Source organism: Dermacentor albipictus, chromosome 1 (genome assembly GCF_038994185.2).
Source record: "Dermacentor albipictus isolate Rhodes 1998 colony chromosome 1, USDA_Dalb.pri_finalv2, whole genome shotgun sequence".
Classification (NCBI taxonomy): domain Eukaryota; kingdom Metazoa; phylum Arthropoda; class Arachnida; order Ixodida; family Ixodidae; genus Dermacentor; species Dermacentor albipictus.
Window position 1 is genome coordinate 15,008,793 of NC_091821.1, and position 57,340 is coordinate 15,066,132.

At 44.7% G+C, this 57,340-nt stretch overlaps 3 protein-coding genes across 4 annotated transcripts in view; 2 read left to right on the forward strand and 1 right to left on the reverse strand.

The window, feature by feature from the left end:
- Positions 1–3,138, reverse strand: part of LOC139060223 (uncharacterized) — a 38,572-nt gene extending 35,434 nt beyond the window's left edge. The window contains exon 1 of the mRNA XM_070539283.1: positions 2,807–3,138. Within this exon, the coding sequence (XP_070395384.1) occupies positions 2,807–2,852 (46 nt within the window). The 5' untranslated portion in view covers positions 2,853–3,138. The remainder of the gene's footprint in view (positions 1–2,806) is intronic.
- Positions 3,139–26,237: 23,099 nt separating this feature from the next.
- Positions 26,238–29,590, forward strand: LOC139054672 (glycine-rich protein-like). Of its 2 annotated transcripts, none has more exons than XM_070532086.1 (2): positions 26,238–26,368; positions 29,289–29,590. In XM_070532086.1, the coding sequence occupies exons 1-2, from the start codon at positions 26,357–26,359 to the stop codon at positions 29,556–29,558; spliced, it is 282 nt and encodes a 93-aa protein (XP_070388187.1). In that variant the 5' UTR covers positions 26,238–26,356; the 3' UTR covers positions 29,559–29,590. The 2 variants fall into 2 exon arrangements, with proteins under 2 accessions (XP_070388187.1, XP_070388178.1); XM_070532077.1 differs by lacking the exon at positions 26,238–26,368 and adding an exon at positions 28,397–28,511.
- Positions 29,591–49,782: 20,192 nt separating this feature from the next.
- Positions 49,783–56,770, forward strand: LOC139054679 (glycine-rich protein-like). Its single transcript, XM_070532093.1, has 2 exons — positions 49,783–49,882; positions 56,469–56,770. Exons 1-2 carry the CDS (start codon positions 49,871–49,873, stop codon positions 56,736–56,738), a joined length of 282 nt encoding a protein of 93 aa, XP_070388194.1. The 5' UTR covers positions 49,783–49,870; the 3' UTR covers positions 56,739–56,770.
- The last annotated feature ends 570 nt before the right edge of the window (positions 56,771–57,340 follow it).

Sequence of the window (57,340 nt, forward strand, 5' to 3'; positions counted from 1 at the left end):
ATTAAATGATTTCCGCATATATAGTCCTGGACACACTGGAATGCACATAGGCAAAAGGCTAGAACAACGCGCACCACACAGTATGCTGAGTTCGCAATACGTGAACAAAGAAATCCCGTCATTCAGTGTATGACACAGTATACGGGAACTGATAAGCTAGGCCGTTCATGTATACTGTGTAATACACTGGATGATGCGATATGTTTGTTCACGTATTGTGAACTGAACACACACAAACGCACACACGCACGCACACGCGCGCGCACGCACACACAGGGTGTCCCAGCTTACTTGGACCAAGATATTAAAGCTACCCAAGAGCTCTAGAGAAATCGTACCGACTGCATAGTAGCCATAGTCGTATGTACTTACGGCCAGCATTTTTTTCATCACGAAGCATTACTTAATTAATTACTTTAATCGCAAACTTATCAATTACAAAGTTGTTGGGCACCTCAAATAACCTTCGAATCAAGCATTTATTTCGTGCTGAAGTGGTCCTGGTTGCTTTTTTTTCCAAGAAAAAACTAAATTCCGCGGAATACGAAATAGATGGGCACTCGCACGCAGCTACTCAAGCGCCTACAAGCAACCATTGAAAGATATACGGCTGCATTGTCTTATCGCCGCATCGTACAAGGCTCCGCAACGCTTATCAATGCGTCAGCGGCGTGTTCTCTCGATGCCGCGACCATCATATAGCGTGAAGCCCTGTATCGAGCTGCCGCCGCTAGTGAAGCCGTGTATCCGTGCCTATTCGCTTGGGAGCGCTTCAGTAGCGGCGCGCGAGCGCCTATGTATTTCGTATTTTGGATGCTTCGCGCGCTTTTCTTTTTTTCTCGGAAAAACCAACGAGTATATACGGAAACATCAATATATATATATATATATATATATATATATATATATATATATATATATATATATATATATATATATATATATATATATATGTTGCGTCTTATCAGCATGTTTCGTCGCGTACTTAGTTTCTGTTTACGTTGACTATATATATGACTAGTTATTGGCTGTGGGCAGCGGATAACGGCAGAGTTAAGCGAAGCCGGTGAAGAAAAGCTGCACCGTGAGCGACTCGGCGCTTCTGCACAGTTTGTGTTTTGTATGCCGAGTGTAACGCCCTTTCATTCATTCATTCATTGTGTTTAATTGGTCAAAGCAACACTGTGGCTATGATGGACGACATAGTGGAGGGCTTCGGATTAACTTTGAGCACTTCGAGTTCGTTAACGTGCACTCAAAGCAAGGCACACGGGTGTTTTTGTTTTTGTTTTACATTCTGCTTTCGTATGAATGTGGCCACTGCGACCAGGAACCGAACCGGTGACCCCGTGCTCAAAAGCGCATTGTCATGGCTGACTGAGCCGCCGCAGCCTGCAAAGCGAACGCTGGCGCGTGTAAGTGTGCATGCGAGGCACAGAGGCGCTTGTTTATGCAGATGCGTTTTATCGGTCGCTTGCTTATGACGCTTGCTTTATGACGCGACTGCAGTTCACAGAGACCGCAGAGCATTACACGCGTGCTTATCGCTGTACTATATAGGAACAATGTGTTTGTGCGCATAACTTGCAGGAACATTCCGCGACTTTAGTGCGTCGACTCTGAACTCGTGGAGCACAACTGACACAAACGCTATATTATGGACTCGTAAAAAAAGAAAAAGGAAACGAGCTATGCGTCATGTGATAAGCCTCTATAAGAAAATAGAAAGAGAACACTATGGGAACTTAAGGTGAGTCAGTTGAATGCAGGCAAACGCAAAGAGATGAGAAGCTTAGAATAGTTTGCACGGATTCAGTGGATAGATGAAAATGCCTAAAAAAAAGGCCGCAATTTTCCGTCTTGAATACTGGCTCACAGTGTCCAGAAATTTTTGCCACTCCTAAAGCACTAGATCACACTAAAGCGTCGGTATTGAAACCAGCTTCTGAATAGCTAATTTGATGAGGCAGAAATTGTAGTGCTCCCAAGAAGATCTGCCGAATGTTTAGAACCCCCCCCCCCCCCCCCCCGTCTCGTAATGAGTGTGTCCGATTCTAAGAGTGAGCCCAGAAAACAACAGCTCGAATGCAATTCCGGTTCGTTGAGAATACGTGCCAGCCAAAATTATCATAGTAAATCATATGATTATGAGGGCGGCAGTCAGCGACAAATAATTATTGCGAATAAAAAAAAAAGTCGTGAATTTCGCCGAAGCTTTGAGCTTGTTCTTGTCGCGTTCTACGAAAGGCGTAACAAACCTCAGAGGCTGCTAATAGCAACACGCGAGTTCGTTATGATTATTAACACTTGGTAGATCCATACGCTGCTTTCTGAACTCTACTATATGCATCGGTGCCCAATGCTTTCTCTATAGAATTTAACTAAAGGTCCCTCAACAGAATGACGCTGCGTATAGTCCTCAAAACAACTAACAATATCGCAGAAGCGTGTTGCTGTAACAATTGCGAGGTCTGTGCTGCCAGATCAGCAGATGTAATCCTAAGCCGACTTTGCGGTTGTGTGGGTGAAACTTCGCAGCACAAGTTGTATCATCCGTGAACGCAGTGCGACACCTCTGAAATCGCTGATTGTTGGTATAAAAGGCAGCGCAATTGTGGGCGCATGGACGAACACAAAAAGCAGACGTATACGAGCGCGGCCCTTGTGTTCGTCCATGCGCCCACAAGCGTTATGGACTGTTTTAAAAACAACAGGGGTAAAATCAACTACAGTCCACCAATATCTCACGAGCTGGTTACCGACGTTTGGAGAAATCGTGACAACTGTTCGGACCAGACGTTCCCACCTGCAAACGCCAGAAGCAGCAAGACGATGATGACCGCTGGAACCATCTTTGCGTTCTGATGCGTGGGCCTTGCCTCGCCGCTCCCTGACCCGCGCAACGTGTGCGCCGCCACTCCCAGCTCGTCGGCTTTTGTTCCCTGTGTAGTCCGACGAGCCGGCGGTGGGAGTGCACCCGGGGCACGCCGATAACGCGCCGGCACAGCGTCACACGCAAGCGCGGCGGTCGATGAGGGCCGCCCGTTGCAACTGCGCCTCTGATATGGAGTTTGGATTGAAATTGCGTGCGCACGTCATAGGTCACCGCTAAATGAGTGCGCGCAATGCACGAGCTCTCCGAATGCGATACTGTAGTGTCGCGCGCGGTATGTGAAGTTCCAGGTATACGCGTCAGTAGGTCGTAGCTGGAGTCGTTTTCTCACCTCTGTACTGGGTCACGCGAGAGCCGTTTTCGAGGCTGCTGCTGCTGCTGCTGCTGTCGTTCTGTTTGTTTATCTACGGCCACACTGTGTAACTGGACCTGAAACGGAGTCCGATATTGCAAAACCACAGCTGAGAAAGAAACAAAACAAAACGAACTCCAAGGTATGTAGGTAGAGGTAGAGAAATGACAAGATGAAGCGGCTCACTGGCATTTAAACGTCTCATTTTTTTTATCGCATACGCTGGGGTGTTAGTGCACATTTTTGAGGCCAGAGTTTGCGTCTTACATTTCAAATTCTGAATTTAAAATTTATTGAGCTTCACAAATATTCGCAGACGGTCACATCCCTGTTTGGGTTAGTAATGGTTCAAGTTTGAAGTTAACTACATGCAGGCAAGGCACAGTTTATAAAATATATAGTGATTGCGAATACACATTAATATCTACATAAACTCTATTGCGCGAAAATGTCAATAAGCTGATATTATTAGGGGTGTGCGAATATTGAAATTTTCGAATACGAATCGAATACGAATAAGGCGAAAAACTGTCTTCGAATATCGAATCGAATATCGAATATATGTGTAGTATTAAAAAATTGCAAAACGAGGTAACAATAGCTTTATTACCCTTTTAAAACTAATATTGCATTTTACGAGGCTGCTTCAGGTTAAAGAGGCATTCATTATAGGTAATGCACTCAGGTTATGTCAGGTAATGCTCTGTCAGGTAAACGCTTGGTAGAGGTTACTGCGAAGGAAAAGTGACTGCTCAACATGTTAACAAAGTTAGGGCTCTCTATGCACTGTGACAACATTTGTCCAGGTAACATTTTCTAGGTGCATATTTTATTGCGCATACTTACAAAGCCCGAAAGTACATCATATGTTGTTATGAAAGAGCCCTGGAATAAAGCTTGGTAAAAAAAAATCGAAACTGATCATGTCTCACGGGCCTGATGCAGGTAGACTGGAACAGAGCGTACACATTCATAGTAAGGTTCGTTACAGCACTTAGGATCACAGTGCTGTAACGCTGTGTCGTCGCTCGGTACCTTCCTTTGGCCTTGTTTTGTGTTGCGCTGTAACGAACCTTACTATGAATCCCAACCAACTGGCACAATTTGCCATCTTGATGCAGAGCATACAGATAATGAGCGAATCATGTGAAGCTCTCAGTGAATAAACATGTTCTTAGGAGAATGTGGGGCAAGCATATAATTCGTTAATTGCTAAATTATTCACAGTCTGTCCGAATATTCGCCGTTTCGACCATTATTCGGCCGTCCTCGAATATTCGGGAATTTACGAATATGCATTTCTCGAATCGAATACGCTTCGAATAAGGAAAATATTCGATTCGTATTCGAAATTTCGAATATTCGCACACCCCTATATATTATGCATAATGTGCACAAATACCAACAGTAGTCGCAGACAATGGAAGTAACACTAAGGCTGCGTTCACACTTGGTCTCGGAGCAGGCGCAAGCGGAAGAAAATGCACAAAATCCATCCGCCTAGGCGGATAAACAGGCGGAAAACCATTTTTTCGCCACGGCGAAGCGGAAAGCGGTTTTGCTTGATCGGAAGCTGCACCAGCATGTAAACATCTAGTCGTAAAATTTAACATTTTTCGTTCTTCATTGTCTATGTTTAGGAAAAGCAACTAGCTAAAAACATCGAAACTATGCCTTCTTTATCTTCCATGGTAGACGAAAGGTAAAGATGACACGCGCAGTTGCGCGAAATGATGGCTTTTAATAACTGATGGGTGAATGAATGAACGTGTCTTGAAATAGTGTGCTGAACCGCGCCGCCATGCGTACAAAAGTGCGCAAACTATATGGATATGGGTGAAAGCGGCAGTGGTTTCCGCTGCAGTGGCGAAACAAATTGAACATCTTGTACATGCGCGGAAAAGATTTTCCGCCTGCTTTGGCTTTTCCGCCCGCTTTCCGTTTCCCAAGTGCGAACGTAGCCTAAGCGTACAAAAAGAAAAAAAAAGTCGAAAGTACAAGAACGTAAGAAAAGTAACGAGTAATAACACGGTAATTATAGTGAGGGAGAATAGTCCAGCTGATAGGAAAACACAACAGAACCGACAGTCCGTGGTATTTGCTTGTGAAAAGTATTATTGTTTACTGCAGGAACGAAGTTTTCTGTCGTTGGTAAGCTCAGATAGTAGTGCATACAAAACTTTAGAGCCGGCAAATTCCGTGCCTCCACGCGCTCTAGCAGATTGCGCTCGGCTGGCCGCACTAATTGCGGTTCTTCGCGGTGCGAGGCGCCTGCGGGACGCGCTTGGCGCACCTGCGTTGCAGAGCAGGGCTGTCACCGTGCAGTGGAAGCAAGTTTCACCGTCCGCTGCTTGCAACGTCCCGCGTTTGCTGGGGCCGTCTACTCTAACCGTATTTGAAAACCCGGAATCAATCTTGCTTCTTTAAGTTAATTTGCCAGTCTGTAATCAGTGTTTCCACTTTAGTCACTTTGTCGCTAGATTTGGCGACAAACGTTTCTATTTAGTGACCGGCGGCCTTTTTGTTGCGGTAGAGATTAAGTGAAGTTTCAGCGTCGGCGCCGCCGTGTGGTTCCATATGTTCAGGCATATGTATGCTATATGCCACGCGGTATATGCGGTTTATATTGCCACACCATTATATCGCTAAAGTTGCTCATACCAGGTCTTACATTCTTGACCAAATTATCTTGCAGTCAATATCTTCATTTTATCTTAACATACCGGCACAGACGCTGTTTTTAAGATGCGAAACTAGAACAAATGCGCTTGTGTCTGCTGCTATCCATTTTCTATATATACATGTACCGCTTCGAAAAAAAAACCACGCGTTGGATGTTAGCGCCGTGTCCACGTCTTTCAGTCCTGGGTTCTTTCCTGAGCGGTAAAATAAGGTTGTTGCTACAGGTTACCAAAATTCCCAAGCATACGCTCTTTCATGTCATATACTGAAAAATCCATATGCACCTTAAATCCTATATCCAATAGCCCGATATGAAACACATAGGATCCCATATAGAAAACCGTTTTTCCCATATGTCATATGATGTTATTGGACAGAGGAGTTAAGGGGAATACGTTTTTTTTTTCAGCAGGGATATATTCCTCAGAATTTTGAGAATGGCAGGCCACAAACAAATGTCATGAAACAAAACGCCGCCAGCGCGTGCTTTTATTTTAAATCTTCTCAGACTTGATTATTAAAAGTGCGAAGGAATAAAATTGGTCAAACCTAAAATTTATATAATTTTATTTGCGCGGCTCTGCACTAATTCCGTGGTGGGCCCATGAAAGAGGTTTGAAACATGCCCAATACAGAAAAGTGATGGTAAAGTCGCTAAGAAAGAATTTCGCTTTCATTAATAAACATAAAAGAAATTGCCCGATGGCAGGATTCAAACAGAGGACCCTATAGCACAACAGCCCGTTTTTACTTACCTTACGTTTACTTCTATTCATGCTGCCACTACAGCTACAAGTCTTACAATTCGTGTAATATTAAATGTTGTTATCGCATTCATTGCTTCGTCCTTATGGGGAAACTGTGGTATTTTTAGCGGCCTTAGTGAATAATTGGAGAGATTTTAGCGCCTTTGTGGTTGGATCATTCCACGTGAAACGTCCCAGACCCGAAAACCGGTCATCGCCGATTCTCTTGGAAAAAATGTATCTAGTTGGTGATTGTGTGACTGCGGTTTCAGCAACGTATTTTTCTCGAAAAGAGAAATCGGTATAGCAATCCCACACAGCCAAGCTGTTCGTTTCAAGCGTACATGGACTAAAAAAAAAGACGACTTTACATCGAACTGTGCACAACTTACTGTAACGACTTACTACAACAGCGTTATTTTCCCTCTCTTGTCAACGACGCGGTTCGAGAAGCAGACAACCTTGATCGTCACGCGCTCGTCAACAGCAAACCAGCTCCACCAGATTCATGGACTAACCTCATTCTCATGTATCCAGCATCAACTTCTAACACAAATCGTATCCTCCAGAAACATCGTACCAGACTCCTTCAGAGCGAGAAAGTGGACCAAATTGTTCCTGAACCTCCGCGAGTGGTATACAGACGGGCCACCAATCTCAGAGATGTTGCCACGTCTTCATCGGGTAATTTCAAAGCCTGCGCACGATACGAAAAACTTTGATGCAAGCTCTACCACATGATGAGAACCGCTAATGTTTCCAAGAACACCACATCTTCGTTTTCATTCAGAATCCAAGGTGCTTACAAATGCGACACTTGTGACATCGTATATCTCCTCGAATGCACCATTTGTCGCGAAGAATACATCGGACAAACGGAAAGCCCTTTTGGGCTACGCTTTAATAATCACAAATTACATGTAAAATCTCATCGGAGCTTCCCCTCTCCAAACATATGAACACACTAGGCCACTCTTTGGAAAAACTTAAGGCCAGTATTTTGAGATCAGGATTCTTCACTCACTACGACAGAGAAGCTTGCGAGTCAGTTCTATTACAGAAGTTCAGCACACTTTCTAGAGGAATTAATGAAAGTATGCGCAGGTTGACGTGTATGCCCATCTGGCAAGAGACATGTTTCCAAGCACCAACGAATATTTCTCCTGTCTAACTCATATACTAACGGTTATATAGATGGTACATAAAATATAGCATGTTTATGAAACCATACGTATATTTCCACATCATTTATTAGATATTCTTCTGGCCCTCTTATGTTGATGTTTAGTACTTATCTTTGTCGTATAATGTTCAATCATTTTCTATTTGATTTTTTATGCACGCATACGTTTTGTATCAAAGGCTCGTTTGCCCCCATAGGCATATTACCGTGGGAGGGGCAGGGGGGAGGACACCTTTCCCTCCCACTGTCAGAAGTGGAGGCGCAAACTATGCCATTTGACCCCCCCCCCCCCCCCCTTCACGCACACACACATACACTTCGGAAATCGGGTGCTTTTGGTTGGATGCTGGAAAATCCAACAAAACAAGAGCTAATACCAGATTTTTTTTTGTGGAATGCATAAGCCACGTAAGTAAGGCTTTTATTTATTACGTCTTCCCTGTTTGTACAGTGAGCGTTGTCTTTCGTGCCTCGCCGCGAATAGCAGTAGCACACGACGAACGGGGTGCACCATACATGCTGGCATTGCGGAGAAGGCTGGCACTGGGCAGTTCTCGCCACAACAAATTTCACGTTGCGCTTCTTGCATCATGCCCAGTTTTACGGAACCACATAATCATATCTCAAAACACAAAATTAGCTTGGTATAATAAGCCTTAGCCGAGGGATCATAAAGTATTTTAGTCATCCGCGTTACGGCATGAAATTGTCGGATTATCAAATACCGGAACTACTGAATCTATATATGGGCATCCCAGCTGGTCTATTTATAAATGGGTAATTCAGCTGACATTAGGAAAGCTGTTCCACAAAAATAAATGATATACTCCGACACGGTGCAGAATACGTTCTTAAGACATACCGAGTTCGGGCTTCACAACTCTGATGACCGATCACTGTAGGTTTTATAACTGCGTCTTGCACCGTCTATTTTATGTGTTTTTTCATTGAAAAATTTGGCTTACGTTAGCTGGGACGCACGGTATATGTCCAGAGGCTGTCGAATTTCACTGTGTATTCACCACTTATCCTAGATATGTTGGGGAAAACGACCTTGAGGAATGTCGACAGTTGGCCGGGTTGGGGACCAATAAGTGTGGCAGCGGTTGCCACACTTTTTTGTGTCGTGTTTTTGTTTTCTCCTTCATGCCTTAAGAAGAAAACAACACTGAATGAGCAGGTCCATTAAAATACCATTACAACAATATTTAGACTTTTTTCTATTGGCATGTGTCACTTCTGACGTTTTCTGTCCATATTATTTTTAGGCTGTTTCAACGTAAGAGTTACACCAGCACACGTTTCCTGGCACATGCAAGAAAAGAAGAAAAGCAGCGATTTCATACTTTGAGGAAATGGGGGCCACATTTTTGGTCATATACATACATACATATATATATATATATATATATATATATATATATATATATATATATATATATATATATATATATATATATATATATATATATATATGTATCGAGAATTTGAACGGTGTAGGCTACCCATGAGCTTTGAAAATATTTACAAAAAAAAATATATCTACTAACTCCGAACTTCTACGCGTTATAAAAGTAATTTAGTTGGTTTTCCTGGTTTCTTCGGTAAACTATGTGAAGCACGGTGTTTATTTCGTTGAAGTAGGAACCGTGTTTGTAGTGATGGGCGAGATATGTTTAATCTGTGTGGGTTCCCTGAAGCCTTTGTAGAAAGCTACTTATTGAAGCTTTCCAAGATGTCATACTGCCGTTATTCCAAATGTTTCCCAATCTAATAAAACAACTGCATGAGGTACCAACTTCTAATCCCGTGAAAATGGGGACATTTTTTAGCGTTAAGTGCTGAGATGTTTTCACGTGGTTGCTTTAAATGTAACGTTGCAAATTTTTGTTAGTCAAACGAGGCTCGCGGTTTGTTCCTCCGGTGCCTCCATTGGACCAAACAAGGCACCTGGTTCACATTTGAGGAGAATTAGGAGCACGATATGCTTAATGCTGCTGGGATACTGGGATGCTGGATACCGCTTGCTGGGATACTTATGCCGTAACTTCTCGCGTGCTCCATCTCCTTTAATATTACTACTTCATAGAACACTGTTGCGGCCAAAATTAGAATATGCTGCAGCTATATGGGACTCCTTTCACGAAAAATAATTACAGTCCCTTGAACTAATACAAAACAACGCAACTGGTTTTATTTTTTGGAACTACAACCGTGCTTGCTGCGAGAGTGTCGTCAATGAAATCAGCGTGCAATGTGTTTTTATTCTAATGAAATCAAACCTGGGTCTTCAGCCAGCTAGCAACACGTCGAAGAATTTCCCACCTTTCATTTGTGTGTAAGCTCTGTCACCACCTCACTCTCATTCGAAATTCATGTCGCGACCATATATGTTACTTATCTCACCGTACTGATCATCAGCATAAAGTTAGAGTTGGTGCATATAACAGGACATATTTTTTACACTCATTTTTGCCATGTACGTCGAAAGATATTGGAATGAACTAGCTTATGATATTATTTCCATTAATAACAACGATAATTTTCGAAAAGCACTAGCTAACACTGTGTAATAGCAAGCATTTGTACGAACTACTGTTGGTTGTTTTCTTTTTTATTGTTAGTTATATATGCCATGTTCTATTATTCTATTTATGATAATTTTAGCTAACATTGCATAATTAGCAAATATTGTGCATGAGCTCGTAATATATTTCCTCCCTTATTTCTTGTATAAGCCCTTCCCTCTCCAATGCCGAAAGGCCCTGAGGGTAAATAAGCAAATAAATAAATAAGTAAATAAATAAATAAATCTGCAGGCAACGTTAGAAGCAGGGGGGGGGGTGCAATGCGCGTTTTTACAATAGATTACGTGTGCAAGTGGACCGGAGCGTTATTATAGTGTGTTTTACGGGTGGCGTAAAACTCGTACCGCTGCCCTGGCATAATTACAATAACAACCGAGGTAAAATTTTGCAAACATAGGGGAAACGCGACGCGAAGTTTGTTTTCGATGTTAAATGCTTGTTGATTAAATACAGCTTTTGTAAAAAAAATATTATTAACGAAAAAAAATTCAAGCAAGCATTCGAAAGTGTAAGCTGCCGTTATCAGTTACATTTCCCAAGATTTCGAGAGAAGTCTGCATTTCGCAAGCTTTATATTTAGAAGGAATGTGAGCAGCTTAAGTAAAATGTGTTGTGAAGTTATAACGTTTGTGGCTTACTTAGCAGCATTACGAATAATTATTGAACCTTCATTTTTTAGGTTTTTGAATGCGTGATACGTATATTGGACTCGTCTGCTGTTCTCAGTCAACTAAACGAGGCAGCTTCTTTATGTTTCGTGGCAGTAGGGCCGCGGTAATGGGTGATGTGTAGGTCAAGTTCAAAGCGTGTGGGTAATTGTGGCCGTGGTAACAAATTACGTATGCGTGTGCTCCAGACCATTACGAGTGTGTCTAACTAACGGGACAGAATTTAACCCGTTGTCCTGACAGAACTACAAATGCCACCGAGATCAAATTTAGCGAAAATGGGTGAACCTTACGAAAATATCTGTTCGAAGTCAAATGAGTTGGATCAAACGCAGGTTTTCTCAAAAAATGTCTTAGTCAAGTTTTAGAACATGCAATATGGCCGCTATCAGCTATGCTCCCCACGGTTCCGACATAGCTGTAGATTACTACAACGATTACAACGTGTTTATATTTTGTGAAAATAGGAGGGTTGGTTATATTAGGTTCCGTGTCTGACATGTTCCTGGTCGAGTTAGAAGTGTTGCAAATAATTACTCAACCCTCGTTTCTTTTTCCCATTTTCATGCGTCATAAGACGTTCGTAGTTGGTTTCTGCTAGGTCCTCGGTGAACTAATGAAGGCACCTTGATTATACACTTAGTGGCATATAAAAACGGTATATGCAGATGCAACTCCACCGGTAGCTCTACGTCGGTGCGGTGCCAAAAGCGTGCTTAGCGTAAGACTGCAACTCCATGTTTAAAACGGAAAACGACCAGGGCTTCGTCCGTACTGCACCGTGAAACACGTAGTAGCCGTCTTTCAATGACAGCCAGCGAAATTATTGAAAAGCCCCGGCGTTGCATTGGGGTGGCAGTTCGAAAACATCACGTTGCTGACCAAGTCTTCTTACAGCGTCGTCCCTCTCTTGTTGGTGGTGAAAGCGCGTGCCTGACTTTACGTACTCGTTTAAGGCGCGGTAACTCTGGGTCGATACGAGACCGACAGTACGCTGACGCCAACGTTTGGCCGAATATTCAGCGCAGTGTGTCGCTGAGTCCATTTTATCATACTAGGCCGACAACGACGCAGCCGACGAGCGCGGGTTGTCGTACACGGACTTTCGTGTCGACGGCACCGACAAAATCGGCGAGCCGGCCATCGTTCAACCGATGCCCGCGCAATCGGCCGCCGAACCGACAACGCGATAGCCGCAGTGCCTTCGCTTGTTTATGTAATTAATCGCGCTCAAAACGAGTCGGGACGTGCTTTCGTAGTTGAAATGCACAAACTTCAGCACTTTCAAGCCGTGCACGTGAAGTTTTAGTCGATTTTAATCCTCTTCAGCGAAGGTCGTCGAGAGGGTCACCCGCTACCGGCGGACATGATCTGGAAAAAAATAAGCAGTTAGGACTAAGGAAACTGCTTTTATGGCTCAGTTACTTAGTGATTTCAAATCAGCCATTCTTCACTTTGTTCGGTGCGCACGAAATAAGCGGTAAGCGGCGACACAGCGCTGTGTCAACATCTGCATAAAAAAAAGGAAGTTTATTTACTGGAAAAGGCAGAGAGGTCGGCCGGAAAGTGGAGTATCTGGCCTGCTACTCTGCGCAAGGGAAGAGGCAGAGGAGAAGAAAAAGGGTCACAGGGTTGGGGGGGGGGGCGATGACGGACAAACGAGATGACAGAACACATCGCATAAATGCTACTATCACAAGCCCGAGTACAGGCCCGCGTGTCGCCTAAGAAACGTGAAAAAGCACGCATTGCTTCTATCGTCTGTCAACTTTCCGGACATGCGCCTAGCAGGAGGTCCTCCGATAGTGGTCTGCTGTCTAAATGCCTCAAGGTAGCTGCCAGTGTCAGTCTTTCGCACGCATACACAGGGTGCACCACGATCACATGGTCCATAGTCTCAACAACGCCACACGCTGAACAGTTTGGGGAATCCGTCCGTCCAATGATTTCCAAGTACCTGCGCGTAAAAGCGACGCCTAAACGTAGTCTGTGTATCACGCAGGCATGAGAGCGTGGAATTCCACGCGGAACAGAAAAATACATAGCGGGATTCAGCCTTGTAAAGCGGACGTGGCAAGCGTCTGGCTGGGCCCAGTATCTTCTCGTCGCACTCCTCATTAATTTCGACAGGACTCACATGATGTCCGGTCTACAGAACGGCACAACAGTTCGCAGGCCATTGCTGAGGGCGCACCTTGCTTCAGCATCGGCCGTCTCATTACCATTGAGCTCACAGTGTCCCGGGATCCATTGTAACTCTATTCGATGGTCTTAAGCGCATGAAAGGCCCTCGGTGATCTGCAGCGCCAGAGCCTGATAGGCGGTGCGGCGCAGGAAGCACCCCAAAGTTTGCAGCGCGGGTTTCGAGTCCTTGAGGATGCGCCACTCCTGAGGTCGTTCCCCGCAGATGTGGCGAATCGCTTCCCGAATGGCCACAAGCTCTGCAGCAGTTGATGTAGCATTATGGTCTAAAACGAAACTTCGAGTCGCCCGCTGGGTGGGTATCACTACAGCTGCTGTCGATGCCTTTCGTGACGCGGATACGTCAGTGTACACATGAACATAGGCCTGATATTCCGACCAGATGTATGTACATCAAAGTTCCCGAAGGCTGCCAGTCGCATTCGTTGCGTAGATATGTGGGCCTGTACGTGTTGTTTTGCTGACACATTTCTTAATTCTCGATATAAGCTGTTTACCGCTAAACTAGACGGGAAATAAGAGATCGTGCATTCGGTACAGCGGCATATACGTCCTTCAGTTGCCAACGTTGTCAGTGATGGCATCTTAATTTTTGTGAGACTATTATGCTAATAATACTTAACGGAACGCGCAAACTGTAAATGCAATGAACTTAAAGAAAAGCGAGAATCAATATAATAGCAGCCCGTAATATATTTCCCAGTCGCCGTTGTTTAAGGAGCTCGGCCGCTCATATTAACTCATCTCAGGGCAGAACATATGGGCAGATATGTATGTTTTGCTACGTTTTAAACTTGGAGGTTACCTTATACTAATTAAGCTCGGTATTAATCTCATCAGGCTCTTTGATGGCAAAGTTAACGACTCCGCTCCACTCCGCGCGCGGCTTCATCAAATTGCAGGGGTATATTCTCACCTCCTTCCTGCGACCGGGCACTTTCAGAGCATAGTTAGTATCTGAAAATTTGTGCAAAACTTTAACGGGTTAGTCCCAGCGAACTTCAAGCTTGTACTTTCTTGAAGGTTTGAGGATCATTACTTGGACCCCAGCGTGAAACGTTCGAAGCCTCGCATTCCTGTCGTAATGGAGCGTGGCGTTTGTTTGTGCCATGCCCATGTGTTCTTTTCGACTAGTTCCAGCAGATTTAGCCCGTACTCTATCACCGTTTGACTCTCTCTTCTTTCCTCCCACAAGTCTCTCAACATTCTGAGTGGGGAACGGAGTGTCCTCCCATACACTAGTTCTGCTGGCGAGAACCATGTAGCTTCATGAGGAACCGTTCGCAAAGCAAAGTAGCCGGAACACAATTCTCCCACTTCTCTTTGAGCTCTTAACAGAGTGCCCGCAAAACTCACCTAAGCACTGAATGCCACCTGTCTACTGTCTTGTAGCTCCCGGCATGGTTTTCCATTAATATGCAGGTCATGAAGATGCGGGCTTAAAAGCTCCTGTTCTCGTCTCTTTCGTCCACGTAGGAAAAAATTACGCTACGCTTCGCGCAGTTCGCAGCGATATGTACTAATTTGTGGCACTTATAGCAGCGGATTGGTCTAAAAGATTCGAATTCCTTTTTCTGCTCTTTTTGTACGGTTTCATCATTTGCCTTTTCCTCGCTCTTTTCTGACGTCCTTTTCTCTGCGTCTACATGCTCCGGTCGTTTCCTCTGCGATCCTTTTTTGAATGGAAATTGCTTCTACGGTCCATTTGACCATCCGAAATTACGTTCTCGGCGCTCAGCTTTCTACGCGTTGCATACTTTTCGGCTAATTCGGCCGCCCTTTCTACATTGTCTACGTTTCCTCTGTTTTGCACCCACAGCTTCACAGATTGTGGGATGCTTTTTTAAAACTGCTCTAGACACATGCATTCAATAATCATGTCTCTGCTCTCGTACGCTTCCGCACTTTTCAACCACTCGGCTACGTTTGCCTTTAAGCCATATGCAAACTCCGGATATCCCTCGCTATCCTTCTTTACCGTGTTTCGAAACCTTTGCCGAAAAGCTTCGGCTCAAATGCCGTACTTCTTCAAAAGGCTAGCCTTAACCTTCGCACAATCATATGCATCTTGCGCACGGAGTCTGGCGATTACTTCAGCAGCTTCACACGGCAACATAGATAGCAACCGCTGTGGCCATGTACTCGGAACAAAGTTCCCTTTCTCCCATCTCCCACCCAAAAAATATTTAAAAAACTTTCGCGAATATGTCGGCTCTGAATTCATTTACTGCCACATTAGCGGGCTCTCACAACCAGACTTGTACACGTTAGCTACAGAAAAAAAGCAACCGATTACAATCACAATTACTTCATTCAAAAATCTAACTGATTACATTGACCAGTTACTGCCCCTCCAAAGTAAATGAGCAATTACTAAAATGTAATGATTACTTTTACGTTACTTTCCTGTGAACTTTCTTTAACATTTCAGAAATGCAGTAAATCTAACTATCTGGCCTGGCTTTTTCTGTGCTTCCTCAACAGCCATCTACACGTTATCTTCGATAACAATTGGTCTTTAAAATTTTCATCGGTCATCGGTCATTTTGTTTAAGGTATCAGCAGTGACGCCGAAAACTGGCTCGATGTGCGCGCTCAAAGGAAGGGCGGTATTGTAACGTTGAACACGTTGCACAGAATATTGTGGTTACCCAACGTCGCGATGCTCGCGTCTGGGTACTCTATGAAGCTCGATGCTTCGTTACTACTGGGGCTTGGAGAAGGTGGTCCTGCTAGGGCCAATGAAAAGCAGAAAAAAATCGTCCGTAGCTTTTTCTCTGGCATCAACATCCGATGTGACCATTGCTATTGACCCATTGCAGCTCCGGTTCAATTCGTCGGTCAACATCGGGTGGAACGTTAAAGGAACACTAAAGGTTACGAGAAAGTCAAGTTAAAGTGATAAAGCAATGCTCTAGAATGTCTAAGGCGTCAATATAATCGCGAACAGAGCTTTAGTTACCGAGAAATTGAGGTAAATGCATGACACGATTTGAGACCCCCCCGCGACATTCCGGTACTAGCCCGATGACGAAAGCACTCCTCATCATAATTTATGTCACTGGTACTCAAGTACTCGTATTGAAAAGATCATTTCATTAGATTAAAAGACGGAAGGAAATGCTACTTGTCTACTTCTATTCGTTTCTAAGAAGAAAAAAAAATAATATTTTGACATTACCCTTGAGTAGTATGGGTGATCGAAAGGTTTCGTTTTCGCTCGACTCTGCGCGCTCAACTTTGCCCCTCGCGTGCTTTGGAGTTTCAGTTGTTTCTTTATCGCATCGTGCTGCGGTGGTCCTGCTGGCTCGCGAAACTTGCATTTGGAACAAGCGGCGAGAATGCCACGTCCATGTGATGTCGTGGGATGCGCGAACGGTCCGCGGAACTTGGCCAAGGGCAGTTGCAGCGGCGAATCCAACGTTACTTATCACTGTGTGCCAACGAGTGAACCTCTCCGTTCGAAGTGGTTGAGTGCCGTTCCTCTAGCTGCCACAGCGCGCTGGCAAAGAGCCGAAAAATCACGTAGTGTGCTCGCTGCACTTTCGTCCAGAGGATTACGAGTTCAACGCCGACTTACTGAAGTCGCGTGAAATGCCTTTCAAAGCAGGCCGTTGTCGTAGTAGTACGCAACGACGCCCGCAGCACGAGCCCTCAACAGCAGGTCACGTTCATCAGCACTTAAATAGCTGAACTCGAGCCCAGCATCGCGAGCCGATGTGTAGTTGTCAGGGTCATCCATTGCAACGAGCGTCGAAGTTTGCGTCATAAAATAAAGAACCAACTTATCGTCGTGCGCTTTCCCTTCCGCTAGCCACCATAGTTCCGCTTTCGCGCTGCTGTCGGCTGTCTCGGCTCTGTTTCTAGTCGCGCGTTTGCGTTTTGTGCAGAAAAGCTGTAGCGCCGTCTGCGGGAGCCGTTCTCCTCACCGACGGCGCAACGTCACTATGAGACCATGACGTCAATACTCCTCGATCGGAGGGCGGGTGATTTGAACTGCGCTAGAGGTACGCGGACACTTCAGAACGCATTTTCTCTTGAAATAAGCCTCTTCTTCGCACGAAACAAGCGTTTCGAGGATTCTGGGATGGTATTTCAACAGTCCACGTTGACTTAATATTAACCTTTAGTGTCCCTTTAAGATGAGCAAATAAATATTGAGCGTCCTGGTTTGCCTGTCTAAACATGCCCATCTGCGAGGCTGCAGTTGCAGGCACGACCGCGGACATTCTACTGTAATCAGGGGCGTATGCAGAGGGGCTGCGTCGCCGTTGCAGCCTGCATCATCGCTAAAACAACCGGTCACGTCTCATCTAATTAGTTGGCGAAGAAGTAACCGAGTTGCAGTGTGTCATGTAATTTGTCATCCACCTATACATAGTGGCATGGCTGGTTTCTTCTTTTTCTTTTTTTTTCTTCTTTTGTGCGAGTCGTAAACGTCACATCTCGCGATGGGCACAATGGTGAGTGGGTCGTCCTGTGCGATGAACGGAGCTGTGTCGATTGCCGACAGCTGTGGAAACATCGAGCGGCATACCAAGCCTGCTCTTTATCGTCAGTGATAAGAGAGCCACAGATTGAACAAGGCGAGGGCTTCCGCCATCGAGAGGGCAGGCTCGTGGAAGAGGGCGGCGTGCAAGGGGGTTATCTCGTCGCGCGTGCGCTCGAGTTGCGCGGTCATAGTGTGTCACTGCTTCCTCAGTTGCCGAAAAAAAAAAAAAGTCACCCGCGCGCATAAACCACGAATGATGGCAAGACAATAGCGAATGTTCGGTGTGGTCGATACTGTGGAGTTAGAATCGTGGCGCGTTCTTCGCTTGAGCGTGCGCTGCGAAAACTTAAGTATCGAACCTTAACGGTGTTATATAATCTTGGTAAGGGAATGCACAGTTAGTCCATTGTTCCATTTTCCCTTCGGATGATATCGTATACGGCTACCTGGACTATCTACAGGCGTGAAATGGAGTAACGAGAGATGCCACATCGCTCGATGGTCATGTTACCACGAGGTGAAATTAATAACAATAATTTGATAAGTTCAAACTTGACTAAACAATGCTTTTATGTGTACGTATTGTAGACTGTTGCTCTTGCAAAAATGGATGAGGATAGCAATAGGGGCTTGTTGGTACGGCATATCTTATTTTGTTATAGCGCAAGCTTGACAAGGACAAAAGAAGGCGCTGTGTGTGTCTGATGTGCCTTCTTTTGTCCTTGTCAAGCTTGCGCTATAACAAAATAAGCAAAAATGGACACTTCTCTTCCACCCGAAGGCTCAGCTGCACACCGAAGTTTTGTGCCACACACAGACCGATGTGTAGTACTGTTACGAAATTGACTGAGTGGTACACCAAGGTAACGCGCAGCATCACTATACCAGTGAATACCGGCAAACTGCGACGGAGTCACTGCGCACTGACAAAACCACAATTCTCGGGCCTTATCATAATTAACAAAGGCACTAGTGGCTGAAAAAAAAAGAAAACGATTAGATTAGGCACATGTTCGACACTTATCTGAGCATAGGAATGCGACGCCTTCCAAATATGCGAGGACTTTGACTGATGAAGTGCCATAATCAAAGCCCGTCACCATATTCTGCGAAATGACACTGATACACAAAGGTTCTATGTAAAGAGCGAAAAGTGGGACGAAAGTGGGCACGCTTGTCTCACAGCGGAGCGAATATAGACAGGAGCCGAGAGGGCGCCATTTACAATTAATCATGTTATTCCACCGCTGTAGCACATCCTCTGTAAAGTAAAACTTCTCAGTACTGAGGTCACTTAGTAGCTGAAAAGGGAAGTCGTGGTTCACCTTATCAAATGGTTTAGCCAAATCAACTTGGGTGAGAGCAACCTGGTGAAATCTGATACACGCTCAAAAATAAACGGGAAATATGTATATTTGTCTGTACGGTACGATCATGAATGCCACATGTCTTGTGTTCTCCGACTAGGTCACGAATGAAAGTTTGTAGTATATTAGCTAGTATTTCTCCGAAACTCTTATGGCCTATGCTACATAACGATATTTGTCGATACCTGCATACTTCCCATGTCGCGTCAATGGTCCCTTTCCAGAGCTAGAACGGTGTATATATACATATATATATATATATATATATATATATATATATCTGTACATATGTCATGTCATATAATACGTGACTTTCTTGTTATTGTGGTTTCAATTTTGTTTGCTTTATGTACTCGCGCTATGTACGTTATTTCGCGCAAGTGTTACATTGCCTTTTATGTTAGAGTGAATTGCCCTTTTCATTCCTTTCCCGATAACGCTTTGTATTGATTTAGCGTTTTTTTTTTAAACACTGTTTGGAAGCATGTGATCATTACAAACATTTTTAGCTCACATTTTTTAGCGCTCATGTATATGTTTTCTCTTGTCATTTGTTCAATGATCAAGTGCATATATATATATATATATATATATATATATATATATATATATATATATATATATATATATATATATATATATATATATATATATATATATATATATATATATATATATATATATATACAGGCTGCGAAGCAAATCAAAAAGCACTGTTGGGCAGTTGTCATGGATACGAATGTACATTCCGGGGAAGCGCTAAATATGTATAGTATACTGCAGCAATGACGAACTCATTGTTGCGACCGAGAAATCGTTTCTCTCGGCGCAGTCTGGCCCCAGTCAACAGGGTAATTCACAAGTGTGTATAGCTAATAACGGTATGCAAACAACGAAATGCTAACAACTGGATGACGAGAGACCGGGACGCGCGCTAAACTTCTAACCAAGGTTTATTGTCAAACTGCAGCGATATACAGAGTGTTTCCCGTAACTTGTGCCAAGGATTTTGAAAAAGTGGCTCGCCACAGCGGAATGAAACCAAAGGCATATGGTATGGCGTCATGTGGCACTCCTTCGAGTATTTTTTATATTCTGCTTCATTGGTCAATTAACTAAGATGAATTATGCAAAAAACTTCAATATTCACTTTAGGTCCAAGTGCGTTTCGTTGCGCTGTAGAGGGGGTTCACCAACGAGCGACCCAATTTTTTGTGGCAACGTGCATGCTGCGTGTTGTTTTTTTTTGTTTGGCGTTTTAAGAAATCCCGCGAAATATGAAATAAAACCGAGTGACACGCGCTGTCGTGTTGCAGCGCTCTCAATCGCGGTTCGTGCGGAAGAACCGTGCGCGCGGACCGTGGCGAAGTGAGCGGCCGCGGCTCTAGGCATCGGCTGCACGGTGCGCCGGCACCTTTGGCGGTGGCACACGGAAAGGATGCGTCGTCGTCCCTGATAAGCGATAGGCTCGACGCACGGTTGAGAGCCCTGCAGTGCGATAGCGCACGAGCGCAGCCACGGGGTTTGATTGCATATGTCGCAGGATTTGTTTAAACGCCGAAAAAAATCGCCACGCAGCATATATATATATATATATATATATATATATATATATATATATATATATATATATATATATATATGTAGTCATATAATGAGAAGCCAACAAACACTGACACCAAGGACAACATAGGGGAAATTGCATGTGCTTAATAAATGAAATAAAGTAATGATAAATTAATGGAAATTAAAGTGGATGAAAAAACAACTTGCCGCAGGTGGGAACCGAACCCACAACCTTCGCATGTCGCGTGCGATGCTCTACCAATTGAGCTACCGCGGCGGCGTTTCCCCATCCACTTTCTTGGGTATTTATGTGTACTAGTAGAACCCTGGGAGTGTTAGCCAGCGCCCCCGCTCACAGACCTTGGCGGCGGACGTGGAACGTCTTTTTTGCCGCAGGCGTCACGAGAACGTGATCTTTTCGGGTGAAGGCAACTGGTCAATAAACCCACATATGCTACCTGAAGGCATCAATGTTGCCGGATTCGAGACCCTCGTTATGTAATAAACGAGAAGAAAGGGGGTTAACCGAGGGACCCGATAATTATTAGTCATATAATGAGAAGCCAACAAACACTGACACCAAGTACAACATAGGGGAAATTGCATGTGCTTAATAAATGAAATAAAGTAATGATAAATTAATGGAAATTAAAGGGGATGAAAAAACAACTTGCCGCAGGTGGGAACCGAACCCACAACCTTCGCATGTCGCGTGCGATGCTCTACCAATTGAGCTACCGCGGCGGCGTTTCCCCATCCACTTTCTTGGGTATTTATGTGTACTAGTAGAACCCTGGGAGTGTTAGCCAGCGGGGTTGTTGGCTTCTCATTATATGACTAATAATTATCGGGTCCCTCGGTTAACCCCCTTCCTTCTCGTTTATATATATATATATATATATATATATATATATATATATATATATATATATATATATATATATATATATATATATATATATATATATATATATATATGGAGAGAGAGAGAGAAAGAGAAATATGGCTCACTTATACAAACACACTATCTGTTTCATTTGTGCTGCCTCAACGATAAGTTCTTGTAGTTATAAATTACAATGGTGTGCTCGAACATAAGTGTAGAAACACACGTATGACCAGTGCTATTCCACACACACAAAAAAACACACATCTTTTTGCGTTGTGGACGTAGTTAGCGCGTTCCCGGGGCAGGTCATTGGGACACCTCTCTGTCTGGCATGCACAACAGCTAGGAATCACAGGACAAGATAATAATATATATGATCACCCGCGCACAATGCATGTAGAAGTATCGATCTTGCACGAGTCGTTCCATTCGACGAGGGGACGGCTCCTTTTTGAAAGCGAGGACGGCTTGTGTGCGGCGAAAAAGCCACCCGTACGCCGGCGCGCTGCCTAATGTTTTCCAGCCTGTTGGACATTTGATGCTTGAATGGGATGACTGCGACTCTGTCCGCGTGTCCGTGTTCACTTGAGCAGCATCGCAATTCCTGCGCTGCCTCTGTCTTTACTTTTTCCGCGGATTGTGTGCACAATAGAGACCAGGGGTGGCTTGCGCGAACATTTATTAAAGAAAATAATAACGATTTTAAGAACGCGTTCTTAAATGATCCATAGACAACTGCTATTCCGCACTAGAACGCGTTCTCAAATTCGTTATTATTTTCGCTATTAAATGTTCGTGCAAGCCGCCCCTGAAGGCGTTTCTGGGTTATCCGAGGCCTTTAAGGGGAGTCGCCTAATCTTTGAAGGTGGCGTCCACGTCATGGTGGCAAGACCTGTCTAGCACGTTCGAGAGGCACATGCTGTTATAGTTGCCTACCTGAGTAATCTGCTGTGAGCCGACGTGAACGGCAGTAATAGTTTCCGCGCATCAGGATCATGCTCCTAAGAGACATGGTCAGCGCTATGCTCAGCGTAATCTCCAGAAACAGAAGCAAAATTTTTTTTTCTGGCATTTCACGAGTCAGTGTGAGAGGTGAAATACATGTAACAAGCGTGCGTAAAAATGTAACAAGTGCCTAAGTGCCAGGGACTAGCGTTGACTTTTAACTAAGGTTTATTCTCAAAATGCACTGATATATACAGGTAACCAGAACGTTACCGAAAAAGGCCGGATAAAAACACTTGACACTGGTCAGCGTTTTCACATTGAACTTTAGTAGGAAATTAGCTCTCTTCCTTTCTCTTGTTGTCCCATTGTTACCACTCCGTGCTATAGACACCTGTTACAATATGGAATACCAACAAACCCAATGTGCCACCCTTCTAAGTAGGGTGTAAGGCTCGATATAAGTTTTGCGGTGACCTGTTGCTGTTATCTAACTGGTGAACCTAATTGGTACCAATTAACCTCACTGGGCGAAATTAATGTAATCATAATTACTCTGAATAAGGGTTAGTAGTGTAACGTCGTACCTAGCTGCTTTCACGGTCGCCTGCTTACGTGCTCGCATGCCGTCTGGAACAACGATGTTAGAACCATTTGGAAATAGTGCGACATAGTGCTACCTACCGTTTATCGCGGATAAATCAATTGAGTTTTTAGACATGTAGGATCCTCTGGGCTGGTCTTCTGCGCCATAATGTGGCCTCGCCACCTACAGGGATATCTGACTGAGCTATCTCAGTTGCTTGGCTGCTAGAGTCAGAAGTTGACATCCTCGTTTTTTTTTAGTTTCCCATTAGAAGTGTTCCATTTGTAGCTATGTTACTGAGGCAGGGGCGTGGAACAGATGTGGAACATCGGACCTCTAATCTGAAAGATGTAAAAATAGATATAAAGGAAGAGGTCAGGCAAGGGCACATAATCTCTCCAATGCTATTCACTGCATGCTTGGAAGGAGTATTCAAGGAATTAAACTTGGAAAGCTTAGGATCGAAGATAAACGGCGAATATCTCGAAAACTTTTGGTTTGCAGATGACATTGTCCTGTTCAGCAACACTGGGGGACAAATTGCAACAAATGATTCAGGACTTAATAGAGAGAGTGTAAGAGTGGGGTTGAAGATTGATATGCAGAAGACAAAGATAATGTTCAATCGCCTGGCAATGAAACAAGTGTTCAGGATCGCCAGTCAGCCTCTCGACTATGTGAAGAAGTACGTTTACCTATGTAAATTACTCATAACCCTGACCACGAGAAGGAAATTCACAGAAACATAAAAATGGGTTGGAGTGCATACGGGAGACATTGTGAGCTCCTGACTGGAAGCTTACCACTATCATTGAAGAGAAAGGTGTACAATCAATGTATTCTACCGGTGCTAAAGTATGAGGCAGGAAATTGGAGGTTCATAAAGAAGGCTCGAGAACAAGTTAAGGACCGCACAAAGAGCGATAAAACGAAAAATGTTAGGCGTTACCTTAACAGAAAGGAAGAGAGCGGTGTGGATAAGAGAGCAAACGGGGATTACCCACATTCTAATTGACATCAAGAGAAAGCAATGGAGCTGGGCAGGTCACGTAATGTGTAGGTTAGATAACCAGTCTACTATTAGAGTTACAGGATAGGTGCCAAGAGAAGGGAAGCGCAATCGAGGACGGCAGAAAACGAGGTGAGACGATGCAATTAGGAAGTTCACTGGCGCAAGTTGGAATCATTGACGCAGGACAGGGGCAATTGGATATTGCAGGGAAAGGCCTGCAGTGAACATAAAATAGACTGATGATGAATATAATATGAATTAATATACAATAGCCTTATTATTCTGATTGGGCTTAGGCCATGTAATCGTAATAAGGCTTAATTAGACTCAAGTAACTTTAATTAATATTAATTAATCCTGACATGTAGTAATAAATTGATAGTTAATAAATTGAAATTAAACTTAATTATACTTCCTTAAAGAGGATTGTAAACTAAATTAATTTCACTTGGGATACCTGTTCTTAATTATTATCAATTAGTCGTATGCTTAAGTAAATTCATCGTAATTAATCTCCATTAGGCTTCCTTACCTATCAGTAGTGTTAAGGAGCCATATTCGAGAATAATTAATGGAATAGTAATTAATCTTATTAGCCTTTTATTAAACTTAATTGCTAATACCTGTTCAGTGCTCACTATACATAGTCATAATCATAAATATGAGTAGTCATACCTAGTCATAAGGTATTCGCATACATAACCCCATAGGACACCATGTCTATGTCACCATGCCTATAGAGAGCATCGTGTCGCATGTTAGAGATGGACGGACGGACGGACGGACGGATGGACGGACGGATAGATTTAAGAGGAAAGTAGCCCTAGAATGCTTACCCATTAAATGTGGAAACCGAGGAGAGGTACGGTGTCGCAAGATTTCAGTCTGCCTAGGGTGCAGAGAGGGATTCTTTAGAATTCTGATATACACGAGCCTGCTTCATTAAGTTACATGCTAGTGTGGTGCCTGAACTCATCTGCAGTAGATCCATTGTTTACCTTCGCGAGTTGTCTCGAAGCTTAGAAATTTTAGGCAAGTGGTATGCACCACTGCACCAGGCGCAAATATGTATACGTTCGGTGCCCATTTACGTTGGAAATGTGGCGTAGTGCATGCAACGGTGGCTCATCTATGTAGAGATATAAAGACTTTACAAAGTGAACACTTCACGTATGGCGGAAACTGAAGGAAGAAAACTCGAACAAACGGTAGTTGAAATTGGCCTCAACTGGCCGTTAAAAGACATTTGATATGCAGATTGCTTCGTAGCCATCTACCGCGGTCACTCTTGCACTCCGATGAGATTGCCTACATAGACAAATAAACGCCACAACGCGGTGGCAACATTGCATTGTAGGCCACGTTAACGGCTCAAACAAAAATAAAAGCACGTCATTTGAAAAAGGTTTAAGATAAGCGAGTGGCTGTTCTTTATATGCGCGGCCACTATATTCCGATCTGCTTAAAGAAACCGGAATGCGGGTCCGTTCGTTGTGCTTGCGAACAGCCTTCGTATGGGCTGAAACAGTTGTTTGTGGGAGAAAGCAATCGAAGGTGGCAATAAAAAAACAGATGGACCATGGAGGCACGACCCAAACGGTGACCTGAAAATCACCGTATCGTGTGCCCCTCCCCTCTTTTGCTTCGGACTGGCACTTTCAAGTCGTAACCGACGATTAGGAGAAGGGAAATCACGCATTGCGTGTTGACGGGCCAGTCTTGAACTTTTGCCTTGAAAAGGTAACGGCTTCGAAAAAAGAAAGAGACAAACAAACGAACAAGGCAACACGCAAATTTCGAGCTTTCAGATCAGCATCCCTCTGAATGCACGGATGGAATGAAAGAAGGTAAGTGAAACACGTAGGCCGAGCGAACTATTATCGAGGCGGCTGATCTCGAGTCTGCGGCCATACTTGTGCCCCTCACAGGGCGATGCCTTCATCCGCGGGCCTACGTAGATTTTGCTTGGCCCGATGTTGGAAGGGCGATCTTCCCAATTTCAGGAGCTGCGATCAGATTGACTCGCGGCCTTGCCGGAATATGACACGGTTATGACATCACGCAGCGCGCGGTGATAACGTGGCTACTTGGGTGCGTTCGACGTTCGAGCATATAAGACGGAACTCGGAGCTATTGGAGCACAGAGTCGAGAGCTGCACCAGCCGAGACGCCACATTCACTCATCATGAACGCCGTTGTAAGTACATTCACAAAACGGTTGCCTTGCGGCAGTGAAGATTCTGTGCATGCGACGAGCTCGTGCACGGACGTATCTACCGGGGCTTGACATCACCTAGGTGTATACGTCAGAGCTACGGTGCAAAAACATCTGGAAGGATTTCATTGTTCTGCGAGCAACATCGCGAGCAACGACATGTCTCAATTCTTGTAACGCTGAGCAGTGCTAGCGCGCGCCTGGAGCTGGACGTATGTGAGCACCTAGAAGAACCATATTACCAACTTTTTTGTTACCTACACGCGCAGCTCTAGGTATGTGTTTCAATGCGTTAAGATTAGGAGTGTCAAAGTGGAAAAAAAAGTGTATGTGTTAAGTGTGGGAGGTCGGTGATATGGTAAAGATTGAGAGACGGTGGTAGCTGGATTATGTTCTTGAGCTGGATTACCAAGCGGCGGACATAATTAGCCCGAGAAATCGAAACATGTATTCAACGCATTGTCAACAATCCATTATTTACTGATTAATTACTTCATGGTACATATTGCAATTTATGGATTGAAGCCGGCGAGTTTGCAATACGCATGCACTTAAATTAAATTTCCAAGATGAGACCAGTTTTGAGATCTTATTTCCCAAAGTGTCAGACGAAATACGTGGGTGTTACAATTACTTTTGTGCTTCAATGCATAAAAGACTGCTTTGTTGAAAAAGTAAGTGGAACAAGGGGGAATATAATACGGTGATTGTGATTACGCATGTCTCGAAACTGGTGTCATTCCGAAAATTCATTCCAAGTCGATACATCTTGCAAACTCACTGGCTACAATTCGTAAATTGCCATATGGGCCGTAAAGTAATAAGAAGTTCACTTGTGAATTATTGTTAATCAGTAGAATGTACGTCTCAATTTTTAGTGTGAGTAATGTCCGGCTCTCTGAATAGTCGAGCTCAAGGACTTATGTTATCTTCACGAAAAATATCACGAAAATCACGAAAAAATATTGATCGAGCTTTTTGTTGCTCCATACATGCTACGCAAAGGGATTTCTTTCACGCAGGGAAAAAGAACAACGAAACACGAAAATGTGCCGCGCATGTCGCGAGGCCACCTTTTTAAGCCACAGAGAAGCTCTTGGCTTTCTCCAGTGCCTGTGGGCGACACGTTTCTGCGACAGTCTCTATAGACTTTGTGTGCACGTTCAGGTGGGCGCGCATGTATGCGTCTTCTCCTGCTCCCCTTTATACGCACGTCCAGTTTGCTATTCTGCACTGGGGGAAGAGAGAGCTAGGCCATCGTGCCTTACCCTGCTTCTCTCTCTCTGTCTTGGCTCTCTTTGAGGATGCTTAAGCTTCGCCTTTAAGAGTGGAACGCGATAGCATTGAAAGATCCCGGACTGCTCCTCACGCTTCCCGGAAACTGCAGCCTATGTATCCATAATGTTTACCGGGAAACGCCGGCGGCGAACGCTATGCACGAAGGCGAGCCTTCTCGTAGAAACCCGGCCTCTTGCGTGGGCCGATGCCAGAGGTAGCGCACAGCCGCAACAAAGTAAGTACACAATTTTCAGGCGTCTGTTATTGTTTCGCATTTTTAATATTTAACTCTGAGAAGAGAGAGATAACAAATGATAAATGAAAAGCAGGGAGGTCAACTAGGGCTGAGCCCGGATGGCTACCCTAAACTGAGGAAAGGAAAAAGGGGAGGGAAAGATTAGAAAAAAAAAGAAGAAGAGAAGGCCCACTGGGGGTATCGATCGGTTGCTCAGTCCGAACCACAGACGGTGACCCAATCCGGTAGCTTTCAGATATCGCAGTAGCGCTTTTGTGGCCTTTTGTAGCTGCGAAATGCGAGGCCTTGGTACCAAGATCTTGTTCAAAGTAAGCGATTTTCTATGTAACTAATTTAGAGCTGTGCAGAGGTCATCTGTTTCATTTTCAAAAGATTGGAAGTAGCACAATAGATGTTTTATAGTTTCCTCGACACGGCAGGCATTGTAGGCGGCGCTATCAGCCGTTACAATCAAACACCTATATGCATTCGTGAATGCGACACCCAAGCGTAAGCGTCACAGCATTGTTTCCTTATTTCGCCGAAGCCCAGGTAACAGCCACAGTTGCATAGATGGGTCGAGGAAATACCATCGATGTTGTGTCAATTCAGGTGCGTGCCCCTTCTCCAATGTCATACGGTGCGCTATAGCTTGCTTACGTCTTGGGCTGCGTCAGTTCGCGAAAAAGGTACGGAAACAAGGGCTGCTCCTTCGTGTGTTTTCCTAGCAGCTTTGTTAGCGAGGTCGCTGCCGGAGATACCGCAATGGCCAGGCAGCCACTGAAAGATGACGTCGTGTCCTTTGGCGATCTGTGATGGTGCATTTCTCGTATCTCTGACACGAGTTGTTCACAAAACCGGCGACGAAGCGCTTTTGGCAGAAGGCAGTGCAAGGACGCGTTCGAGACGCAGAGTATTGCCCACCGATTAGCCGATTGGTTGTTAATATGTAATCAATGGCACCTCGGAGAGCAACAAGCTCCGAACCGGTCGATGTTGTCACATGAGCAATCTGAGAAGATGTAACATAAAAGGCATGCGCTATCGGCACTTTTTTCCATGACATTTGTTTGTGAGCTGCAAGTCTCAAAATTCCGGGGAATAACTTTCTCAAGAATGTAAGATAAGATATGAGCAACTTTAGTGATAGAATGGTGTGGCAATGTGACCCGTATACATCACATGCCATGCACCAAGGCGTGGCATATGCATGTGCCTAAATATATGTTTGGGATGATTTTTCTGTACGGAAGACGCCACTGACGCTGACGCCAAATTTTCAGCAACAAGGGGCTCTTAACGCCATTGCGTTAAAAATGTTGCGCCGATCATGCTTTTTTTTTTTTTTACTAAGTCGAAACGACTTTTTGCGCCACGCTTTATTTGCAGGCTATCCTCGCTACTTTTGCCCTCCTTGTGGCTGTTGCCAGCGCTGGCTTCGTTGGTGGCTGTGGCAGCCTAGGATATGGCGGACACGTCCCTGGATACGGCGGACACGTTCTTGGATACGGCGGTCATGGCTTTGTCCACGGAGCGGGCTTCGGCGGACACGGTTATGGCCTGGGGCATCTTGGCTACGGCTATGGCGGCTACGGCCTGGGACACGCCGGCCACGGATTTGGCTACGGCTATGGACACCACCTGGGATACAAGCACTAGACAAAAATAAACACGCGAAACGTGAATCATTTCTCTTTGGCTATCACTTACGGCGTAAGACACAATTGGAAAATTGAAATGCACCAATACCCCACACAGTCGATGCACGAGAGAGGTGGAACGCGATCTCAGTTTAATCCTTGTAATATACGCCATAAAATTCGCTACTGTAACGCGGTTTTAAACGAATATATTTCTCTTACGCTGTTTCGGTCAGCAAACCACAGAAATTTACTATTGAGTGCGTCAAGAAATGTCAACGCGACATACGACATCCGGACAGGTATGCCACTGGGTGATACTGTAGAATAGAAGTAGACGGTTAGGACGGACGTTAGAAGAGGAAGAATACAGGCTCTTTCATTCGACACAGTGGGGATGTCGACCTCTTCCCTGAGTGGGGCGGCCACATCCGTCTGCGATTGGTTCCGAATACCATAGCCCTTTTCTATTTACAAAAGAAAGAAAAAAGAAAACTGTCGTTTATATCACAAATGAGCCCGAAATCATTAAAGTAAAAAAGCTTTTCCACTGCGGCATTGGCATTAGTGTAACGGCGGTTTAATGCTCTGACAGCCAAAGCAAATAAATAAATAAATAAATAAATAAATAAATAAATAAATAAATAAATAAATAAATAAATAAATGCGTCATTTCAGTTTGCAATACAGTGTGTAGTACAAACTGGGGGTAAGAGAGAAAAAGCAGCCCATTGGAACGCTTGATAAAGCTCTCGAACCCATTTAACAACATTGACAGTTACCACAGGAGGAAAACAAAAGGGGAATGAAAAAAGGAAAAAGTTTAGCAATATTATAGCACAATATGTGTAGTGCAATGAAGTACCTCGGACACTGAGAGTACAAGAGTTACGTAGATCTTTATACATTGATATATGGAACTTGAAATGCAAATATAACATGCAGTGAATACTTTCACATTAAGCGCGCAGTACAAAAAATATTTTGATGAACATGAAACAGTGTAAAATTATAATATTAAAAGTCAAATGCTCTAGAATATAAGTTCAACAAGAACTAATTTACGTATGAGTCTCGAATATCAGAAAATGACGTATAGCATAAATTATCATAGAATTCTGTGTTTAAGCATTTGGCAATATGTGCATCAGCGTTGTGAAACCATAGTTAGTTCTACATCGGGGTACTGTATAAGTATGTCGTTTTGTAGTTTTATATGGTGTAATATGCGGGGTGGGTTCTACTATGCGATTAAGGAAGATATCTTTTTTTAGCTATCGTATTTTTATAAATATAGGCAAACCTGTATTCAAACAATTTATTTACACCAACTATATTATATTTTAGGCGTATCGAAAGTGTTGGGGCATCATATGAAGTATCGGCAATTATCCGGAGCATTTTTTTCTGAAGAACAAAAAATTTTTGAACATTGCACACAGTGGCATTACCCTAGACTACAAAGCAGTAATCTAAGTATGAGTAAAAGAGAGCGTAACATAAGCTTAGCTTACTCTTGACAGGTAAGCTATGTCTATTGCGTGAAAAATTCCGATAAATCTGGAAAGAGTAATGCACGTTTTATTTATGTGTGCGTCCCATGTCATAGTAGTAGTAAAAACTACACCCGAGAACCCGATTAGCAGTGTCAGTTATTTTCATAATGTTATCGGACGAAAAAAAAAACAGAGATGTATCATGTGCATACATAATGATTTTTGCCTCGTTAGTGATATTATTAATGTAATTGACACAAATATTAAAGAACGGAGGTCCCAATACACGGCCTTGTGGGACACATTTTTGATTTGCAGGACTTTAGAAGAATAGTTTCCAGTTACTACTTACTGGAAACGGGAGTTTAAGTATGATTTAAATACATTAAAAGCGTGCCCCGTACACCATAGTGTTCTAGCTTGCGAAAAGGTTGTCGTGGTTGAGCATGTTGAAGGCCTTGCTGAAGTGTACAATTATGCCTGATGTGAGTAGTTGGGATTCAAAGTTATTTAGTATGTGTTTTCTTGATCAAGTAGTGCGTGTTTCGTTAATCTATTCTGAGTAAAACCATACTGATGGCCAGTAATTACAGCATGCTTGAGAAAAAAAAAAACGTGCAGACGGCCGCGAAATATTTATTCCAGTCCCTTTGAGAAATACGGAAGGATCGATATAAGCCTATAGTTGCTCAAAATATTCCTATCGCCTTGCTTGTAAATAGCTGCAACTCTTGCTAGCTGCATATCTGCAGGAAATTGTCTTTTCATCAGTGCAGTGTTCAATATATGTGTTAGACATGGGACGAGAAAGGAGAATACATATTTGACCGGCCTGCTTTGGACCTTAAATGCGCCTAAGCTAGAGCTATCGCGTAAAGCATTAAAGGTAGAGTATACCTCATTGTATACCTCCGGACAGGCCGCCATTGAAATCTGAACCTGGCAACGTTTAACGTTAGAACGTTATCTAGTGAGGCGAGTCTAGCAGTGTTATTGGAGGAATTAGAGGGTAGTAAATGGGTTAAAATAGGGCTCAGTGAGGTTAGGAGTACAAAAGAAGCATATACAGTGCTAAAAAGCGGGCACGTACTGTGCTACCGGGGCTTAGCGGAGAGACGAGAACTAGGAGTCGGATTCCTGATTAATAAGGAAATAGCTGGTAACATACAGGAATTCTATAGCATTAACGAGGGGGTTGCAGGTCTTGTTGTGAAACTTAATAAGAGGTACAAATTGAAGGTGGTACAAGTCTATGCCCCTACATGCAGTCATGATGACCAGGAAGTCGAAAGCTTTTATGAAGACGTGGAATCGACGATGGGTAAAGTCAAAACAAAATACACTATACTGATGGGCGACTTCAATGCCAGGGTAGGCAAGAAGCAGGCTGGAGACAAGTCAGTGGGGGAATATGGCATAGGCTCTAGGAATAGCAGAGGAGAGTTATTAGTAGAGTTTGCAGAACAGAATAATATGCGGATAATGAATACCTTTTTCCGCAAGCGGGTTAGTCGAAAGTGGACGTGGAGGAGCCCGAATGGTGAGACTAGAAATGAAATCGACTTCATACTCTGCGCGAACCCTGGCATCATACAAGATGGAGACGTGCTCGGCAAGGTACGCTGCAGTGACCATAGGATGGTAAGAACTCGAATTAGCCTAGACTTGAGGAGGGAACGGAAGAAACTGGTACACAGGAAGCCAATCAATGAGTTAGCGGTAAGAGGAAACTAGAGGAATTCCGGATCAAGCTACAGAACAGGTATTCGGCTTTAAATCAGGAAGAGGACCTTAGTGTTGAAGCAATGAACGACAATCTCATGGGCATCATTAAGGAGTGCGCAATAGAAGTCGGTGGTAACGCCGTTAGACAGGAAGCCAGTAAGCTATCGCAGGAGACAAAAGATCTGATCAAGAAACGCCAATGTATGAAAGCCTCTAACCCTACAGCTAGAATAGAACTGGCAGAACTTTCTAAGTTAATCAACAAGCGTAAGACAGCGGACATCAGGAACTATAATATGGATAGAATTAAACAGGCTCTCAGGAACGGAGGAAGCCTAAAAACAGTGAAGAAGAAACTAGGAATAAGCAAGAATCAGATGTGTGCGTTGAGAGACAAAGCCGGCAATATCGTTACTAATATGGATGAGATAGTTCAAGTGGCTGAGGAGTTCTACAGAGATTTATATAGTACCAGTGGCACCCACGACGATCGTGGAAGAGAGAATAGCCTAGAGGAATTCGAAATCCCGCAGGTAACGCCAGAAGAAGTAAAGAAAGCCTTAGGAGCTATGCAAAGGGGGAAGGCAGCTGGGGAGGATCAGGTAACAGCAGATTTGTTGAAGGATGGTGGTCAGATTGTTCTAGAGAAACTGGCCACCCTGTATACGCAATGCCTCATAACCTCGAGCGTACCGGAATCTTGGAAGAACGCTAACATAATCCTAATCCATAAGAAAGGGGATGCCAAAGACTTGAAAAATTATAGACCGATCAGCTTACTGTCCGTTGCCTACAAAGTATTTACTAAGGTAATCGCAAATAGAATCAGGAACACCTTAGACTTCTGTCAACCAAAGGACCAGGCAGGATTCCGTAAAGGCTACTCAACAATAGACCATATTCACACTATCAATCAGGTGATAGAAAAATGTGCAGAATATAACCAACCCTTATATATAGCTTTCATTGATTACGAGAAAGGGTTTGATTCAGTCGAAACCTCAGCAGTCATGGAGGCATTACGGAATCAGGGTGTAGATGAGCCATATGTAAAAATACTGGAAGATATCTATAGCGGCTCGACAGCCACCGTAGTCCTCCACAAAGAAAGCAACAAAATCCCAATAAAGAAAGGCGTCAGACAGGGAGATACGATCTCTCCAATGCTATTCACCGCATGTTTACAGGAGGTATTCAGAGACCTGGAGGGGGAAGAATGGGGGATAAAAGTTGATGGAGAATACCTTAGCAACTTGCGATTCGCTGATGATATTGCCTTGCTTAGTAACTCAGGAGACCAATTGCAATGCATGCTCACTGACCTGGAGAGGCAAAGCAGAAGGGTGGGTCTGAAAATTAATCCGCAGAAAACTAAAGTAATGTTTAACAGTCTCGGAAGAGAACAGCAGTTTACAATCGGTAGCGAGGCACCAGAAGTGGTAAGGGAATACATCTACTTAGGGCAGGTAGTGACCACGGATCCGGATCATGAGACGGAAATAACCAGAAGAATCAGAATGGGCTGGGGTGCGTTTGACAGGCATTCTCAAATCATGAACAGCAGGTTGCCACTATCCCTCAAAAGGAAAGTGTATAACAGCTGTGTGTTACCAGTACTCACATATGGGGCAGAAACCTGGAGGCTGACGAAAAGGGTTCTGCTTAAATTGAGGACGACGCAACGAGCTATGGAAAGAAGAATGATCGGTGTAACGTTAAGGGATAAGAAAAGAGAAGATTGGGTGAGGCAACAAACGCGGGTAAATGACATCTTAGCTGTAATCAAGAAAAAGAAATGGGCATGGGCCAGACATGTAATGAGGAGGGACGATAACCGATGGTCATTAAGGGTTACGGACTGGATTCCAAGGGAAGGGAAGCGTAGCAGGGGGCGGCAGAAAGTTAGGTGGGCGGATGACATTAAGACGTTTGCAGGGACAACATGGCCACAATTAGTACTTGACCGGGGTAGTTGGAGAAGTATGGGAGAGGCCTTTGCCCTGCAGTGGGCGTAACTAGGCTGATGATGTGATACCTCATTGTCATCTGTTGGCTCAAGAAATAGTGCCTGGCGTGTTCGGTTATTTATAAAACCGAAAAAGTTAGGATTGTAGCAGCTTCTACCAATCTGGGAAAAGAATTAATTGAAGGCTGCGGCTAACTTTGAGCCGCATAGGTTTTGTCCACCTATGGTCAAGCTCGTGAGTGTCTCGGTTTAATAGTTTATTCTGGATAGTGGACTAGGGGATTAGTGGATCTGCTTTAATAGTGGATTCAAGTATCTCCATTTATCTTTTGGTTTGCGTAAGAGGGCCACGTCAAATACGTGATTGTAGTAGGCATTCCTAGCAGAGCGAATTTCGCTGTTAATTTTGTTACGTAGGGATTAGAATTGTGTCAGAATTTCAGGGTCTTTAGTGTTTATAAATTTAGTAAATAGTGTTTTTTTTATAAGACGTATAAGTGGAGCTGTCATACATTGCTTGCGTGATTTTTTGCAAGGTAAAATATTAATGACCGGGAAGCAGTCGTACATCGGCAGGAAAATTTGAAGAAATTCTTTGTATGTGTTTTCAGACGTACATTGTTCGTAAACTGGAATGCAATCTACAGATGCAATGCGACCCTTAAATGTTTCAAGTCGTCTACTGGAAACTATCTGGTGCCTTGATCTCACAGAAACATCATGAAATAGTTTTTTTTATCTGTAAAAATATACGTAGGTGATCGTTAATGTCTTCGGCTATACAATCAAACTGCGCAGTTGCAGCATGATTTGTGATCATTGAGGCCAGAGTTGAAGAAGTGGCAGTTACGCGGGTTGGGTGATTTATTATATAATTAAAATTAGCACTTCCAATTGTGACCAGCATTTGCTGTTGATCGGGGTCGTAGGTGGCCATGCCAGCATTAATGTCTCCTCCAAGATAGGATAAGAAATTATCAGGAAGGAAGGTTATTTTGCGTTCGAAGTAACAAAAAAAAAAAATAAGACAAATTAGTGTGAGCAGGGTGGTAGACAACAGAAAAAGAAAATCGACCGCTTTGCACAGCAAGCGTTCCGATGTTGCTGTTACTCAAACAGTGTACTGATAGCAGAACGCTTGCACAAAATCTTTCGCAAGCAACGCGACACGTCAGCCGCGATTCGCAGCGCGATTAAGATAAAATGAGTTGTACCCCAGAATTCGCATGACGTCACCATCATGACGATACCACGTCTCTGATAACAAAACCATAGGCAAAAGTATGTCAAAAGGCCTGTTGAAGCAAGATAAAAACGAAGCGAGTTGTTCAGCTTTATTGAAAGCAGATTGCGTGCTTAAATGTACAATCTGAAAGCAAGAAACACTTTGTTGAACTGAGTATAAGTAAAAAGAACATTTCCAACCATCGTATCAAAAGAAATATGCGTGTAACTGCGTATCCCGACGTGGCCTATGTCATCTCAGATGGATCGCCTTGGTTGTGGATACAAACAACTGCAGAGTCGCTGGTTTTTCGAGTAAGAATAACGCCGTTTTTTGTGCAAACGTATTGCGAACACACAGCTTTCTTTTTGGTGTTAGCTGCTCCCAGAAACCGTTAGTTCTCGGTCGTTGCATTCTCATTTACACATACTCGGGCTGTGCTCTCGACACCCATGTCTTTGTTAGATAGTTGTGCCTTCTTTGCCTTCTGGAGTGCGGCGTCTCGTTAACACAGGACTTGAATCGCACAATTATGTTGCTTTTATCTGATGCTTTCGGTCGGACGTGGTGACACCATTCGATGTCCGACTCGACGATCGGCTTGCCGATCGGAGTACCTAAGTTACCGAGTACGTCATTCAGAACTTCACCCTCTTGTTTCACAATTCCTTGAATTTCAAGGTTCATATTGCGCGAATATTGCTCGGACTGCGTCAGCTACCTAAGTATATGTCATGAGTTTTTTTTCAAGAGCCATGCATCTCGCTTGCAGCTTCCCGTTTGCTTTCTGAAGCTGATTCTTCTTAGAAATTTCATCGTCCAGTTTTCTCTTTAGCTCTTCCATATATTTTTGTGAATACGTTATGATCGATTCCAAATCTTTTTATTCATTGCACATGCCTCTGATCTCGGTCCTTAGGCTGCGTTCAAGATTTTCTTTCGAAGTCTTAAGCTCTTGGCGTAGTTCTTCGTTCAGTTTAAGGAGTTCGGCAAGGAAATCCTCTTTAAGCTTCGAAATGTCTTTCGTCATCCCGGCTAATATCCACTTCAAAAAACAACTTCAAAAAGTCAACTCCAGCATGGCAGCAGTGGCGACGTAGTAAAATGAAGTAAGGTTTATCTGTAGTTTCCACCAACGCTGGTCATCTCCGCTACTGCCGAGTGTGAGGACCAGGCCAGGAAGTTTTCTTGTGTAGCTTGCTGTTGCGTCCCAAGGAAGTGGTTCCTTGGGACGCAACAGCAAGCTACACAAGGTCACGTGCGCTGCCGATTACAGACCTTGCGTAGCTTGTATAGATGATAGCCTGCTGAGGCATGTACAAGTTGTCCCAGCTTCCTGAGGTGCTCTGTTCGGCTGCGCAGACGGTGAACTGCAGAGAGGCAGCAGAGAGCGTTAGGCGATGTACACTGGTCTTCGTCGTTACCCACAAGTGTCTTCTCATGCAGACTTCCGTAGCAACAGAGAAAGGGTGCGTCGGCAAAAATCCAACTACGAGATGGAAAATTAAATTTTCTTTGCATTCTTCATGAGGCTCTTAAGAACAGCACCGCCAATGGAAAGAGGTCAGGCGATCAGGTTTTATTCCTGCTTATTTTCCTTTCGTCGCACAAGTGCTGACATCACTTAGAGCTACGCATGTCAAACAGAGGCTTAGCGATAGGGCCTATTTGTCTTGTGGCCAGCCTTGGCTCGTTGCGACGTGCTCAAATCATTGAATGTATACATCCAACTCATCGCGTCCTTCGTTAAATGCTGGGATTAGGTTGTGCGGACTTTGGTAGCTCTCGGTAGCGCCTGCGTGCACACTCTCGGTAAGCTGCCCAGTAGTCAGGCTACCTGCTGTCACACCTAACTCCTTCAACTTTAACTTGAGCTCGAGCACTTCCTTTTCTGCCCTTAATCTAGCTAGCGCTTCGGCATCAGCTTCTTTTCTTGCATGGCGTTCACCCAGACGTGCTTCACGCGCTTCTCTTTCGTGTGCGTGTTCTTCATCTACCTGTTGTTTTAGCGCAGGGACAGTCAACCACAGTTCTTTTCCAATTGCCGTAAGCTTGTCTATCTCCATTCTCACCCGTCAGACATGCATATGCAATGTGATGCTCTTTTCGATAGCGTAAGAAGCGGTCCTGTCGCGGATGCCAGATATCTGATGGTTAGCATCGTCATGTTGTAAGGCGTGTGAGGTGAGGAAGATGGAGGAGACAATACATGGTTAGGAAACAGATGGCAATGGCGACAACTATATTAGACGGCCCATGAACACGAAAAACATCTTCAACTAGAGGCACGCATGCAAGGTTGTTCGCAAACAAGAAAAAAAAATGTAATCGCACGAGGTTGCGGTTGAAGTTCGGAGCATGGTGACACTCGTAGAGTCTTTAGGGTGGAACACTCGCTTGTAGAGTGATGACCGACATGGAAAAGTAGGAAAAGTTGACGCAGCAGTACGGGGAAGGAAAAAGTGGACGGCCTACAGCTCCGTAGACGGCAACAGGCCGCTCCGAGATGTTGTGCAGGGTGATGGCCCAAGACGCTCGTTTCGATGACGGACGCCCGGTCTCCTGAACCTCGCGCGTAGATGCGGGTTCCGAGATGTCAGCAGGCCAATCTGAGGCCCTGTGCAAGGCGACAACCGGAGGGGCTCTTAGTCTTGATGACGGACGCTCGCTCTCCAGAACCTCGCGCGTGGATGCGGGTTCGAGATTGCAGCAGGCCGCTCCGAGGTCTCTTGCCGTGCAACGACCCGATGCGTCCTCTGCCCCGCTGACGGAGGCCCGGTCAAGTGAACCTCACTCGTAGATGTGGGTTCCATAGGCACTGCGGCCCTAGTCGTGCCGGCGTTCCAAACGAACTCCCCTGCGCGAGCCCCTCTTTTATTCGCTGCACGAGCCTCCCTTGTCCTTCTTTTCCTCTTGTTTAGGACAGCCGCACTGTCGTCTGCTCTTGCGTTCCTCCCTTTGTCAGTACTTCTTCACAGTGATCTTGAGCTCTGCCATAGGTATCGTAGACTCCATACTGAACTTGGAGAAAACCTTCGCAAGCAACAGTTCCGCCTCTTGTATGAAGAAGTATGGACCTGCAAAGGAAAATGGCTCATGTTTATAGTGCCCTAAAGCAATGTGGTTAAACGCCGTGCTTCCTAACCCTGTTTTTTTGAACGGGAAACGCGGTAAGTGTAAAGCCTAGAGGGGCAATAATTTAAATTATGGGGTTTTACGTGCCAAAACCACTTTCTGATTATGAGGCAGGCCGTAGTCGAGGACTCCGGAAATTTCGACCACCTGGGGTTCTTTAACGTGCACCTAAATCTAAATATACGGGTGTTTTCGCATTTTGCCCCCATCGAAATGCAGCCGCCGTGGCCGGGATTCGATCCCGCAACCTCGTGCTCAGCAGCCCAACACCATAGCCACTGAGCAACCACGGCGGGTGAGAGGGGCAGTATTCACCAATGACAGGTGTATACTAAAAAAACGCCTTACATGCTGAGCATTGTGTGTAAATTTCGAATAGCGGGAAAGTAAGATAATTTGAAAACAATATGCTTATAGATAACCACAATATTCGCCCTATCACCCTTTCTACTCGCATTGGTGCTATGGTATCACTCTGCTGAGGAAAAATATGATGACGACGGCGTGTGCTCGTACTGCTCCTTTAGTTCTGCGTCATTGTGTGGCATAAAAAGTTTGGTAATGAAAAAATGGCTGTGGCTTAGCTAAGGTTAAGCCCAGGATGCGAAGCATACTAGCCTTTATTTTAGTTATTGAACCACTGTTTATCCTGGTGAACTGCTGTTGCTTGGCGATATTTGGTTCGGCTAGACGAAGAAACAACTCATGCAGGCGAGCGCACGAGCTGAGACCCGGCTATGTAGCTACGCGGCCGCAAGCGAATGCACGAGTTGAGCCTCCGCTTTTGCAGCTGTTATGACGTCATATGGTAGCTACGCGGCCGCGCGCGGCGCAGCAAGGAAGGGCGTGGTTGTGCGGCTAGTAGAGAGAGAAAGAGAGAGAAAGCAAGGGTAGGGAAGGCAGGGAGGTCAACCAGAACAGCATCCGGTTTGCTACCCTACACTGGGGGTGGGGGAAAGGGGAATAGAAAGAGGAAGAAAGGGAGAGAGTCAGCACTGAGTACATGTGGGAGGGACACCTTACACAATGACACTATAAGCGGTCTCTTAAGCCCGTGCACTTTAAGTACCGCACAAGTGCACGAATCGCTTTTCGAGCCAGTGACGGTTGTGGCCACGGTCCGAGTATCTTTGACTCGGTGAATGGTCTCGAGTCTAGTCTGTGTAAAGTTGCCCGCAGAGGGAGGCGGTGGACATCGTAGCGAGGGCAGGTACACAATACGTGCTCGATGGACTCCTCGCACCCGCAGGAGTCGCACATCGGGCTCTCGGCCATTCCCATACGGTAGGAGTATGCGTTCGTGAACGCCACTCCCAACCACAAGCGACACAACAAGGTTGCTTCGCCGCGGGAAAGGCTAGGTGGCAGTTGTAGCCGTAGCGTGGGGTCCAGTTGACGTAATCTGCAATTGAAGCCACTTGATGTCCAGAGATCTTGGGACTTCTTGCGCGCAAGTAGGCGAAGTTCTCTGGTAGCGTCCGACCTCGCCAAAGGTGTTGGACGCGTCTTTGTATCTTCGTGGGCACACCGGGCAGCCTTGTCAGCTAGGTTGTTGCCGACGATGCCACAGTGAGCAGGAATCCACTGAAATACAAAGTGCGGCTAGTATGCTTCGCATAAAAGAATGGGGGCGTGCGAACAGCAACTTATGAAACCGAGTGAAATCGAATAGAGCCAAAAACGAATCAAATCGAAGATAGAATATACTCGAGTAGTATTCGAATAACGAAGAGCCTGTTTGCGCATTATTCTAAAATAAAGTTCGGTAGCAAGTATCAACTAGATTAGCATGTTTTTGTTATTGCACTTTACATCATGAAATAGGCTTTGTAGAAACCTTGAATCGAGCATTTTAAACAAGTAAGCAGGCTTCTTTGGAGCTTGCACGATCGTGCATTATCAGAACGAAGTTTTAAAAGACACTCTTGTGGACCCATTAGGATTTGTGGATGTATGCCTTTGAAAATGAAATGAAAATGCTCGTTGAGTGGCAGCGGTGGCAGTACGAAGTACGGTGGCAGTACGGTGGCAGTACATTTCTAGTTGAAATGATCGCAGCAGCAGACTCAAGTAACGTTTCGGCCGAGCTCATTCAGATTTACACCGAAGAGAACGCATAGCTTCAACATCGACAAACAGTGCCAAACAATAGCCATGATGGAATGTCATATGTCTGAGCGGAATCTTACGGAGAAAATTGCGGGTTAGCTGGAAGAGCTTGGGCTCCCCTGCCTGAGCGACGCGGCGAGTTCGACGTAACTTCCCGTTTTATATTTCTACTACGGCAGGGGTCAAATTCGCTTCATTTTTGCATCAATTTCTTTTTACATCCTGTACAGCTGGAAACGGGAAGTATTCGGAAGCTATTCCAAAAATATTCGTAGTTGCGAATAGTGGATTCGAGGAACGAATCGAATCGGATACTATTCTATTATGTGACACCTAAAGACGATGCAAAACCCGTATATACTGCATCGGCTGATACCCCTCTTTAACGCACACGAAGATCTAATAAAATGGCGAATTATTTTCAACGGTTTATATTATTTTATAATATTCATTGTATTTGGCCTACCCTATTCTTGGATCACTGGATATGCGCCCATTATTGGCCTATTTCCCAGTGTGGGTATGTGCCCCTGGAACCAAGGGAGCGTGGGACCTTTGAATGTGTTTAGATACGTGTCCTACTTGTTTGGGCCCTTCTTCCCTAGACAATCACCAAACATCGTCTTCGTTCTCCGGCGTTGAAGCCCCGCCATGTGCATCAGGCTGAAATGGTGTTTACGTTTTGACATAGCTTGTGAGTGGTTTAATGGACAAACATTAAACGTTGCGTGAGATTTATATCATGACCTGCATGGTGCATAAACATAAACATTGCATGAGGCTACACGTGGCATGTGATGTAAATGAAGAAAATAGTACGCATCACATTTAGTTTCACAGCATTCCATTAACTGCTTATTAAACCTTCAATTCATAGAAATCCTGAAATGTGCGTTGGATCTCTCTTCCTCTTATATATATATATATATATATATATATATATATATATATATATATATAGACAAAGTTTATCGCTAACTTGAAGAGGTGTAAAGTGACCGAAAAGATGATTGATCTTTAACGACCAAGCTTGTTAAGATCAATCCAGTGGATTGCGGCGGACGCAGTATGTGCAGTCAGGTGCTGCGAAGGAATTTATGTTCCGCAAATATAATTTGAACAAAAGTGCGAAAAGGGGAAGGGCGCCTCTCACCTATTACTATGTCGTGTTATAGTTTCCTTCCGAAAAACGGAATTGGTGGGTAAAGGCGAAGGGTCTCCTGAAAGAAAAACAAGAGTAACAAACACACTATTTTTGTTTCATTTGTGCTGCCTCAATGATAATGCGAAAGCGGCAGTCCTTGTGGTTATAAATTGCAATGGTGTGCTCGAAAATAAATGTACGAACACAGGTATGACCAGTGCTGTTCCTGAGCCGCCGTGGTTGCTCAGTGGCTATGGTGTTGGGCTGCTGAGCATGAGGTCACGGGATCGAATCCCGGACCCGGTGGCCGCATTTCGATGGGGGTGAAATGCGAAAACACCCGTGTGCTTAGATTTAGGTGCACGTTAAAGAACCCCAGGTGGTCGAAATTTCCGGAGTCCTCCACTACGGCGCGCCTCATAATTAGAAAGTTGTTTTGGCACGTAAAACCCCATAATTTTCAGTGCTGCTCCAACAAAGAAAAAAAAAACATCTTTTTGCGTTGTGGACGTTCTTGGCGCGTTCCTATAGAGCAGGTCATTGAGACACCTGCCTGTCTGGCATACACAACAGCTAGGAACCACAGGACACGAGAATAATATGTACTATCACCCGCGCACAATGCTTGTAGAAGTTTCGATACTTCATCTTGCATGGGTTCCATTTGACAGGGGACTGCTCCTTTTTGAAAGCGAGAATGGTTTGTGTGCGGCGAAAAAGCTACCCGTACGCCGGCGCGCTGCCTAATGTTTTCCAGCCCGTTAGACACTTGATGCTTGTAAGGGATGACTGCGACTTTGTCACTCATGTCCATGTTCGCTTGAGCAGCATCGCAATTCCTGGGCTGCCTCGTGAGTGAACTCGGCAACAAAGGGTTCACAGTAAAGTTTCAGTGGATTCCCTCCCACATTGGCAGTGCTCGCAACGAAAAAGCTGATGCTCTTGCATACGGCGCCCTCCATCAACCTCCCAAAGACAAGGGCGCAAGGAGTAATCGAGAAATCTAACATTCGAAATCACTTTGGGTCACTTTGGTTTCCACCACACATGCCATGCGTAACCAAGAGATTTCGTCTAGAAGAAAGAAGCCTCACTTCTGTATTGAATAAGGACAGGATCTGCTAATACACCAGCATGATTATTTAAAGCGACACTAAAGGCAAACACGAAGTCGACGTGCACTGTTTAAATATGTTTCCAGAAACCTCCCAGCGCTTATTTTGGGCCAAGAAAAGACTTGGTTTACGAGAAAATTGTGTCTGAAGGATCCGAATACCTTTTTCGAAATTCAAATCCCCCGCCACAAAACTGGGGGAGTGGTGACGTGGCGTATGCCATCACCTCCCTTTGCTGCCGTAGGTGAGTAAAACGGCGCCCGACAGACGGCGGCACTAAGCCAAGACAGAGCGGCGGATTTGCCGCTACAACTGCTTTTTTGTCAAGTGGCGTAGACCGTTCGGGATCTCGCGACATCACATGGAAGTCGAATTCTCTGCTACCTGCAGTTTCTGCGAGTTTCGCTAGCCAGCAAAACCAGCACAGCACTATGCGATCAGGAAAGCACTGAAACGCGAAAACAAGGGCGGCGCAGAGTTGAGCGAAGACGAAACCTTTCGACCGCCCGCGTCATTGTCAACGGGTATTATAAGATGAAGTATTTCATCTTATAATACAATTTGAGGATGTTTTTTTGCAACGAGTAGTTCAGTACTAGCGACAGAATTTAACTGATTAGTGCTTTCGTCATCAGGCAAGTGCTTGAATGTCCCAGGGGAGTGTCTAATGATGTCCTGCATTTACCTCGATTTCTCGGCTATTAAGGCTCTGTTCGCGATAATATTGACGCCTTAGAGATTCTCGAGCACTAATCTATCACTTTGGTTCGACTTAGTATTTGCCTTTAGTGTCCCTTTAAGACGAGCGCATCATTTCTCCGAATTGTACGACATGCGACAAAACAGGAGACATCAAACACTTCCTCTGGTCGTGCTTGAAATTCCGAGATGAAAGCGCCGCTCTCCTGAAAAATCTGCAACAAAAGTACCTTCCACGTACGTGCCTGCAACACCTCGTGTTCCCCGAAGGACTAGTTATAGCCCGCAAGAAAACTTCTTGTCTCCTTATCACATTCTTAAGAGAGACTGGTCTGATGGATATGTGGTGAAACACCACAGTGATTTTATAGAATATGCTCGGGTGGAGCAATTGTCAGCCTTGATCGCCAGGCTAAATCCGTCTGTTGCTACAATTCACCACCACCGCCACCACCACCACCATCACGACCATAGGTGCCAGTTTGCGATAAAGAAGGAAGCAAAAGTGATGTCGGTAATTACAGACCGATATCGCTAACGTCCACAGGAGGAAAATTATTAGAGCATATCATATTAAAACATATCACGAGCTATCTAGAGCAAGCACAAATATTATCGCCTATCCAACATAGTTTCCGGCGGGGACTTTGAACCATAACCCAATTACTTGAATTAACGCATGACTTATGTCAAAGCATTGATAATCAAAAACAAGTTGACTTAATAGCATTAGATTTTCGAAAGCGTTTGATAGAATAATCCGTCAAACACTGATCAGCAAACTGAAAACAACTTTAGGCGATGGTTCTATTAGCCCGAGAACGAACTACACGGGCGCTGCGAGCGCTGCTCGCGTGACGTCAGGGCACGGACTCGCGCCTGTCGTCTGCTACAGTTCGGGCGGTGACCGGGCGCATTCTCCAGTGTTTCCGCTGGTTTGCTCTCGTTCCCATTGCTTGTATACTACTTATGACGGGCCTCTCAAATATATATTTTACGATGTCTTCGTTCGCGAAAATGTAATCAAGGAGCTTATTTCCTAGACGACAATATATTTCTCAAAGGCAACGCTATAGTGCCGCCCGAGGGAGCTCAGACCAGCCCATTACGGGTTTTTCATGCGCGGATCTACACTTCGCAGTGGTAGCTCACGTGAATAATAAAAGCATAGACGCAAAAGCACAGCACATAAGAATAAAGTCAAGATTCCATACCCGGCATGGTGCAATATGAGTGTCACAATTAAACGGTGGCTATACATGACTTCTACAACATATATCTTGATTTTAACCCGCTAAAACATGTTTGCTCACGGTGCATAGTTCACGGTATGATATCGAATTTTTCTATTTTTTCACAGGAACGCTCGGCTGTGAGACGAGGACTTAACTTCCACTGCAGTTTAGATTCGGCCAGCGCCACTTGCGTTTTTAACTGGTTCTCAAAATTAGGCCGTTCTTCAGCGGTTAAATTTAAGTTGCGGTAACTTAAAGTAAAGCTGCTTGAGGCTTACAGGTGTTTGCGGCACGCGGAAAGGAATGTACCAAGATTTATTCCCTTTCCGTGCTACACGTTCAACTCACTTGAGCAATTTACTAGTGCTTCTTGCTTGAGAAACAGACATGAATCTGTTCGGAGAACTGACACAGGCTGCTCGGGTCAAATATTTGAGTGAAATATGCCTTTTGGATCGGTTCACTGGAGCCAGCAAGAAGCCGAAGCCCCATCGATTAGTAGTGTGGCACATATTGAAAATATCATTGTTCCCCAGTAGAGTTCACGTATTCATGTGAGGCTTGTGGCGTCTTTTTTATGAGGCGGGTATGCGAGGTTCTCTTTTATGCACTGACGAAGCAAATAGTTTTCAGTTTTTATAATTGAACAACTCAGTATCGAAATATGGTGAGGCAGAATGCGTTTGCATTTTCCATTTCAACGCAGCCTAAGCTGCGCTGTAGTGCCTCGAGTATGCTATAGGCATTGTAATTGGAGCTGTATGAAGAGCTACTTCATGGTTTCAATTCGAAGTTGTAGTGAACTGCTGGGTTTCGCGAACAATTCGCGCCTCGCCACATAACGACAGTCGGTTGCTTCCGTTGCGGGAGGGGTACGTGTGCCATATCGTCGATAAAAGCTACTGAGGACCGCTGTGACACATTTCATTGCTTACATTTGGTTGGTTCTAGATCACGAAATTTTCTTTCATGTGATTGCTGTTATGGTATTCGTGAAGTATATGTATACTATGCACGATGCGCCGTCGTGTTAACAGCCAATGCGTTTGTGGCTCCCTATTTCAGAGAACGGTGAAAGTAGCACCAAACGTTTTCACAACAAAATGCGTGCCTATCTCTTCCTTTTAGGCCTTAATACAGTTGCCACATTTGATTAAAACAACTCACCAGAGTGATAAGAATTATGATGAAAGCTTCGCTGGGCAGTGTCCATCTAACACGGATTTTTAATGTTGACACCAAATATCAAGGTATTTTTTCCATATCAAATGCTATGTCTCTCATACTTAAGCAGTAAGGGTTTGTTAAGTGTTTAGAGGAGCATCTAAAATAATTTCACGTGTTGAACTTGCAGACATTCTTGTTAAGCAAAATTTATGAACAGACACGGCGCATATATGCATTGCAAGACCAGTAGACCCCTTCAGCGCTACATAGCTTGCGATATCCTACTCGCAAATTTTCATGACATGTGTTGTGGGAGTGCGAAGCCATTGGCTCCTCCTTCAGCGAGGATAGGTGGGCTGCGCTCTTGAGCAGCCCCGAACTCAGTGACCGAACCCTGGCCGTCCAGAGTGCCCGCGATCGGGCCGTCAAGCTCGGCTTGGCGGTCCCTACGTGGGACTAGCCGGGTGGCGCGGGGTCTCCCCTGCGTCTTCTCTGGACGTAATAAAGTTATTTCACTCACTCACTCACTCACTCACTCACTCACTCACTCACTCACTCACTCACTCACTCACTCACTCACTCACTCACTCACTCACTCACTCACTCACTCACTCACTCACTCACTCACTCACTCACTCACTCACTCACTCACTCACTCACTCACTCACTCACTCACTCACTCACTCACTCACTCACTCACTCACTCACTCACTCACTCACTCATATGGTTTCGAAGAAGAAACTGCGGTTCAGGCATGGCAGCAGAAATAATCCCAAATAACCTTCCGTAAGCACGGCTCGAGCCGTCAATACCCCAAGCACGCACGAAGGGAACGAGCGCGAGCCGCAGCCGAGCGAGCCGGAGCGAGCGGCGTCCTGGCCATGACGTCACTTGCAAGCAGGCGCCACTCCAAATTCAAGCCGCTAATTGTCAGTTGCATTGAAGATTACTTAACCAACCGGTTTCAGTATGTTGTTGTTAACAATAAAATTTCTTCCATTGTACCAGTTATATCGGGGGTGCCCCAAGGGTGCGTCCTTGCTCCCACTTTATTTCTTATTTTTATTAATGATTTGCCCTCTAACATCCGCGTTAAAATGAGGCTTTTTGCCGACGACTGGATTCTTTATAATGAAATTAACTCTATGAATGATCACGTTGATTTAAACAGCACCCTTCATGATGTGGTGAAGTGGTGTAAAAAGTGGCAGATGGAACCGAACATTAAAAAAACTGCCTTTTTATCTATAACCCGCAAAAAAGATAGGTGGGACTTCGAATGCACTATCAATAACATACCACTCATCCGAGTTCATGAGCATAAATATCTTGGCTTTATCATTTCCCATGACATAAGATGGGAATCGCATACTAACAGTATCACACCATCTGCTTTAAAACGGCTGTTCTTCCTCAGAAGAAGACTTCGAGCTGCGCCACCGGAAAATGAACTGCTATCGTACAACGTATTCATTCGCCCAGTTCTCGAATATGGTAACACAATTTGGTTTCCTTATAGACAACAGCTTATTAACAAACTAGAAGGAGTGCACCGAAAGGCAATTAGATTCATCTTTAACAAATACAAGAATAGCGATTCACCTACCCAACTGCTAAAACAAGCCTGTACTCCTACTCTGCGAAACCGCGCCAAACTAGCAGGACTAAAATTATTGTTCCAATTAATGCACAATGCACTACGAATAAATACTTTGTTGTATATATACCTAGCTGAGACCAGACCTTCCCGCCATAAGCATTCACTAACACTTAAAGAATATGCATTTCGCACTGATTGTTTTAGATATTCGTTCTTTCCTCTTGCAATAAGAGAATGGAATAGACTAGACCCCTGCATAACGACTAACACATTGTTGCCGAAATTTGTAACCCTCGTAAAAGAACTGTTGCGCAATAATTAGATTATGCTAGCCGGAAATAGCACACCACTCACGTCGTTGTATAAAATAAAATCTGTATAAGCATTGTATTTGCCTATGCAATTTCACCCTTTTTGGCCAAATGCATTGTATCATTCATGTTTTATTTCCTGCCATATGTGTATATCTGCTTCTTGTCGATTACAAATATCATTGTTGAAATTATGTAAACCCGTTTTCATCGCCATTTGTGAGTTTATAATATATGCCCAACCTGTGAAAATTCCACTGGGATTGACAGTATCTGAAATAAAAAAAAATAAAAAAAATGTGGCGTAGTGCATGCAACGGTGGCTCATCTATGTAGAGGCATAAATACTTTAAAATCGAACGCTTTACGTATGACGGAACGTGAAGGAAGAAAACTCGAACAAATGGCAGTACAGATTTCCATCAAGTGGCCATTAGAGGACGGGTGATATGCAGATTCCTTCGTAGCCATCCACCGCAGTCACTGCTGCAGTTGGGTGAGATTGCCTACATAGACAAATAAATGCCACAACTCAGTGGCGACATTGCGTTGTAAGCCACGTTAGCGTCTCGAACAAAAAGAGAAGCACGTCATTTGAAAGGGTTTAAGATATGCGAGTGACTGTTCTTTATATGCGCGGCCACTAATTTACCGTAGTCCCGATCTCCTTAAAGAAACCGGAATGCGGGTCCGTTCGTTGTACTTGCGAACAGCCTTCGTATGGGCTGAAACAGTTGTTTGTGGGAGAAAGCAAACGAAGGTGGCGTTAAAAAAAAAAAAACAGATGCACCACCGAGACATGAGCCAAACGGTGACCTGAAAATCATCGTATCGGGTGCCCCCTCCCCTCTTTCGCTCCGGACTGGCGCTTTGAAGTCGTGGCCGACGCTTAGGAGAAGGGAAATCACGCATTGGGTGCTAACGTGCCAGTCTTGAACTTTTGCCTTGAAAAGGTAACGGCTTCGAAAAAAGAAAGAAAGAAAGAAAGAAACAAACAAGGCAACATGCGAATTTCGAGCTTTGAGATCAGCTTCACTCTGAATGCACGGATGGAATGAAAGAAGGTAAGTGAAACACGTAGGCCGAGCGAACTATTATCGGGTTGGCTGATCTCGAGTCTGCGGGCATACGTGTACCCCTCGCAGGGCGATGCTTTCATCCGCGGGCCTACGTAGATTTTGCTTGGCCCGATGTTGGAAGGGCGATCTGCCCAATTTCAGGAGCTGCGATCAGATTGACTCGCGGCCTTGCCGGAATTATGACACGGTTATGACATCACGCAGCGCGCGGTGATAACGTGGCTACTTGGTTGCATTCGACGTTCGAGTATATAATACGGAACTCGGAGCTATTGGAGCACAGAGTCGAGAACTGCACCAGCCGAGACGCCACATTCACTGATCATGAACGCCGTTGTAAGTACATTCCCAAATCCGTTGCCTTGCGGCAGTGAGGATTCTGTGCATGCGACGAGCTCGTGCGCGGACGTATCTACCTGGGCTGGACATCACCTAGGTGTATACGTCAGAGCTACGATGCAAAACGATCTGGAAGGTTTTCATTGTCCTGCCACCACCATCGCGATCAACGACATGTTTTAATTCTCGTAGCGCTGAGCAGTCCGAGCGTGCGTCAGAAGCTGGACGTATGTGAGCCCGTAGAAGAACCACATTACCAACGTTTTTATTACCTACATACGCAGCGCTACATACGTGTTTTAATGCGTTAGCATTAGGAGTGTCAAAGTGGAAAAAAGTGTATGTGTGAAGTGTGGTATGGCGATGACGTGGCAAAGGTTGAGAGGGGGTGGTAGCTAAATTATGTCCTTGAGCTGGATTACCAAACGGGGGACATTATTAGCACGAGAAATGTAAACACATATTCAACGCATTAACAAGAATTCACTAATTACCCCCTTAAATAAATGATTTACGGGACATGTTGCAATTTACGGATTGAAGCTGGCGAGCTTGCAATACGTATCCACATAAAATGAATTTCTAGGGTACAACCAGTTCTGAGATTTTATTTCACAAAGAGTCAGACGAAATACGTGGGCATTCCAGTTACTTTTGTGCTTCAATGCATAAGAGACCGTATTGTTAAAAAGTAAGTGGAACAACAGTGCATTTTATACGGCAATTGTGATGACGCATATCTCCAAACTGTTGTCATTCCGGAAATTCATTCCAAGTGGATACTTCTTGCAGATTCACTGGCTACAATTCGTAATTGGCCATATGAGCCGCGAAGTAATTAAGAAGTTCATTAGTGACTTATTGTTATTTAGTAGAATATATGTTTCAATTTCTATTGTAAGTAATGTCCACCTCTCTGAATAATCGAGCTCAAAGGCTTAAGTTATTTTCATGAAAAATATCACGAAAATCACGAAACATTATCGCTCCAGCTATTTGTGGCTCCATAACGCTGCGTAATGTACTTTCTTTCACACTGCCAAAACTGCGAAACACGAAAAGTGCCGCGAAACATGTCGCGCGGCCATTTTTTTAAGCCACAGAGAAGCTCTTGGCTTTCTCCAGTGCCTCAGGACGACAATATTCTGCGACGCTCTCTATAGACTTAGTGTGCACGTTCAGATGAGCGCGCATGTATGCTTCTTCTCTTCCTTCCTTCCCTTTATACGCACGTTCAGTTTGTTAGTCTGCAGTGGGGGGATAGTTAGGACTTCGTGCCTTACCCTGCTTCTCTATTGGCTTTCTTGGAGGACGCTTAAGTTTCGCCTTTAAGAGTGGAACGCGATAGCAATGCAATATGTCTGATTGCTTCTCACGCTGTCCTACAACTGCCGCCTATGCAACCGTAATGTTTACCGAGAAACGCCGGCGGCGACCGTTATGCTCGAAGGCGAGCTTTCTGATAGAAACGCGGCGCCTCTTGCTTGGGACGATCACAGAGGTAGCGCACAGGCGCGGCAAGTAAATTACGTAATTTTCAGGTTTCTGTTATCATTTCGCACTTTTAATATTTAACTCTGAGAAGATATAACATAAAAGCAATGCGCTGTGGATGTTTCATTTCATGACCTTTGTTTGTGGGCTATCATTCTCAAACATCCGAGCAAGAACTTTGTCAAGAATGTAAAACAAGATATGAGCAGCTTGGTGATAGAATGGTTGTTTTATTTAAAGAAGGTAGGAAAGCGATGCGATCCATGCATATAAATAATCTTCCTTTCTTTATTGGCCCCAGGTGACTTCCTTCTTCTTCTTCTTCTTCTTCTTCTTCTATATGCGACATTTCCTCGGCTGAAAAGAAAAAGAAAAAAAGAACCTATCGCATGCGTAGCGCGTTGTCCCTCAGTGTTCAGGGCGTTTTCTTAACTCGAACGCTCCTCCGTGGTGATGGGCCGGTCTGTTTTTCCTACAGTGAAGACGGTTCTTGCCGCGACGTATAATGGACAGTCAGCAGGCAAGGCAACGCGCTAACTTGACGGGGCGGGTCGGGTAGCGTTAGAGCCCACTGTAGGAAACTAGGACGATTGGTTGTGAACTTCTTGACAGCTTCTCGGTGGACTGCTTGAAACCTGGAAACGTTCCATACTCGACCGACTTTCAAAAGAAAGGACGCTTGTCCTCGTTGCTCGATAATCCTCTTGGGGTTCTAAAACTGTGTTTGAAATCGAACTGTGGGCTTTCTTACGCGGACACAGTCGCCGACGGCAAATTGTCTCGCTAGAGCGCCACGTCGTCCACCTGTGTACAGCTTTAAAGAAGCTTGTTCTTGTCTGACAGGCTGACGCAGCATTTTCATTGCCTGTGCGGGATTTTCATGACAAGAGCTATCCGGCAGGTCAACGAAGTTTAATCGCGTTTGTGGCAGTCGGCCATGCAACAAAACAGCGGGCGCGACTCCCGTTGTGGCCTGAGGTGGGCAGCGGTAGACGCCCAAGTAACCTGTGACGGCAACGCGAATATTACGCCGCTCATATACTGCCATCTGCACAACAGACTTGAAACCCTGTTGAACCTTTCGACAAGACCGTTTTCTTGGGGATGGTAGACAGACGAGAAACATTGGCATATACTACGTTCGTGAAGGAAATCTTCAAATTCAGCCGGGCTGAAGTGCGGTCCATGAACGTAAACTATCTCATTGGGGTAGCCTTCGCAAGCAAACACTTGTACCGAAAATTCTTGGCCGTCGCTGTAGAAACTTCTCTTGAAAAGTTAACTTCCGGCCATTTGTTGTGATAAGTGTCACTGCATAACGACGATCGATGGGAGCTTGTTAAAAGGATCCAATAACATCAATACCAATCTTCTCCTAGGCTTTGTCAGGGAACACTAATGGCTGCGTAGGTGTTGAAGCTAGCCGCGCGGACTTATCACAGGACGGACAAAGAACACAGGTTTTAACCAGTCGTTCAACGTGTTCATCCATTCGATGCCACCAGTACAACTATCACATTCGACTTTTCGTACGACTTATCCCCGGATGGGATTCGTGTGCAACTTCCATCAAACGACGAGTAAGGATACTTGGTGCCACCATCCTGTCACCACGGTAAAGTAAGTCGTGTACAATTGACAGCTCTGCATGTAGTTGAAAATACGGCATTAGCTCCGCTTCTATAGATCTATTTTATGAGGCCAAGAGGACGAAGTCCATAACTTTTCCAATAGTACTGCCAGTTGCACTCGCTGCTTGGAGTTCTGTGAACGTTACGAACGGAGAAAGAAGGCAAAGAAGCGCATCTTTAGCAGTAACCTCATTAGGTTCTTGCAAAGGTAGACGAGAGAGCGCATCAGCCCCCACATTGTCACTTCCCTTGCGGTACTGTATGGTGTAGTTGTAACAAAGTAGGCGCGCTGAGCAACGTGAAATACGCATTGGCCGATGTCTAGTGCCTTTTGTTGACGACAACGTGACGAGAGCACTATGGTCAGTTCGCAAGACAAAGGGACGACCCCAAAAACAGACGTGCCAATGTTCACAGGCCCAAACGAATGCTAAGTCTTCACGTTCACCGGCAGGTTCTTGTGGGCTAAATGTGTGGGAGGCAAAGGCAACTGTCTTTAGAGTTCCCTTGTTATTTTGTTGCAGCACCACGTCCAGTCCGTACCCAGAGGCCTCAGTCGTGACGATGACAGGAAGGTTCGAGAAAAAAAATGTAGAGCGTTACAAGTTGTCAGTAGCGATTATAAACGGACGAAACTCTGTTCAGCAACTGGCGTCCAAGCAAATGGTTCGTTGCCTCGAAGCAATGCACGCAAAGGTTCCACATCACACGAAAAATGCGAAACGAACGTGAAGTAAAATTCCGCCAATCCTAGCAGAGAACGAAGTTCATTTACGTTTGAAAGCACAGGAGCTTCTTTTATTGCTTGAATAGATGGTGCTAGTGAAAAAAGTCCTTTGCCGTTCACAACATAACCCAGAACGTGAGTTCTGTGACGTTAGAAACGCACTTCTGGTTGAGTTTGAAGTCTGCTTTAGAAAGCCATTGCTAGACGGTGCGGAGATTAGAGAGGTGGTCTTCTCGAGAACGGCCATAGACAATAATGTCGTCTATGTAGAAAAATACACCCTTGCATCCTTGAAGTATTAGATGCATCATGTTCTGAAATGCTGATCGAGCTGAAGCCAAGTCGAAGCATATTCTTTTAAAACGAGATAGCCCATCATGCATAATGAAGATACCGTTGTCAGATCAAGACTCTCAGGGTCGAGTTGCACTTCGTGGCAAGCAGACGCTAAATCCAGCGTCGAAAATCACTGGGCGCCAGCTAAGCTATGCAGCAGCTCTTATGTGTGTGGAAGTGGAAAGTTATCAACAATTATAGCTCTATTGGGTTCTCGCAGATCAATGCGTATTCCTATTGATCCATTCTTTTTCCGAATCACCACTATTGTAAAAACCCACTAAGAGGCGTCAACGCGCTCAATAATGTCTTGTGCTTCATGTTTCTATAATTCAGCTGACACTTGCTCGCCAACAGTAAAGGGCAACCTTCGGAGCTTGCTGGCAACGGGTGAAATGGCCTTGTGAATCTTAACTCTATGTTTGAGTCCATTGGCAAATCCAAGCTGTTTGTCAAACTGATGTGCGTACTCTGAACGTAGCTCAAACGGCGATGCAGGAGTACTAGGGGTCAATGGAAGACACTGAAGCGACGTACCTTCAATCTTCATTTGTAGTGCCGCAATGGCATCTAGGCCCAGAACATTGGTGCCTTCAGACACAACATACAGAAGAATGCAAGCACTTTTGTCGTGGAATGTAGCTGATATGAAATAAAGCATCCTTGAACTCCTATTTTTGACTTGGAGTGGTTGAAAAGCTGTACTGAGGTAGGCTTCAAGGGGCAAGTACTTGCGAAAAAATGACGATGGAGTTCTGCTAGAGTAGTGACAAATGATCCCGTATCAACCAGAAACGAGATTGTCTGACCTTCCACGCAGACGGATGCGTAAATGCCGTTTTTGCGTCCCTTGACAACACAAATTGTTCTTTCGCTGCCGTGTGAGCTAGAGTCGTCGTCGTCGACTTGTGGAACTCTCACTGAATGACCAGACGACTTACACATAAAATCTAGATGCCCAATCTTGCCTTTCGCGCTTTACTTGCAGGGCTACTTGCAGGATGGTCAGTCGCTCCACAACGATAGCATGCTCGAAAATTCATGGCACCTTATATTGGAAGCTCGCACGCTTTCGCTTTGCACTTGTCACAACGTACATGCTAATATGTATGATGTGATGATTGAGGAAAACTTTGTACTTTTTTAACGTGATGAACTAAGGCATAATCGCAAAATTCCTTAGCTTTACTCACGGCCTGTTCGTGCGGATTCGCGATCGTGAGATTTCGCGAGAGCGTCAGTGAGGAGCCTTCAAAAACCAATCGCTCAAGTAAATAATGATTCATTGTTTCCGAGAGAAGCTAATCACGTAGCAGCTCATCGGTAAGACTTCCAAAATTGCGGTCGTCAATGAGGGTTTGTAAAGCAGCGATGTATTCCTCCACTGTCTAACCTGCATGTTGAGCTCGGCGACCGAACGGCTGTCGAGCCACGATGATGCTGACTGAACGCTTCAAATGGGTCGGAAAGGAACGAGATTGCAGAGTCATATGCATCTTTCGTCGACACGGTGTCACATACACTCGAAGGGCCGCAGCAGAGCCCGACGACAAGTCAGCTGACTTCAGTGTAGAGAAAATCCGCTGCCCCTCCATGCCAAGACAGGCGAGCAGAATCGCTATGCGGCGCTCGGCTGGAAACTCGGAAGCTCCGCAAGTAACCATATACGTATCCTAGGCCTGCTTCCAATGTTCCCATGGGACAGGCAGATGACCAGGTGAAGGCAGGAAAGGCGGGTGCGATTGTGATCCCGGAACACTCATTGTGGTAATCCAGCAGGGGAAATCATCAGGAAACTTTCGCTTTGCCTGAGTTGAATCCTCGTCGCCAATATGTTGTATTTCACAGAAGATAGAAGAAAGATGCAATCATTGTATGTAAATCAGCTTCTTTTCTTTATTGTTTCACCGCGATTTCCTCCTTCTGGTAGAAACACGGCCTCTTGGTGGGCCGATCCCGTAGGTGAGGCACAGCCGCGCCAAATAAATTACATAATTTTAAAGTTTCTTTTATTGTCTGGAACTTTTAACATTTCAGTCTAAGAAGATGTAACATAAAAGGCATGCGCTGTCGGCACTTTTTCCATGACCTTTGTTTGTGAGCTGTCATTCTCAAAATTCCGAGGAATAACTTTGTCAAGATTGTAAAACAAGGTATGAGCAACTTTAGTAATAGAATGGTGTGGCAATGTGACCCGTATACATCACATGTCATGTACCAAGGCGTGGCATATGCCTGTGCCTAAACATATGTTTGGGATGATTTTTCTGTACGGAAGACGCCACGCCAACAAGGGGCTCTTAACGCCGTTGCGTTAAAAATGTTGGGCCGATCATGCTGCAGACGTTGTTCACATTAAGTCGAAACGACTTTTTGCGCCACGCTTTATTTGCAGGCTATCCTCGCTACTTTTGCCCTCCTTGTGGCTGTTGCCAGCGCTGGCTTCGTTGGTGGCTGTGGCGGCCTAGGATATGGCGGACACGTCCTTGGATATGGCGGACACGTCCTTGGATACGGCGGTCATGGATTTGTCCACGGAGCGGGCTTCGGCGGACACGGTTATGGCCTGGGGCATCTTGGCTACGGCTATGGCGGCTACGGCCTGGGACACGCCGGCCACGGATTTGGCTACGGCTATGGACACCACCTGGGATACAAGCACTAGACAAAAATAAACAAGCGAAACGTCAATCATTTCTCTTTGGCTATCACTTACGGTGTAAAACACAACTGGAAAATTTAAATGCACCAATACCCCACACACTCGATGCACGAGAGAGGTGGAACGAGATCGCAGTTTAATCCCTGTAATAGACGCCATGAAATACGCGACTGTAACGGGGTTTTAAACGAATATATTTCTCTTTCGCTGTTTCGGTCGGCAAATCACAGAAATTTACTATTGCGTGCGTCAAGAAATGTCAACGCGACATACGACATCCGGATAGGTATGCCACTGGGTGATACTGTACAATATAAGTAGATGGTTAGGACGGATATTAGAAGAGGAAGAATACAGGCTCTTTCATTCGACACAGTGGGGATGTCGACCTCTTCCCTAAGTGGGGAAGCCACGTCCTTGGGCGATAGCTTCCGTATGCCACAGCCCTTTTCTATGTACAAGACAAAGAAAAAAGAAAGCTGTCGTATATCACAAATTAGCCCGAAATCATTGAGGTAAAAAAGCTTTTCCACTACGGCGTTCGCATTGGTGTAACGGCGGTGTAATGCGCCGACAGCCAGAGCAATGTTTATCCCCACGTCCGC

Bases quoted from the DNA above. Each gene is read 5' to 3' on its own strand.
- LOC139054672 (XM_070532077.1), top strand. From the start codon at position 28,473: ATGGGTCGAGGAAATACCATCGATGTTGTGTCAATTCAG. The intron at 28,512-29,288 runs GTGCGTGCCCCT...CTTTATTTGCAG, and splicing joins TCGATGTTGTGTCAATTCAG to GCTATCCTCGCTACTTTTGC.